Below are 72,089 nucleotides of genomic sequence, written 5' to 3'. Positions count from 1 at the left end.
TCCATCGCGGAGCTTCTGCGGGCAACTATGGGAGTATATTTACCTCCATCGCGGAGGTTGTGGAGGTACTTATGGGAGTATATGTTTACTTCCATCGCGGAGCTTCTGCGGGCAACTATGGGAGCATATGTTTTCCTCCATCGCGGAGCTTTTGTAGGGAACTATGGGAGTATATGTTTACCTCCATCAAAGAGCTTGCGCAGGGAACTATGGGAGCACGTGTTTACCTCCATCGCGGAGCTTTTGTAGGGAACTATGGGAGTATATGTTTACCTCCATCAAAGAGCTTATGCAGGGAATTATGGGAGCATGTGTTTACATCCATCACGGAGTTTTTGCAGGAAGCTATGGGAATACTTTTTTTACATTCGAGGGAGGCTTTTCAAAGTACCATAGTATTTCTTTACAATGATCATGGATGTTTTACAGGAACATATGGGAGTATCTGTTCACATGACTCGGCTAGTATGCCAAGTTATGAATTTTCAATATTGATTTTCCACACTGAGAAATACACAATATATTGGTTTGCAAGCTAGAAGATGCAAACAAAAGTAAGCAAAGTAGTGCTTTGTAGAAAATAAATTTATTGCATAAGCAGAGGCAAGGAAGAAATGGACGACGCAAGCACAATCTCTCAACTGGTTTTGATTTTCTTGCCCATGTGTTATGTGCACAAACCAAACAGTAAGAATAGAAAGCAACTCATCCAGCTGCAGGTTTAAGCCAAGACCTTATGAAGTACATAAAAAAACATGGAAATCAGCCACAAGTGCCTAAACAAGGTGCAATAAATTTATTGTAGAAATACCATAGCTATAACAGTGCATTCTCTGACAAATCTAGACTGTGGTACTACACAAGGTAAAGAGGACATCATTTCTCATTAATATTGACATGTGCAAGAGTTAAAGCAGCAAAAAGTTGAGAAGACGCCAAAACACTTATTGCACTTCAAAATTAAATGATTAGGAAAATGAAAGTTCTAGTAGGCACTAACAGAGCCACTTTTACTGTGACAAGCTGGGAGAGTGGACTAAATAAAGCAGAGTTCAGCTTTGCTTTTTTCCCCCATATTACCGAAAGGCAAACATAGTGGCTAAGAGAGAGTCGTAAGGGATGGTAAAATGTTCATTGTATTGTACCCCGATTTTGAGAGCGGGTGAAAGTGCATGCCCTTAATAGCAGCACCGCCTCACAATTCCATGCACAGACTGACTCTAGGAACTTTGAAGCCGGTGGATCATGCCCTTAGCTCCGAACATACGTCATGCTTTAATTTCTTAACATAATAACATTGAAAGAAAAAGCAGTCTCAAGAAAAGCAACAAAAGTGGCAGAATAATGACAAGTGGGCTTCTGATGGCCATCATCCAAGCTTCCTTACTGATATTCCACTCGGACAATGCTGCTGGTGCAAGAAGGCTTACAGAGCCTTAGAACCAGCGTGTGGGCTCACTTCTGACGATTAAAGGCAAAAAACAGGCAGTGCTGAAGACCGCATCATAAAAGAACATGTGGCCTAGTCGAGATGACAACTTTTGGAAGCTTCATTCCATAACATCTTGGGAAGAATAAAAAGTACAAAAAAAATCTTTCAGAGAAGTGTGCCAATCTGAACTTAACATTACAGCGCAAACACCCAAGACGAACCACAAGAAGACACGACACACACTGGCGCTTGTGGTTCGTCTTAGGTGTTTGCGCTGTAACGTTAAGTTCAGAATTATGTACCAACTAGGCCCAAATGAAGTTTTACTGTGCCAATCTGACCACACTGTTATAAGAGATTTCTCACACCCTTCAGAGGAATAAGGGATCTGATTGCTGGCTCACAGCCTTGCTTGCACGCAGCCAGTGCTGCTGCGCTCGAGCATGGTCAAGGCTGGTTGTATTAGTGATAGCCTGCGTGCAGGCTAGCAGCAGCTTGGAATCTGCTTTTACGGCAGCAGCCATACAAGGTCCTTGCTGACTTTTAACACAAAGCCAGTATAATAAGATGCGAGAAACAAATTATGAATTACTTATTCAGGAACCGTGCAAATAAGCTATGTATTCAAACAAGGTATATGCAGGTAACTATTATTTTATAATTGTTGATATTTATGTCTCAAAACAAGTTCAAGGCTTCGAACCAGCATTGCGTTTACATTTAATGTAGCTGCATCCGCATTGTAACTTTTCTTAACAGCATCGCTTAAGATGTTGGAAGTCTCAATGGCACTGCATATATTGCACATAATTAAAGAAAGAATATAGACTGTAACCATTGTGAAACACCTCGTAACAGTGTCGCTGTAAGACAATGACACTGCAGATATTACACATAACTAATAAGTAAATAAAAGGTACATATAAGCAACGAAATAGAAAGTGCACTAGTAGCAGAGAAGGGAGGCATGTTAAACATCACATTAAAATGGCATAAGGCATTTGAACATAATGCTGAGAACACTTGTGGTTTACGAGAATCATCAAGTGAAGCATGCAGAAAAGTGTTAGCCATGTTAGCCAATTCCACGGCCTTCAAGACCTACAATGCCATAAACTAGAGTGTCTCAAGGTGTACACTCCTGGCCATTTGTGCAACTGAAGTCAACGGAGTATGCTTCCATTCAAGCCAGGGTACCATCTCTTTTCCGGTTTGCACTGCACACTTTTCATATGTTGAATACAAACCTTGGCCACCTTGGCAAGGAACAGTACCAACAGATGAGATAAAACAAAAGACAAACACAGTGCTGACTGACAAGTGGATACGTTTGCTGCCATGCTTTGCCTTTTCGCACTGTCACGAGTCACCGGCAGAGCATGTGCGATAATGTGGAGCAGGCGACATTGGTCAGTGAAATGGACAATGGATACATGAGGTGAGGAAGCATGTGAAGTGTCAGCGAAAAATTGAAGGAAAAGGGGAGGAAAACCAAGGAGCGCGCATTGCTGACATGGATGAGAAGCAAGGCAGTCGCATCTCTCGCTGTGCTTTGGAGATGGGAAGTAGTAGGTTGGGACCACAGACAGACGAGAGGACATCCAAGAGTTGGCCAACAACAGCTTCCAAGACCTGACTACATCGCCATCACTATGCTCTGCAACCCCGGCCCAAAGCCACGCTGCCATAACCGGCCTTGTCCAGTGCCACAATCACCTGACCACATCGGCCACACAATGCCCGACTAGTCCAGACTGCGTCCTGTGCAATGCAAGTCTCGTAAGGGGGCTACAACCTCGTCACTCACAACGAAGGTCTATGTCTACGTCGTGTTGCAACTACGCAGGCCGACATCTTGCACCACGCCCTGCCAACGTTCACTGCTACTCTGACAGTCAGAACATTCGATTCTTGGGGACTGTCACTTGGCCAGTCAGACTATAAACATTATACAGCTAATATCTGATTTGTTTGATTATGTATATACCTAGTTTTGTTAATATCTCTTTTGTGTACAGGGTATATTTTGTGCGCACTTACTTTGCTGTTCATTTGTTTTGGGTTATATTGTGTCTTGGGAAAAATATTTAACATATTTGCATTGCGTCTCTGTCCATTCTTGGAGCGCTGAAATTCGTGACAGTTGGCAAGCTTGTCAGGATTTGTTCTTCCTGCCGTGCTCTTCCACATGAGCAAGGGCCTCGCTAATGCCACGGATGTACGGTATTGAAGCCCGTCTTTTTGGGGGGTCCAGGGTGGGTGGGTACTGCGTGAGCCAGCTGGCACCCTACTGAGTCAATGAAGTACTCAGGTTATCCCCAAGCCATCAATTCCCACCGCACAAGTGAATTGTCTGCCATGTGGTCTTCTGCTGTTGTGCACACATTTTTCACCCAACGAAGAGAGGAGACAACAGACCTCTTTTGCGAAGCAGGGTGCACCAATGTGTAGTTGAGGTAGCGCCCCGTGTGAGTTAGCTTCCTAAACACCTCGAATAACAGGATTGGCCCTTTATGTTGCACGAGGCTGTCCAAGAATGACAGTTGGCCTTCAGATTCCACTTCTATGGTTAACCTTATTGCTGCTTGCATTACTGTTTAAGTGAGCCGTGAAGAGGTGAACATTCTGTTGTTGGAAAACTCTGAAACAGTCGACATATCTGAAGAAGACCTTAGGTGTCGATGTAAACGAGCCAACATTGAGTTAAACCTCGACCTGTACTCCATTGACACAGTAGGGTGCCAGCTGGCTTGCGCAGTACCCACCCACCCTGGACCCCCCGAAAAATGGGCTTCAATACCATATGTCCCCTGCATAAGCGAGACCCTTGCATGCGTTGTGGTCATATGATGTGCAGGTTGTGCACGTTCCAAAACTTAAACACGAGCTCATGCATGTGAAAGACCGTTCGCAAAAGGGCAAGTTCCCAGGCGTAGTGTAGGTCCTTCGGTGTGCGAACTGTCGGTATGGCTACATCGGAGAAACCGGCAACTCCAAAAAAAGACTTAAACAGCACAGGAATGATGTCCAGAAACGATACTTTGCATCGAATGCCCTGGCCGAGCACTGCGCAACTACGTCACAATTAGCTAGGAAAAATATCGCTTGATTGTTAAGGATGAAATCATTTTATGTGTCTTTATCTTGAATCTCTAATCATCCATGTCCATGTATGCCAAGTACCTTAATCATGTTTTGAGCTGCAGATAAGAACGCTACCTACTCTGCTGCTGGTTTCATTGTGAACAAGGCTCCTGTGGGAAGCCGAAACATAAATATATATTTTAAACCATTTTGGTTGCGTTTGCTTAGTCCTGACATTTCGCATGGCCCCCACGACTTCAAATTAATGAGGTTTACTGCATGTACACATGTGTGCAATTACACGCTTACTTAATTTCTCTCACCATGTCTGCTAGGCTACGGTTCATTTTGAGCACCGCGATTTCTCCTCCTCAGGGGCGCCACATCTCGAAAGATATGCATCAAGTGCATCTGGAAAATTAATGATTTCACTGTAATACATGTATTGTTACAAACATTACACAAACAAATTTGAAACAATGTCGATGATACTGTCCACAACTTCCAATTTATGGAGGCTCAATGCCGGCTTCTCAATGAAATTGCGGTCGTTCAGGAAGCACCACCAAAAGAGCCCCTGTGATGCTCCTATCCTGAGTGCCAGAACTCCCCACACCAGTTTCGCCAGTTCTTTGCAGAACAGGGAGTCCTAGCCATGGCACTAGAGCAGGTGCCACTCCTTGTCAATGTATACATTTCATAGGTGTACCTGCAATAAAAGGGCAGAGACACGTTAAGACTGCTTAGGTGTGGGAACGTGAGAGCATCTTTAGTGAACCAGATGGCTGCAATGTGACGTGCACAATATAACACACACAGTAGGCACACCTTAAAGGGACTGACAACCGATTTTTAAGGACCTAGTTCTTGCCACAACACAAAGCTCACCCTCAGTATAGTTTACATCTGCAACAGTTACTTCCAAAAGCACATTCATATTGTGGCATCACAGAAGTGTCCTTGTTTCACACCCTAGGTTCTATTCCCACCCAGTCTGCCAAACTTTCTCATTAAAGCAGCTAATTTGCTTTGTTTACAGGAACCTGAGAAATCTGACATCAAGCATTTTTTATGCATTTTTATTGTTTGTGCAATGAGCCATTGGTTTTATGTCACTAACTGCTGCCAGCAAAAAGAAGTATGTGCAGTGGCATTAGTGTAGGGGCTCCACACAAAATTATATGGCTTACCTCTGTTTGAAAGTAATCTTTAAAGAGACTACACAAGCAATTCATAACCACTTTCAGTGAGCCCAAGTCAACCTTCAGCTTTGTGAAGCGTAGAAAGTGGTACAGCTTGTACGGCATGGTGTAGCACAAAAAAAAACGGAAAAAGAAAGGTTCTAAAGGACAAAAAAAAAGGGAAAGACGGCGCCACACTCAACTGTTTATTAGGCATGAAACTTGCTACATATATACCGCGCACACTCTCGACATCAGGGGAAGAAAAGAGCAAGTGTCAGGTCATCTTGTTTGCGTCAAACCCAACAATTTCTTTTTGCATCATATAACAAAACAGATGTTTGACTAACACACGCTTGACCAGTTATACGAATGTGACATGCCTCTAGCAGTTCCTGCGCAGTTTTATCGCTACTCTTACCTAGGATTCTCACCACAGAAAAACTTGGCTTACAGTACAGCAGCACGGTATACAATACGCAGAAAAATGGGCATTCATATGCGCTTTTAAATTGTTTGCATGTTCCCTCATTCAGTCGTTCACACAACGGCCAGTCTGCCCGATGTAGGTTTTCCTGTAACTTAGCGGTACATGTATCTGGTAAACCACAGCAGTGGAACACTTTTCCACGTAGCACTTTGCATGTTTGACTTCGTAAATTTGCACTGCACATTCTATGATTCGGGGACATAGGCAAGACATAGGCACAGGTTCGAGGAAGAAAACAACAGGTACCTCATACCTGTTCGCCGCCTTGAGGCTGTGGCTCACCCTGTGGTAATAAGGTGCCACCTGAGCCTTTCTTTGGGAATCGTGCTTACTTCCCTCACTCCCCTTTGGATTATTGTTACATTTGAGTTGCTGCAGCGAGGTTTCTGCCACTAGGTGATGACCGAATGAGGAAATCTGGCATTTAAAAGCTGCTGGACATGATGCTTGAAACTAGACAGAAAATCTATGTGGAAAAGCGGTCCACGTGGTTTACCATACACCGTTAAGTTATGGGAAAACCTATGTCGGGCAGATTGGCCATTGTGTGAATGACCGAATGAGGGAACAAAAACAATTTAAAAAAGGATATGAACACCCATCTCTCTGCACATTGCAAATCGGGCTCCTGTAAGCCACGTTTTTCTGAGGTGAGAATCCTAGGTAAGAGTAGAGATAAAACCGCGCAGGAGCTACTAGAGGCATATCACATTCAGATCAGTGGTCAAGCATGTGTTAGTCAAACATGTTTTTTATATGATGTGGAAATGAAATTGTTGGGTTTCACACAAACAACATGACCTGTCACTTGCTCTTTTTGCTGCCCCTGACGTCAAGAGTGTGCGCAATATATATGTAGCAAGTTTTGTGCCTAATAAACAGTTGCGAGTGTAGTGCCATCTTTCTTTCCCTTCTTTCTGTCCTTTTGTATCTTTCTTCTTGCAGTTTGTTGCACTACAACAGCATGGCATTTAGCAAAGACCAAGTCGCTCAAGAGAAAGTTACTGTGTGGTACAGGTTGTAACAGCCAATCAGAAGAGCTCTCTTAGTATCCGCCTCTGATCACCCTCTGAGCAATTAGACAGCTTGTATCTCTACAACTTTTGGCTTGTGCTGTTAGGCTATCATTACATAAACTATAAATGCAGAAGTACATATTAGCATGCTTTATGAAAAGCCAGAGTGGTACTATAATGACTGGATGTGACATAAATGGTAAGAATGTTCTGGCTGGAAACATATTGAGTATCAACACTGACTGACGAGTAACTGAGAAAGTTGGTGCATGTTCATGTTTAACTTTTGCGTACAACACAAGGGACAGAAGAGAGACCACAGGGCACAAAAGCTACCAATTCAATGTTTAGATGTTTATTTTATGGGAAGGAATACAGAAAATATTTACACTGCATGTGCACTTGTACTGCACAAACGTTCTTTTAGAATGAGGGCAAATGTTGCATAACAAGTAGAATTGGAAAGCACAGAGTGATTGCTATTCTGTGTCATTTAGAGAGTGTTCCTCTTTTTGACGCAATCATAATGAGAGCGGACTGACACGCCCCAGTATTTAAGTGATATTCCTTACTGTTATTGTTGGCCATTCAGTTACCAGAGGTGAACAAAACAGATGAACAATCTAAATCTGATGTATAGCACAAGTCATGTCAATGCATTGTCATGTGGGACATATGGTGCTCTCCTGGGTGCATGTTGAGGCACCAGCCAGTCTGCCCAATGTACATTTGACCACATATACAGATGATGAAAGGAATAGGCTACACTACTGCTAACGGACACAAGACAAATTTGTGGTATCTTTAACTAAGCAAGCCTCCCTAGCCTGGGTGCCTTTCTCAATTCGCTTGTAGACTGCTTGCTAGGGATACACATATATATACACATGCACAACAGTCCACAAGTGAATTGAGAAAGGCGAGCAGGCAAACGAGGTTTGCTAGGTTAAAGCAAGTTTGTCTAGTGTGTGCGAGAGGCAGTGTACTGTATTCCTTTCACATGTGGTCAAATGTACACAGGGCAGACTGGCCATAGCTAAATGTGCCAAATGTGTGCCAAAGAAATCACTAGTATGCTCGTCCAACTTGACCGTGCATTGCTGCGACAGTGCCTCAGGCTAAATTAAGATCGTTCATCGGTTCTCACCCACGGTGAAGAATTGACGAGAGAAATCAGTGAGGCGTACCACATAAATAAGACGTGTTAGCCAGCCCTCACTGTCAATGCAAGAAAAGCGTCCTTTCTAGATGACAAGGGATAGAAATTATTCTGCACATATTTACTTTTTGTTTTATGCAAATACTGTTTATCGTGGTTTAATGCCTTTATATCACAACTTACATCTTCCCTCTGAAAGAACTTGTGCACAATATAAGCACACATCCAGTGATATTGTTATTTTTAATCCTTCCATGAAACTAAAGAGACAGTTGTTAGCAGCAGTCATGTTGTATGGTCTCCCTTCCCTCCCTGTGCAAATTCTGTCCTGAAAAGTTACATGAACTGAATGGCAAACTCATAAGGACACTACAAATTTCGCCTAGTGAACACAGCTGGTTCTCGGAGAATGCACGAATACGGTGATAGGTATGTGTCGGCATAGTGTAGCACGCTAACTTCGACACTACTGCAATACTTTAGCTGTCACACGACTACAGTGCTTAAGAGACCACAGAAGTGTAAGTGCACAACAAAATAAAGCAGGTGCATCAACCATAAATTTGATTTCAGCAAACACAACATAGGCTGTTTCGTGTGGCTAAAACACTAGCTAATATGTAGAAAGTACATGCACAGGTATACTTAGCTATAGATACTCGCCCATCCAACTTAAAAACTTATTATGAGTTGCTGTGCATATGATGCTTGCTCTAGACACTGGTGGTTACAACAAAGATACTTTTAGAATGAGATAAAATGCTTTCATCTGCCCAGTAATCGAAGTTTTATTGATAGCATTATAATTTAGACTTGCTGGTTGAAGGTATTCTGACCTCAACAGCACCAAGCAGATTGAATATAAGAATGCCCACTGTGCTGACCAAATACATAGTGTGAAACAGAACACATGAAAAGGGACCCAAAGTATTAGAAATTATTCGTGACAGCTGTTGAATTAGGGCTTGTAGGTTGATTATCACTATTAAAATTACAGAAGTGCCAATCAGAATGTTCTATGTGGTGCAGTTGAAATTAAATTCATTTGATGAGCAACAACGAGCAAATGCTACAGCAAAAGCAACCAGACAATTTAGCACTATGTATGAAATAGTGTTCTTTAATGATTGAGCATCAATACACGGATCTATCAGCTAACTATGTGATCTATACTGTGTTTACTTAAAGTGAAAAATAATGTAACTGGACGTTGACTCTTAACTGCTACAATGCCTATTTGCATGGATGGGCATAGCTTGGCAAAATTTTTTTTTAATGGGAGAGAAAAAAATCAAGCTTACTAGAAAACACCTCAGTACAGCAGTAACGTCATCAATACTTCCTTTTGGGAGAGTTAGTTCATCTCGAAACATATGGGTAACAGCACAAACAGACCACAAGAAGACAGACACGTACACACAATGCTGACAAACAACTGATTTTATTGGCAAGGATAGCACAGCTTGTAGGGTGTCTGACATAACTTGAGCCAAGAATTTTTTTTTTAAATGAAAGGCACGTTCGAAGCGAACTGAACCGAATGCATACTATTCGCAATAGCCTATAGTAACTCCTACAATCCTTTGTTTTCCCCATAACTCACCAATTAATTAAATTTAATTACCCAACTCTAATTATTGGCTGAGGACCCCAAGTGTGGCACACAGATTTGTAGAGCCCGTTCAGAAACCACCGATCGAGTTGTTTGCTTTACGATACGTCTCACATAGTCATTTCTTCTGAGTTGCAAAGAAAGTCCGCGAAATATGAAACAAGGCACGTGACAGTGTGCTTGCGCAGTGGTATTGTGCTCCTCTCAAGCGTGCCTTCGGTGAACAAGGTCGGCTCCCGACGGATGATGGCGAAAATGCATGCTGCAGGCGGAGCGGTGCCAATGAGATAAAGAATGCCCTGCCATTTTCTCGTCACCAGTCACGATGCAGCCAACCTTGTTCACTGAACGCACACTTGAGAGCAGCACAATACCACTATGCTCCATCACGTGGCCTTCTTCATATTTCATGGGCTTTCTTTGCAACCCGGAAAAAAGGACTACATGAGACATTTAGTAAAGGAAAGAACTCGATCGGTGGTTTCTGAAGGTGCTCTACAAATCTGCGTACCATACTTGGGGTCCTCAGCCAATAACTAAATGTTCTGTAATTAAACTTATTTAATGAGCAAGTAATGGGGAAAACAATAAATTGTCCGAGTTACTATAGGCTATTGCGAATAGTATGGGTTTCGTTCAATTCCCTTCACACGTGCCTTTCATTTTTAAATTCTTGGCTCACGTTATGTGGGACACCCTGTATATGCCAGAGTGAAGCAAGGGAAATGAAAGGGAAAATCATGTCAAGGGTGACAGCATGCCAAATTCACAAGCGCAATGAAGCCAACCAAACACAACAAAGCGCAAACAATTATTTTTCTTTTCCTTTGCAATCTGAAGCCCCGATAGCCGCACCCAGAAGATCAGATTCAGCTTTAAAGAGAGCAAAGTGAGGGGTGCTAAAACAGTTGCTACCGAATTTTCTAATGTGCAAGGCTTTTAAACTGATGCGCGCCGTCTTGTCACTGCTCTTTCCTAGAATCGTCGTGACTTTCAACTGGGCCACACAATCCGTATACTTGCTCACGTGCGCAACTAAATGTGCATATTTCTCATCTAGTGTCTTTTTTTTCAGTTTTTGAGGGTGTTCCCCTGAACGGTCATTGATACAGCGAGCAATTTCACGGACAGAAAACATCCCACATGACATGGGGATGCAATACACCACTCCAGTGGAACATTTTACTAACGGCGGTTGGTGCTTCTTCTGGCATCCACGTTTTCTGGCATTACATATACGTTGACACAACTTTCCCAGCTCATTTCGGGCATAGAAACAAATTGGCACACCGTGCCTACTTGCCACCTTAAGATTGTGGGAAAGTTTGTGGATGTAAGGGACCACCTCTGTCTTAGGTGCCTTCAGTTGATCCTCAACCATTGCACTTCCACATCCACACTTGAACTTTTCAAGGAGGACTTCTGAAATGGCAGTCAAGACCGAGGTGGGGAACCCTGCAGCTAAAAGACGGCTTACCTGATTATGAAAACTGAGCTTAATCTGATGTAGGCACGATTTTTGGAGAGCCTATTCCATATGCAACACCTGTATACTTCTCTTAATTGTCTTGGAGTGTGCCGAGTGAAAGGGCAGCAATTCCTTAGCCCGTGGGTTGGAGGCCCAGCCAACATGTTCATCACTGAACGTAATTTTTAGGTATAAAAACTAAAATTGAAAGATTCGGAAGTTCAAGGGTGAAAGGCAACTCACGTCCATGTTTGCTAAATATAGATAACACTTTGCCTACTGTAGAGGGTAGGTGAAGGTGGGCTGCTGTTTATAAAAGCACCAAATAAGTGTCAACATGCCCAAAAATGTTTAAAACTGGCCCCCCATTAAACACTTATTCCAGTGTGTTGTCCACCTTTACCTGAAAAATGTCACAAAGATTAGGGGCTACGCAAGACCCTATGCAGATGCCATCACACTGCAAAAACAGCTGCTTCTCAAATACAATAAAAGTCGAGTTCAAATAAAACTGCAATAAAGGTAGAAAATTATGAACGGCCAAACCAACGGTGTTCTGGAAGGATGCGTCGCCGTTATCTTCTATGCACTCTTTGACACATGCTAGCAGTTGATTCTGTGGAACAGAATAAAACAACTCCTGCACGTCTTCCGAAAAACCGAAACCAACATGATCATTTCGCTCTAAAAACTGTACTACTGCGACTGATTTCTTTAAAAGTAATGGGTCGTTTAAAGCTAGCGCCTTGAGCTTCTTTAGCAAAAACTGGCTAACACTTCTGCCACGATCCCTGTTACGGAACTTTGGGCTTATGTGTCTTGGCTGTGAAAACCCCCCTCAAACTGTTCCCTCTGCTGTTAGATATGTCCCTGGCAAACTTTCGAAGGTATAATTGCTTACAAAACTCAACGAACTTAATTTTTCCTCGCACTTCACTTTTCTCTCCAGGGACACAGTTCTTATTAGTCGCTACCAAAAATTTTTAATTGTAAATTCCCTTGGGTAACGTATGTGATTCCGTCTGGTCCTGGTGCTGACGTGACACATCTTGGCATCGAATCATGACGTCTTCTTCTATCTTATTATAATATGACGTGGGAGATAGGAAATGTTCCAGATTCTTGGAAATGCAGTTGCATTGTAGGCCTGCTTAAACCGGGGAAATACCCTAACAAGCTCTCCTCCTACAGACCGATCACCTTAGCCAGTTGCGTCGACAAAGTAATGGAAAGAATGGTCTTGTCAAGGCTGGAATGATTTCTGGAGAAAAATAATTGCTTTCCTGATTTTATGCATGGATTTAGAAGAGGCCGTTCTTCCATTGACGGTGTTATCGACTTGGTCTCCACTGTTGAACAAGAAAGAAGTCGCCGTCGGTTAGTTGGAGCTGTTTTTCTGGATATTAAGGGTGCATACGACAATGTACTCCATTATGCAATCCTTGATGCACTGGAAGATTTAGACGTCGGTGGCCGGCTATATGCATGGAATGTTAGCTACCTCAGTGGGCGCACGGTGTATATGTCGACAAGTGATGGCGACACCGGACAGTACCATATACATCGAGGTGTTCCACAAGGAGGAGTTCTCAGTCCAACTCTTTTCAATGTTGCATTGATTGGCCTTGCATCCGAACTTCCTAGCACGGTGAAGAATAGCGCATATGCGGACATGTGCATATGGACATCTGGAGCCACCTGTCCCCAAATGCGTGCTAGGCTTCAACGTGTAGTGACAATTACAGCTAAGTATCTGCGGCGTCAAGGCCTCCAACTCTCAACAGAAAAATGTTCCGTGATTACATACATGCGAAAACAAATGACCAGGTATCCGATAATCATTAACGGAGTAGCGATACCTACGGTTACACACCACAGATTCTTTGGTGTAGTCATAGACCGGGGATTATCTTGGTCAAGACACGTCGCCGCACTGAAGTCAAAGCTGAAGAGTTTTGTACACGTCCTTTGCGTCATTGCAGGAACAAGATGGGGCCCCTCGGAGTCGTCATTACTCCAATCGTACCAAGCACTATTCGTAGGGTATATACGGTACAGTATTCCGGCGCTCTCAAGCATGAGACTTAGCTGTGTGCGCGCGCTGGAGAGCATTCAAGCTCAAGCATTGCACACATGTTTAGGCCTCCACGATGCACGTCAACCAATAGAACAATAGCAGAAGCTCTTACTTGTCATATTGGGGTATACTTGCTCTGCGAGCCTCTTCGAATGTCACTTCGCGTGTTGACCCGACACAGGCACCACGCTCTGTCATCGCTCCCTACCACCCACCCAGGTTCCAGCTTTTCAAGGACTATATCGCGCCATCAATGCGTTTTGCAATCGAGATTTTCTCCCGCCTGTATTCCAAGGATACCCCCGTGGATTCTGCCTAAACCTGTCGTTACATTGCAGATACCTGGAATTACTAAAAAGTCATATCCGTTGCATCTATTGGCCTCAGGCAACTCACCCTGTGGCACATTTCTGCAAAGTACGGAGATACTGCACACGTGTATACCGATGGCTCTGTCACACCATATGCCTCCACTGCAGCCTTCGTCATTCCACATATGATCATTGCTCGGCGGTTTAAACTAGGCCATAGCTCAACATCAACTGCCGCAGAACTTGTTTCTATCCGGGAGGCACTTCGATTTCTCTCCGAGGAGCCTCCTCACGCATGGACGATATTCTGCGATTGCAAGCCAGCTCTTCAAACGATTGACTGTGTCCTCAGACGGGACCCGTATTATTCCATGGTTCTAGAAATTACAGAACGGCTCGACCACGCAACTAGATATGGCCACAATGTCACCTTTCAGTGGATACCCTCACACTGTGGCCTGATTGGGAACGAACAGGCAGAAGCTGAAGCGAAAACTGCTTTAGATAATGCTTGTGAAGTATGCATTCCGTACTCACGTACAGACACAAACGTCCTACTTCGTCGCGTAAACCGCAACTCTACGTTAGAACACTGGACCCAACCAGATCGACGACACAAGAGATTACACAAATGGGACCAAGAAATGAAATTTCGTATGCCTCACAAGCTCAAAAGAAGCCACACGAGCATGGTGCACCGGATTCGCCTTGGTGTCGCATTCACCAACCGTTATAGACATATAATAGGTGCCAGTGATACTAGCCCAAACTGTGAATGCTGTGAGGTGCCAGAAACGCTTGAACATATATTTTGTGTGTGTCCCGCCTACGCGCAAGAACGACAGCAACTTGTCTCTTCCATTGCAAAGATCCATGAGAGACCGCTATCGGACAAGTTTCTTTTAGGTCCTTGGCCTAATGCAAACAGCGCAGCCCTGGTAACAAGAGCCGCTGTAGCTTTTCTCCAAGCCACTGGGCTGGACGCACGGCTTTAGAGAGGCCACAACTCTGAATTTGTATATACGCATCTCTTCCTTATACCATCATCATTCATCAGCCCTTTCCCTCCCCATCCCTCTTCCCCAGTGTAGAGTAGCAGGCCAGAGCAAGTTATAGCTCAGGCCGACCTCTCTGCCTTTCTGTAAATAAATTTCTCTCTCTCTCACTTGGGTAATACGGCGAGCCCACTCTCTTTGTCAGCTTGCGTAAGCATCAGGTTGTTGCTCTTAAAAAAAGATATGTCATTCAACAATCTACTATGGTGCGAGTCAGGGGTTTTTGGAGCAAGCTTTAGCAGGCAGTCAACACCTTTGAGAAGGCGGTGGTCCCGATTATCATCTTTTCCTGAGTGGCCACTTTCCAATTCAATGCAGTGAGATCATGTGCAGGAACATCAGCTTGGACCCCAAATTTGGATCCTCTCTGCAGATGATGCATAATCTTCCCTGGTATGTGGACCCGCAATTGCGGGTTTCCGCAGAACTACTACGTCAAACTGTTGCCTTGCTTCGTGTTGTCGACAAATTCGACTTCGCCCTGCCATCTGCTAGCCGCCTGGTTAGCTCAGATGGTAGAGCGGCTGCCCCGGAAAGGCGGTGGTCCCGGGTTCGAGTCCCGGACCAGGACGAATTTTTCTTCAACTATGAGGCTTTTCTTTCGAGGAACCCGTATGGGTTTCCTTTGTAGCAATTGCTACGAACAGGTGGATGTCTGATTTTCCCTTTATTCATTACTTCTCTCCACCTTGCGGGTTTCCGAAGAACTACTACGCCATATGGGAGTATATGTTTACCTACATCGCGGAGGTTGTGGCGGTACTTATGGGAGTATATGTTTACTTCCATCGCGGAGCTTCTGCGGGTAACTATGGGAGCATATGTTTACCTCCATCGCGGAGCTTTTGTAGGGAACTATGGGAGTATATGATTACCTCCATCGCGGAGCTTCTGCGGGTCACTATGGGAGTATATGTTTACCTCCATCGCGGAGGTTGTGGAGGTACTTATGGGAGTATATGTTTACTTCCATCGCGGAGATTCTGCGGGCAACTATGGGAGCATATGTTTACCTCCATCGCGGAGCTTTTGTAGAGAACTATGGAAGTATATGTTTACCTCCATCAAAGAGCTTTCGCAGGGAACTATGGGAGCACGTGTTTACCTCCATCGCGGAGCTTTTGTAGGAAACTATGGGAGTATATGTTTACCTCCATCAAAGAGCTTATGCAGGGAATTATGGGAGCATGTGTTTACATCCATCCGGGAGCTTTTGCAGGAAGCTATGGGAATACTTTTTTACATTCGAGGGAGGCTTTTCAAAGTACCATAGTATTTCTTTACAATGATCATGGAGGTTTTACAGGAACATATGGGAGTATCTGTTCACATGACTCGGCTAGTATGCCAAGTTATGAATTTTCAATATTGATTTTCCACACTGAGAAATACACAATATATTGGTTTGCAAGCTAGAAGATGCAAACAAAAGTAAGCAAAGTAGTGCTTTGTAGAAAATAAATTTATTGCATAAGCAGAGGCAAGGAAGAAATGGACGACGCAAGCACAATCTCTCAACTGGTTTTTGATTTTCTTGCCCATGTGTTATCTACACAAACCAAACAGTAAGAATAGAAAGCAACTCATCCAGCTGCAGGTTTAAGCCAGGACCTTATGAAGTACATAAAAAATACATGGAAATCAGCCACAAGTGCCTAAACAATGTGCAATACAGTTATTGTAGAAATAACATAGCTATAACAGTGCATTCTCTGACAAATCTAGACTGTGGTACTACACAAGGTAAAGAGGACATCATTTCTCATTAATATTGACATGTGCAAGAGTTAAAGCAGCAAAAAGTTGAGAAGACGCCACAACACTAATTGCACTTCAAAATTAAATGATTAGGAAAATGAAAGTTCTGGTAGGCACTAACAGAGCCATATTTACTGCGACAAGCTGGCAGAGTGGACTAAATAAAGCAGAGTTCAGCTTTGCTTTTTTCTCCCATATTACCGAAAGGCAAACATAGTGGCTAAAAGACAGTCGTAAGGGATGGTAAAATGTTCATTGTATTGTACCCCGATTTTAAGAGCGGGTGAAAGTGCATGCCCTTAATAGCAGCACCTCCTCACAATTCCTTGCACAGACTGACTCTAGGAACTTTGAAGCCGGTGGATCATGCCCTTAGCTCCGAACATACGTCATGCTTTAATTTCTTAACATAATAACATTGAAAGAAAAAGCTGTCTCAAGAAAAGCAACAAAAGTGGCAGAATAATGACTAGTGGGCTTCTGATGGCCATCATCCAAGCTTCCTTACTGATATTCCACCCGGACAATGCTGCTGGTGCAAGAAGGCTTACAGAGCCTTAGAACCACCGTGTGGGCTCACTTCTGACGATTAAAGGCAAAAAACAGGCAGTGCTGAAGACCGCATCCTAAAAGAACATGTGGCCTAGTCGAGATGACAACTTTTGGAAGCTTCATTCCATAACATCTTGGGAAGAATAAAAAGTAAAAAAAAATATTTCAGAGAAGTGTGCCAATCTGAACCTAACATTACAGCACAAACACCCAAGACGAACCACAAGAAGACACGACACACACTGGCGCTTCTTGTGGTTCGTCTTAGGTGTTTGCGCTGTAACGTTAAGTTCAGAATTATGTACCAACTAGGCCCAAATGAAGTTTTACTGTGCCAATCTGACAACACTGTTATAAGAGATTTCTCACACCCTTCAGAGGAATAAGGGATCTGATTGCTGGCTCACAGCCTTGCTTGCACGCAGCAAGTGCTGCTGCGCTCGAGCATGGTCAAGGCTGGTTGTATTAGTGATAGCCTGCATGCAGGCTAGCAGCAGCTTGGCATCTGCTTTTACGGCAGCAGCCATACAAGGTCCTTGCTGACTTTTAACACAAAGCCAGTATAGTAAGATGCGAGAAACAAAAATTATGAATTACTTATTCAGAAACCGTGCAAATAAGCTATGTATTCAAACAAGGTATATGCAGGTAACTTTTATTTTATAATTGTTGATAATTATGTCTCAAAACAAGTTCAAGGCTTCAAACCAGCGTTGCATTTACATTTAATGTAGCTGCATCCACATTGTAACTTTTCTTAACAGCATCGCATAAGATGTTGGAAGTCTCAATGGCACTGCATATATTGCACATAATTAAAGAAAGAATATAGACTGTAACCATTGTGAAACACCTCGTAACAGTGTCGCTGTAAGACAATGACACTGCAGATATTACACATAACTAATAAGTAAATAAAAGGTACATATAAGCAACGAAATAGAAAGTGCACTAGTAGCAGAGAAGGGAGGCATGTTAAACATCACATTAAAATGGCATAAGGCATTTGAACATAATGCTGAGAACACTTGTGGTTTACGAGAATCATCAAGTGAAGCATGCAGAAAAGTGTTAGCCATGTTAGCCAATTCCACGGCCTTCAAGACCTACAATGCCATAAACTAGAGTGTCTCAAGGTGTACACTCCTGGCCATTTGTGCAACTGAAGTCAACGGAGTATGCTTCCATTCAAGCCAGGGTACCATCTCTTTTCCGGTTTGCACTGCACTCTTTTCATATGTTGAATACAAACCTTGGCCACCTTGGCAAGGAACAGTACCAACAGATGAGATAAAACAAAAGACAAACACAGTGCTGACTGACAAGTGGATACGTTTGCTGCCATGCTTTGCCTTTTCGCACTGTCACGAGTCACCGGCAGAGCATGTGCGATAATGTGGAGCAGGCGACATTGGTCAGTGAAATGGACAATGGATACATGAGGTGAGGAAGCATGTGAAGTGTAAGCGAAAAATTGAAGGAAAAGGGGAGGAAAACTAAGGAGCGCGCATTGCTGACATGGATGAGAAGCAAGGCAGTCGCATCTCTAGCTGTGCTTTGGAGACGGGAAGTAGTAGCTTGGGACCACGGACAGATGAGAGGACATCCAAGAGTTGGCCAACAACAGCTTCCAAGACCTGACTACATCGCCATGACTATGCTCTGCAACCCCGGCCCAACGCCACGCTGCCATAACCGGCCTTGTCCAGTGCCACAATCGCCTGACCACGCCAGCCACACAATGCCTTACTAGTCCAGACTGCGTCCTGTACAATGCAAGTCTCATAAGGGGGCTACAACCTTGTCACTCACAACGAAGGTCTATGTCTACGTCGTGTTGCAACTACGCAGGCCGACATCTTGCACCACGCCGTGCCAACGTTCACTGCTACTCTGACAGTCAGAACATTCAATTCTTGGGGACTGTGTCACTTCTTGGGGACTGTGTCACTTGGCCAGTCAGACTATAAACATTATACAGCTAATATCTCATCTGTTTGATTATGTATATACCTAGTTTTGTTAATATCTCTTTTGTGTACAGGGTATATTTTGTGCGCACTTACTTTGCTGTTCATTTGTTTTGGGTTATATTGTCTAGGGAAAAATATTTAACATATTTGCATTGCGTCTCTGTCCATTCCTGGAGCGCTGAAATTCGTGACAGTTGGCAAGCCTGTCAGGATTTGTTCTTCCTGCCGTGCTCTTCCACATGAGCAAGGGTCTCGCTTATGCCACGGATGTACGGTATTGAAGCCCGTTTCTTGGGGGGGTCCAGGGTGGGTAGGTACTGCGTGAGCCAGCTGGCACCCTACTGACTCAAATGAAGTACTCAAGGTATCCCCAAGCCATCAATTCCCACCGCACAAGTGAATTGTCTGCCATGTGGTCTGCTGTTGTGCACACATTTTTCACCCAACGAAGGAGAGAGCAGACAACAGACCTCTTTTGCGAAGCAGGGTGCACCTATGTGTAGTTGAGGTAGCGCCCCGTGTGAGTTAGCTTCCTAAACACTTCGAATAACAGGTTTGGTCCTTCGCGTGGCACAAGGGTGTCCAAGAATGGCAGTTGACCTTCACACTCCACTTCTATGGTGAACCTAATTTTGCTTGCATATTGTTTAAGTGAGCCGTGAAGAGGTCGAGGTTTAACTCAAGGTTAGATTGTTTACATCGACACCTAAGGTCTTCTTCAGATATGTCGACTGTTTCAGAGTTTTGCAACAACAGAATGTTCACCTCTTCATGGCTCACTTAAACAGTAATGCAAGCAGCAATTAAGTTCACCATAGAAGTGGAATCTGAAGGCCAACTGTCATTCTTGGACAGCCTCGTGCAACATAAAGGGCCAAACCTGTTATTCGAGGTGTTTAGGAAGCTAACTCACACGGGGCGCTACCTCAACTACACATTGGTGCACCCTGCTTCGCAAAAGAGGTCTGTTGTCTGCTCTCTCCGTTAGGTGAAAAATGTGTGCACAACAGCAGAAGACCACATGGTAGACAATTCACTTGTGCAGTGGGAATAGATGGCTTGTGGGTACCCTGAGTACTCCATTGACACAGTAGGGTGCCAGCTGGCTTGCGCAGTACCCACCCACCCTGCACCCCCCGAAAAATGGGCTTCAATACCATATGTCCCCTGCATAAGTGAGACCCTTGCATGCGTTGTGGTCATATGATGTGCAGGCTGTGCACGTTCCAAAACTTAAACACGAGCTCATGCATGTGAAAGACCGTTCGGAAAAGGGCAAGTTCCCAGGCGTAGTGTAGGTCCTTCGGTGTGCGAACTGTCGGTATGTCTACATCGGAGAAACCGGCAACTCCAAAAAAAAGACTTAAACAGCACAGGAATGATGTCCAGAAACGATACATTGCATCGAATGCCCTGGCCGAGCACTGCGCAACTACGTCACAATTAGCTAGGAAAAATATCGCTTGATTGTTAAGGAATGAAATCATTTTACGTGTCTTTATCTTGAATCTCTAATCATCCATGTCCATGTATGCCAAGTACCTTCATCATGTTTTGAGCTGCAGATAAGAACGCTACCTACTCTGCTGCTGGTTTCATTGTGAACAAGGCCCCATGGGAAGCCGAAACATAAATATATATTTTAAACCATTTTGGTTGCATTTGCCTAATCCTGACATTTCGCATGGCCCCCACGACTTCAAATTAATGAGGTTTACTGCATGTACACATGTGTGCAATTACACGCTTACCTAATTTCTCTCACCATGGCTGCTAGGCTACGGTTCATTTTGAGCACCGCGATTTCTCCTCCTCAAGGGCACCAGATCTCGAAAGATATGCATCAAGTGCATCTGGAAAATTAATCATTTCACTGTAATACATGTATTGTTACAAACATTACACAAACAAATTTGAAACAATGTCGACGATACTGTCCACAGCTTCCAATTTATGGAGGCTCAATGCCGGCTTCTCAATGAAATTGGGGTCGTTCAGGAAGCACCACCATAGAGCGCCTGTGATGCTCCTATCCTGAGTGCCAGAACTCCCCACACCAGTTTCGCCAGTTCTTTGCAGAACAGGGAGTCCTAGCCATGGCACTAGAGCAGGTGCAACTCCTCGTCAATGTATACATTTCCTAGGTCCACCTGCAATAAAAGGGCAGAGACACGTTAAGACTGCTTAGGTGCGGGAACGTGAGAGCATCTTTAGTGAACCAGATGGCTGCAATGTGACGTGCACAATATGACACACACAGTAGGCACACCTTAAAGGGACTGACAACCGATTTTTAAGGACCTAGTTCTTGGCACAACACAAAGCTCACCCTCAGTAGCGTTTACATCTGCAACGGTTACTTCCAAAAGCACATGCATATTGTGGCATCACAGAAGTGTCCTTGTTTCACACCCCAGGTTCTATTCCCACCAAGTCTGCCAAACTTTCTCATTAAAGCAGCTAATTTGCTTTGTTTACAGGAACCTGAGAAATCTGACATCAAGCATTTTTATTGCATTTTTATTGTTTGTGCAATCAGCCATTGGTTTTATGTCACTAACTGCTGGCAGCAAAAAGAAGTATGTCCAGTGGCATTAGTGTAGGGGCTCCACACAAAATTATATGGCTTACCTCTGTTTGAAAGTAATCTTTAAAGAGACTACACAAGCAATACATAACCACTTTCAGTGAGCCCAAGTTGACCTTCAGCTTTGTGAAGCGTAGAAAGTGGTACAGCTTGTACGGCATGGTGTAGCACAAAAAACTCGAAAAAGAAAGGTTCTAAAGGACAGAAAAAAGGGAAAGACGGCGCCACACTCAACTGTTTATTAGGCACAAAACTTGCTACATATATACCGCGCACACTCTCGACATCAGGGGAAAAAAGAGCAAGTGTCAGGTCATCTTGTTTGCGTCAAACCCAGCAATTTCTTTTTGCATCATACAACAAAACAGATGTTTGACTAACACACGCTTGACCAGTTATACGAATGTGACATGCCTCTAGCAGTTCCTGCGCAGTATTATCGCTACTCATACCTAGGATTCTCACCACAGAAAAACTTGGCTTACAGTACAGCAGCACGGTATACAATACGCAGAAAAATGGGCATTCATATGCGTTTTTAAATTGTTTGCATGTTCCCTCATTCAGTCGTTCACACAACGGCCAGTCTGCCCGATGTAGGTTTTCTTGTAACTTAGCGGTACATGTATCTGGTAAACCACAGCAGTGGAACACTTTTCCACGTAGCACTTTGCATGTTTGACTTCGTACATTTGCACTGCACATTCTATGATTCGGGGACATAAGCAAGACAGCTTGTTCGAGGAAGAAAACAACAGGTACCTCATACCTGTTCGCCGCCTTGAGGCTGTGGCTCACCCTGTGGTAATAAGGTGCCACCTGAGCCTTTCTTTGGGAATCGTGCTTACTTCCCTCACTCCCCTTTGGATTATTGTTACATTTGAGTTGCTGCAGCGAGGTTTCTGCCACTAGGTGATGACCGAATGAGGAAATCTGGCATTTAAAAGCTGCTGGACATGATGCTTGAATCTAGACAGAAAATCTATGTGGAAAAGCGGTCCACGTGGTTTACCAGACACCGTTAAGTTATGGGAAAACCTATGTCGGGCAGATTGGCCATTGTGTGAATGACCGAATGAGGCAACAAAAACAATTTAAAAAAGGATATGAACACCCATCTCTCTGCACATTGCAAATCGTGCTCCTGTAAGCCACGTTTTTCTGAGGTGAGAATCCTAGGTAAGAGAAGAGATAAAACCGCGCGGGAACTACTAGAGGCATATCATATTCAGATCAGTGGTCAAGCATGTGTTAGTCAAATATGTGTTTTATATGATGTGGAAATGTAATTGTTGGGTTTTACACAAACAACATGACCTGTCACTTGCTCTTTTTGCTGCCCCCGATGTCAAGAGTGTGCGCAATATATATGTAGCAAGTTTTGTGCCTAATAAACAGTTGTGAGTGTAGTGCCTTCTTTCTTTCCCTTCTTTCTGTCCTTTTCTATCTTTCTTTTTGCAGTTTGTTGCACTACAACAGCATGGCATTTTGCAAAGACGAAGTCGCTCAAGAGAAAGTTACTGTGTGGTACAGGTTGTAACAACCAATCAGAAGAGCTCTCTTAGTATCCGCCTCTGATCACCCTCTGAGCAATTAGACAGCTTGTATCTCTACAACTTTTGGCTTGTGCTGTTAGGCTATCATTACATAAACTATAAATGCAGAAGTACATATTAGCATGCTTTATGAAAAGCCAGAGTGGTACTATATTGACTGGATGTGACGTAAATGGTAAGAATGTTCTGGCTGGAAACATTCAGTATCAACACTGACTGAAGAGTAACTGAGAAAGTTGGTGCATGTTCATGTTTAACTTTTGCGTACAACACAAGGGACAGAAGAGAGACCACAGGGCACAAAAGCTACCAATTCAATGTTTAAATGTTTATTTTATGGAAAGGAATACAGAAAATATTTGCACTGCATGTGCACTTGTACTGCACAAACGTTCTTTTAGAATGAGGGCAAATGTTGCATAACAAGTAGAATTAGAAAGCACAGAGTGATTGCTATTCTGTGTCATTTAGAGAGTGTTCCTCTTTTTCACGCAATCATAATGAGAGCGGACTGACACGTCCCAGTATTTAAGTGATATTGCTTACTGTTATTGTTGGTCATTCAGTTACCAGAGGTGAACGAAACAGATGAACAATCTAAATCTGATGCATAGCACCAGTCATGTCAATGCATTGTCATGTGGGACATATGGTGCTCTCCTGGGTGCATGTTGAGGCACCAGCCAGTCTGCCCAATGTACATTTGACCACATATACAGATGATCAAAGGAATAGGCTACACAACTGCTAACGGACACAAGACAAATTTGGTGGTATCTTTAACTAAGCAAGCCTCCCTAGCCTGGGTGCCTTTCTCAATTCGCTTGTAGACTGCTTGCTAGGGATACACATATGTATACACATGCACAACAGTCCACAAGTGAATTGAGAAAGGCGAGCAGGCAAACGAGGTTTGCTTGGTTAAAGCAAGTTTGTCTAGTGTGTGTGAGAGGCAGTGTACTGTATTCCTTTCACATGTGGTCAAATGTACACAGGGCAGACTGGCCATAGCTAAATGTGCCAAATGTGTGCCAAAGAAATCACTAGTATGCTTGTCCAACTTGACCGTGCATTGCTGCGATAGTGCCTCAGGCTAAGTTAAGATCGTTCATCTGTTCTCACCCATGGTGAAGAGTTGCCGAGAGAAATCAGTGAGGCGTACCACATAAATAAGACGTGTTAGCCAGCCCTCATTGTCAATGCAAGAAATCGTCCTTTCTAGATGACAAGGGATAGAAATTATTCTGCACATATTTACTTTTTGTTTTATGCAAATACTGTTTATCGTGGTTTAATGCCTTTATATCACAACTTACATCTTCCCTCTGAAAGAACTTGTGCACAATATAAGCACATATCCAGTGATATTGTTATTTTTAATCCTTCCATGAAACTAAAGAGACAGTTGTTAGCAGCAGTCATGTTGTATGGTCTCCCTTCCCTCCCTGTGCAAATTCTGTCCTGAAAAGTTACATGAACTGAATGGCAAACTCATAAGGACACTACAAATTTCGCCTAGTGAACACAGCTGGTTCTCGGAAAATGCACGAATACGGTGATAGGTATGTGTCGGCATAGTGTAGCACGCTAACTTCGACACTACTGCAATACTTCAGCTGTCACACGACTACAGTGCTTAAGAGACCACAGAAGTGTAAGTGCACAACAAAAAAAAGCTGGTGCATCAACCATAAATTTGATTTCAGCAAACACAACCTAGGCTGTTTCGTGCGGCTAAAACACTAGCTAATACGTAGAAAGTACATGCACAGGTATACTTAGCTATAGATACTCGCCCATCCAACTTAAAAACTTATTATGAGTTGCTGTGTATATGATGCTTGCTCTAGACACTGGTGGTTACAACAAAGATACTTTTAGAATGAGATAAAATGCTTTCATCTGCCCAGTAATTGAAGTTTTATTGATAGCATTATAATTTAGACTTGCTGGTTGAAGATATTCTGACCTCAACAGCACCAAGCAGATTGAATATAAGAATGCCCACTGTGCTGACCAAATACATAGTGTGAAACAGAACACATGAAAAGGGACCCAAAGTATTAGAAATTATTCATGACAGCTGTTGAATTAGGGCTTGTTGGTTGATGTTCTATGTGGTGCAGTTGAAATTAAATTCATTTGATGAGCAACAACGAGCAAATGCTACAGCAAAAGCAACCAGACAATTTAGCACTATGTATGAAATAGTGTTCTTTAATGATTGAGCATCAATACACGGATCTATCAGCTAACTATGTGATCTATACTGTGTTTACTTAAAGTGAAAAATAATGTAACTGGACGTTGACTCTTAACTGCTACAATGCCTATTTGCATGGATGGGCATAGCTTGCAAAATTTTTTTTTAATGGGAGAGAAAAAAAGCTTACTAGAAAACACCTCAGTACAGCAGTAACGTCATCAATACTTCCTTTTGGGAGAGTTAGTTCATCTCGAAACATATGGGTAGCAGCACAAACAGACCACAAGAAGGCAGACACGCACACACAGTGCTGACAAACAACTGATTTTATTGGCAAGGATAGCACACCTTGTAGGGTGTCTGACATAACTTGAGCCAAGAATTTTTTTAAAAATGACAGGCACGTTCGAATCGAACTGAACAGAATGCATTCTATTCGCAATAGCCTATAGTAACTCCTACAATCCTTTGTTTTCCCCATAACTCAATTAATTACATTTACTTACCCAACTCTAATTATTGGCTGAGGACCCCAAGTGTGACACACAGATTTGTAGAGCCCGTTCAGAAACCACCGATCGAGTTGTTTGCTTTACGATACGTCTCACATAGTCATTTCTTCTGAGTTGCAAAGAAAGTCCGCGAAATATGAAACAAGGCACGTGACAGAGTGCTTGTGCAGTGGTATTGTGCTCCTCTCAAGCGTGCCTTCGGTGAACAAGGTCGGCTCCCGACGGATGATGGCGAAAATGCATGCTGCAGGCGGAGCGCTGCCAATGAGATAAAGAATGCCCTGCCACTTTCTCGTCACCAGTCACGATGCAGCCAACCTTGTTCACTGAACACACGCTTGAGAGCAGCACAATACCACTATGCTCCATCACGTGGCCTTCTTCATATTTCATGGGCTTTCTTTGCAACCTGGAAAAAAGGACTACATGAGACATTTAGTAAAGGAAAGAACTCGATCGGTGGTTTCTGAAGGTGCTCTACAAATCTGCGTACCATATTTGGTGTCCTCAGCCAATAACTAAAAGTTCTGTAATTAAACTTATTTAATGAGCAAGTTATGGGGAAAACAAAAAAATGTCTGAGTTACTATAGGCTATTACGAATAGTATGGGTTTCGTTCAATTCCCTTCACACGTGCCTTTCATTTTTAAATTCTTGGCTCACGTTATGTGGGACACCCTGTATATGCCAGAGTGAAGCAAGGGAAATGAAAGGGAAAATCATGTCAAGGGTGACAGCATGCCAAATTCACAAGCACAATGAAGCCAACCAAACACAACAAAGCGCAAACAATTATTTTTCTTTTCCTTTGCAATTTGAAGCCCCGATAGTCGCACCCAGATCAGATTCAGCTTCAAAGAGAGCAAAGTGAGGGGTGCTAAAACAGTTGCTACCGAATTTTCTAATGTGCAAGGCTTTTAAACTGATGCGCGCAGTCTTGTCACAGCTCTTTCCTAGAATCGTCGTGACTTTCAGCTGGGCCACACAATCCGTATACTTGCTCACGTGCGCAACTAAATGTGCATATTTCTCATCTAGTGTCTTTTTTTTCAGTTTTTGAGGGTGTTCCCCTGAACGGTCATTGATACAGCGAGCAATTTCACGGACAGAAAACATCCCACATGACATGGGGATGCAATACACCACTCCAGTGGAACATTTTACTAACGGCGGTTGGTGGTTCTTCTGGCATCCACGTTTTCTGGCATTACATATACGTTGACACAACTTTCCCAGCTCATTTCGGGCATAGAAACAAATTGGCACACCGTGCCTTCTTGCCACCTTAAGATTGTGTGAAAGTTTGTGGATGTAAGGGACCACCTCTGTCTTAGGTGCCTTCAATTGATCCTCAACCATTGCACTTCCACATCCACACTTGAACTTTTCAAGGAGGACTTCTGAAATGGCAGTCAAGACCGAGGTGGGGAACCCTGCAGCTAAAAGACGGCTTACCTTATTATGAAAACTGAGCTTAATCTGATGTGAGCACGATTTTTGGAGAGCCTATTCCATATGCAACACCTGTATACTTCTCTTAATTGTCTTGGAGTGTGCCGAATGAAAGGGCAGCAATTCCTTAGCTCGTGGGTTGGAGGGCCAGCCAACATGTCCATCACTGAACGTAATTTTTAGGTATAAAAACTAAAATTGAAAGGTTCAGAAGTTCAAGGGTGAAAGGCAACTCACGTCCATGTTCGCTAAATATAGGTAACACTTTGCCTACTGTAGAGGGTAGGTGAAGGTGGGCTGCTGTTTATAAAAGCACCAAATAAGTGTCAACATGCCCAAAAATGTTTAAAACTGGCCCCCCATTAAACACTTATTCCAGTGTGTTGTCCACCTTTACCTGAAAAATGTCACAAAGATTAGGGGCTACGCAAGACCCTATGCAGATGCCATCACACTGCAAAAACAGCTGCTTCTCAAATACAATAAAAGTCGAGTTCAAATAAAACTGCAATAAAGATAGAAAATTATGAACGGCCAAACCAACGGTGTTCTGGAAGGATGCGTCGCCGTTATCTTCTATGCACTCTTTGACACATGCTAGCAGTTGATTCTGTGGAACAGAATTAAACAACTCCTGCACGCCTTCCGAAAAACCGAAACCAAAATGATCATTCCGCTCGAAAAACTGTACTACAGCGACTGATTTCTTTAAAAGTAATGGGTCGTTTAAGGCTAGCGCCTTGAGCTTCTTTAGCAAAAACTGGCTAACACTTCTGCCACGATACCTGTTACGGAACTTTGGGCTTATGTGTCTTGGCTGTGAAAACCCCCCTCAAACTGTTCCCTCTGCTGTTAGATATGTCCCTGGCAAACTTTCGAAGGTATAATTGCTTACAAAACTCAACGAACTTAATTTTTCTTCGCACTTCACTTTTCTCTCCAGGGACACAGTTCTTATTAGCCGCTACCAAAAATTTTTAATTGTAAATTCCCTTGGGTAACGTATGTGATTCCGTCTGGTCCTGGTGCCGAAATGACTCATCTTGGCATCGAATCATGACGTCTTCTTCTATCTTATTATAATATGACATGGGAGACAGGAAATGTTCCAGATTCTTGGAAATGCAGTTGCATTGTAGGCCTGCTTAAACCGGGGAAATACCCTAACGAGCTCTCCTCCTACAGAGCGATCGCCTTAGCCAGTTGCTTCGACAAAGTAATGGAAAGAATGGTCTTGTCAAGGCTGGAATGATTTCTAGAGAAAAATAATTGCTTTCCTGATTTTATGCATGGATTTAGAAGAGGCCGTTCTTCCATTGACGGTGTTATCGACTTGGTCTCCACTGTTGAACAAGAAAGAAGTCGCCGTCGGTTAGTTGGAGCTGTTTTTCTGGATATTAAGGGTGCATACGACAATGTACTCCATTATGCAATCCTTGATGCACTGGAAGATTTAGACGTCGGTGGCCGGCTATATGCATGGAATGTGGGCCACAGTGGGCGCACGGTGTATATGTCGACAAGTGATGGCGACACCGGACAGTACCATATACATCGAGGTGTTCCACAAGGAGGAGTTCTCAGTCCAACTCTTTTCAATGTTGCATTGATTGGCCTTGCATCCGAACTTCCTAGCACGGTGAAGATTAGCGCATATGCGGACATGTGCATATGGACATCTGGAGCCACCTGTCCCCAAATGCGTGCTAGGCTTCAACGTGTAGTGACAATTACAGCTAAGTATCTGCGGCGTCAAGGCCTCCAACTCTCAACAGAAAAATGTTCCGTGATTACATTCACGCGAAAACAAATGACCAGGTATCCGATAATCATTAACGGAGTAGCGATACCTACGGTTACACACCACAGATTCTTTGGTGTAGTCATATACCGGGGATTATCTTGGTCAAGACACGTCGCCGCACTGAAGTCAAAGCTGAAGAGTTTTGTACACGTCCTTTGCGTCATTGCAGGAACAAGATGGGGCCCCTCGGAGTCGTCATTACTCCAATCGTACCAAGCACTATTCGTAGGGTATATACGGTACAGTATTCCGGCGCTCTCAAGCATGAGACTTAGCTGTGTGCGCGCGCTGGAGAACATTCAAGCTCAAGCATTGCACACATGTTTAGGCCTCCCACGATGCACGTCAACCAATAGAACAATAGCAGAAGCTCTTACTTGTCATATTGGGGTATACTTGCTCTGAGAGCCTCTTCGAATGTAACTTCGCGTGTTGACCCGACACAGGCGCCATGCTCCGTCATCGCTCCCTACCACCCACCCAGGTTCCAGCTTTTCAAGGACTATATCGCGCCATCAATGCGTTTTGCAATCGAGATTTTCTCCCGCCTGTATTCCAAGAATACCCCTGTGGGTTCTGCCTAAACCTGTCGTTACATTGCAGATACCTGGAATTACTAAAAAGTCATATTCGTTGCATCTATTGGCCTCAGGCAACTCACCCTGTGGCACATTTCTGCAAAGTACGGAGATACTGCACACGTGTATACCGATGGCTCTGTCACACCATATGCCTCCACTGCAGCCTTCGTCATTCCACATATGATCATTGCTCGGCGGTTTAAACTAGGCCATAGCTCAACATCAACTGCCGCAGAACTAGACCATAGCTCAACATCAACTGCCGCAGAACTTGTTTCTATCCGGGAGGCACTTCGATTTCTCTCCGAGGAGCCTCCTCACGCATGGACGATATTCTGCGATTACAAGCCAGCTCTTCAAACGATTGACTGTGTCCTCAGACGGGACCCGTATTATTCCATGGTTATAGAAATTACAGAACGGCTCCACCACGCAACTAGATATGGCCACAATGTGACCTTTCAGTGGATACCCTCACACTGTGGCCTGATTGGAAACGAACAGGCAGAAGCTGAAGCGAAAACTGCTTTAGATAATGCTTGTGAAGTACGCATTCCGTTCTCACGTACAGACACAAACGTCCTACTTCGTCACGTAAACCGCAACTCTACGTTAGAACACTGGACCCAACCAGATCGACGACACAAGCGATTACACAAATGGGACCAAGAAATGAAATTTCGTATGGCTCACAAGCTCAAAAGAAGCCACACGAGCATGGTGCACCGGATTCGCCTTGGTGTCGCATTCACCAACCGTTATAGACATATAATAGGTGCCAGTGATACTAGCCCAAACAGTGAATGCTGTGAGGTGCCAGAAACGCTTGAACATATATTTTGTGTGTGTCCCGCCTACGCGCAAGAACGACAGCAACTTGTCTCTTCCATTGCAAAGATCCATGAGAGACCGCTATCGGACAAGTTTCCTTTAGGTCCTTGGCCTAATGCAAACAGCTCAGCCCTGGTAACAAGAGCCGCTGTAGCTTTTCTCCGGCTGGACGCACGGCTTTAGAGAGGCCACAACTCTGAATTTGTATATACGCATCTCTTCCTTATACCATCATCATTCATCAGCCATTTTCCTCCCCGTCCCTCTTCCCCAGTGTAGAGTAGCAGGCCAGAGCAAGTTAGAGCTCAGGCCGACCTCTCTGCCTTTCTGTAAATAAATTTCTCTCTCTCTCACTTGGGTAATACGGCGAGCCCACTCTCTTTGTCAGCTTGCATAAGCATCAGGTTGTTGCTCTTAAAAAAAGATATGTCATTCAACAATCTACTATGGTGCGAGTCAGGGGTTTTTGGAGCAAGCTTTAGCAGGCAGTCAACACCTTTGAGATGGCGGTGGTCCCGATTATCATCTTTTCCTGAGTGCCCACTTTCCAATTCAATGCAGTGAGATCATGTGCAGGAACATCAGCTTGGACCCCAAATTTGGATCCTCTCTGCAGATGATGCATAATCTTCCCTGGTATGTGGACGTCCCCCATGACGACATTGCTTCCATCTTGCGTCATTTTCCTCCTGAACACCGGAGCAATTCATTCAAGATGCAAGCATCTTAATCGCAAGCCAATCAGGATGGTCCTTAAAACACAGAAGATGGAACCAGTCCTGAAAAAGTTGGACTTGTTGTCACAGTTCTGAGTGACTTATTCTGCAAAATCTTTTCACATGCCCCCACACTGGTTTCACAAGGCTGAAGAGGGTACTTACTTCATTAGGGACGAGTCCTTTCCGGATGCAAAAGGTGAAGAGTCTTTCCTTCCTATTGTAAGGTTGTAAGGCACCTTCCTTTTCCACCATCAACCTTCTACTCAGTCACATCGCCCATGCAACATGCTAGTCAAGACAGTTCGCTTTTTCCATCCGGAAATGACTCGTCCATAACGAAGTAAGTGCCCCCTTCGGCCCTGTGAAACCAGCGTGGGGGCACGTGAAAATACTTTGCAGAATAAGTCGCTCAGGACAGGTTGCACCTTCTGTGATTTAAGGAGCATCCTGACCGGCTTGTGATTAAGAAGCTCGCATCTTTGAAGTGCCTAGTGGCACAGCTCATGGAGTGCAGGTGGAGGTGCATATTGAATATGTTGCTCTGTTGTACAGGAGACAAGAAAATGACGCAAGATGGAAGCAATGTCAGCGTCATGGGGGACATCCATATACCAGAGAAGATTATGCAACATCTGCAGAAAGGATCCAAATTTGGGGTCCAAGCTGATGTTCCTGTGCATGATATCGCTGCAATGAATCGAAAAGTGGCCACTCAGGATAAGATGATAATCGGGACAGCTGCCTTCTTGAAGGTATTGACTGCCTGCGAAAGTTTGCTCCGAAAACCCCGGACTCGTACCGTACTAGATTGTTGAATGACATCTCTTTCTTTAAGAGTAACAACGTGATGCTTATGCAAGCTAACAAACAGGGTGGGTTCATTATTTTACCCAAGAGAATTTACAATGAAAAAGGTTTGGTAGCGGCTAATAAGAACTTTGACCCTGGAGAGAAAAGTGAAGTGCAAGTAAAAACCAAGTTCGTTGAGTTTTGTAAGCAATTAGACCTCGAAAAGTTTGCCAGGGACATATCTAACAGCAGAGGGAACAGTTTGAGGGGGCTTTTCACAGCCAAGACACAAAAGCCCGAAGTTCCATTTGGCACTATTGTTAGTGAAGAGGGATCGTGGCAGAAGTGTGTTAGCCAGTTTTTGCTAAGAAGCTCAAGACGCTAGCTTTGAATGACCTATTTCTTCTAAAGCAATCAGTCGCAGTAGTAGATTTTAGAGGGAAATTATCATGCTGGTTTCGGTTTTTCAGCAGACGTGCAGGACTCGTTTCATCCTGTTCCGCAGAATCAACTGCTAGCGTGTATCAAAGACTGCATTGAAAATAATGGCGACGTATACTTCCAGAACACTGTCGGTTTGTCCGTTCATAACTTTCTATCATTATTGCAGTTTCATTTGAACTCTACTTCTATTGTGGTAATAGTTCTGCGGAAACCCGCAAGGTGGAGATAAGTAATTATTTATGGGAAAATGAGACATCCACTGAATCGTAGCAATTATTTGCTACGATTGACATCTGCTACCCTACTACCTGCTAGCCACCGGGTTAGCTCAGCTGGTAGAGTGGCTGCCCTGGAAAGGCAGTGGTCCTGGGTTCGAGTCCCGGACTAGGACGAATTTTTCAACTGCGAGGCTTTTCTTTAAGGAACCCGCATGGGTTTCCTTTGTAACAATTGCTATGATTTGGTGGATACCTCATTTTCCCTAAATTAATTACATTTACTGTATTTGACGAGTAGTGATTTCTGTAGCGCGATGGCATCTGCATAGGCTCTTGCGGAGCCCCTATTCTTTCTGACATTTTTCTGGCCAAGGTGGAAAATGCACTGGAACAGATGTTTAATGGATGCCGGTTTTAAAATTTTTTAGGTATGTTGAGAATGTGTTAGTGCTTTTAAAAAAGCAGCCGACCTTCCCCTACCCCTCTACATTAGGCAAAATATTTTCCATTTTTAGCAAACATAGACATGGGTTGCGTTTCACCCATGAACTCCCGTACCTTTGAAGTTTACAGTTTTTAGACCTAGAAATCATGTTCTGTGATGGACATGTTTGCTGGGGCTACTACCGACGAGCTAAGAAGGAGTTGCTGCCCTTTGACTCGGCACACTCCAAGACAATTAAGAGAGGTATAGCGGTGTTGTGTATGGCATCAGCTCTCCAAAAATCGTGCCCACATCAGATTAAGCCCACGTTTAATAATCAGGCAAGTCGCCTTTGGCTTCAGGTTCCCCGTCTTGGTCTTAACTGCCGTTTCTGAAATCCTACTTCCAAAATTCAAGTGAGGATCAGGAAGTACAATGGCTGAGGATCAATGGAAGCCACGTAAGACAGAGGTGGTCCCTTACATCCATAAATTTTCCCACAATCTTAAGAAGGTGGCAAGTAGGCACGGCATTCCAATTTGTTGCTCTGCCCCAATTAAGCTGGGAAAGTTGTGTCCACATATCTGTAACGCCATAAAACGTGGATGCCAGAAGAACCACCAACCGCTGTTAGTAAAATGTTCCACTGGAGTGGTGTATTGCATCCCCATGTCATGTGGGATGGTTTACGTCGGCGAAACTGGTCGCTGTGTCAATGACTGTTTAGGGGAACACGCTCAAAAAGTGAAAAAAGGAAACAACTAGATGATAAATATGCACATTTAGTTGCGAACGTTAGCAAGTATACTGATTGGGTGGCCTGGTTGAAAGAGACAATTCTAGGAAAGGGCAGTGACACGACCGCACGCATCAGTTTAGAAGCCTACTACATTAGAAAATTTGGTAGCAGGTGCTTTAGCACCCCTTCCCTTGCTCACTGCGATGCTGAATTTGACCTTCTGTATGTGGCTACCGGGGCTTCAGACAGCAAAGAAAAATAATTGTTTGCATATTGTTGCGCTTGGTTGGCTGTATCGTGCTTGCGTGGTTAGCATGCTATCACCCTTGACGGGTTTTCCCCTTCGTTTCCTTTGCTTCACTGGCATATATAAGGTGTGCTATCCTTGCCAATAAAACCAGTTGTTAGCCAGCACTGTGTGTATGTGTCCCCCTTCTTGTGATCATGTTTGTGCTGTTACCCATATGTTACAGCAGTAACTGCAGCACAATGAATAATGACCTTCATGTATCATTTCAAAAAGTTTAGGCTCATCAAATGTGTATTTGCCAGTGGCAGTTATTCTGCGAACAAGAGATAAATAATTGCAAATATGAATGTTAAACAATGGTAAGCACGCCATGTGCTCAGACATGCAACATAGTTGTCCAACTACACTTTGAATTCTTATGTGCACAGAAACTGCACAAGCGTGTAGAATAAACAGAAAAGAAGATGGAAATAAAAGCTGCAGCATAGGAAACAGTTTCAAAACAATAAAGCCACAATAATAAAGTGAGAAATACACGGTGTACTAAGCAAAAATAATAACTTTTAGGCTTTTAGCGCACAAAAAGGGACGAGAGACAGAGGTATGACACGGACACAGCGGTACACATATTTATGGGTAACAGACAACAGCATAAGCATGCACATATGCACTGGTTTCTAATCAAATGAGACAGCAACAAAACATGTGTAATGGAAAGTTAAGATGATATCGAAGACGAAAAGGCGACCATGCATAGCCAAAAAACTTTTGTAGTTGCAAGATTAAAATGCCATCTCCATCAAGCCACCCTCTGTGACATGTTCAAAAAATCAAATTCTTTTTTTTGAAAGATCGATGAAGGTGCGCTAACACGAGCGTTCCCCAAACTAGCGATCTTCGCCGCTTCAATAATCTGTGTTAGCACGCCTTCAATCGATCTTTCAAAAAAAAGAATTCGATTTTTTAAACGTCACAGAGGGTGGCTTGACGGAGATAGCATTTTAATCTTGCAATTACACAAAATTTTTTGGCTATGCATGGTCGCTTTTTCATCTTCGATATCATCTTAACTTTCCATTACACATGTCTCGTTGCTGTCTCATTTGATTAGAAACCAGTGCATATGCGCATGTGTACGCTGTTGTCTGTTACCTATATATATGCGTACCGCTTCATAGAATAAAACAATAGATGGAAGTTAGCGCTGTGTCTGCGTCGTAACTCTGTCTCTCACCCCTTTCTGTGTGCCAAAAACCTAAAGGTTATGGAATGCCAACATGCCCAAACCTACGCTCTTTCAAAAATAATAAAGGGAAAATCAGACAGGATTTGTCAGCTGTTGACAAATTTGACTTCGCCCTACCATTTGCTAGCCGCCTGGTTAGCTCAGATGGTAGAGTGGCTGCCCCTGAAAGACAGTGGTCCCGGGTTCCAGTCCCGGACCATGACGAATTTTTCTTGAACTTCGAGGCTTTTCTTTCGAGGAACCCGTACGGGTTTCCTTTGTAGCAATTGCAATGAATGGGTGGATGTCTGATTTTCCCTTTATTAATTACTTCTCTCCACCTTGTGGGTTTCCGCAAGAACTATTCTGTCAAACAAAAATGAAATTTAAATTGCAGCCAAGCAATTGATGCAAGAAAAAATACTTAACATCAGGACATGTTAGATCTAGTTTTATATAGAAAACAATATGTGCATAACAGCTATGAACACGAATAAGCAGCAAGTTGCAAAAATACTTAGCCTACTTAGTAAGCTGTGTTGAGTAATATGTTGATAAACTTATTCACGAATGATACCGAGGTCCTACTCTTTGGAACACATCCACATTATACATACCTGAACAAAGCAATCAGATTACACACTGTGCTATGGCAGTCATTCAAGGTTTCCCTGCATTTCTGCTGGCTCCTCCATTATGTGGACACTGGTGTGGGTTACGGCCTCGCCACTACAAAATAAGTTCGGAAAGTTCGCAGTTAATTTATAGCAGTGGCACATTAACGCTGTCACAGTGTGAACACATTCAAGGAGCAATTAAAAATAGTGACGAAAATAATGTTTGCAATAATGAAGGGTGGCAACAGAGGGACCCCTTCATCACCGTAAAATTTGTAACACACACACAGCAACACATTACAAAGAAATCTTTGTTTACATACCAATTCAATTTTTTCATGACTTAGTTTAAGCAACTGTCTCGTGTCATGTTTAGTTATGCATAAGTTATGTCAACACATCTTGTCTTAAAAATTTTTAGTAATCTGTACCTGTTGCAAGCTTTGACTGCTTACGTTTTTTTTTTCTATAACTGCTCGTAAATTCAGAACCGCGTAAGCACACATTATTTACAACGTAGAAGCATTTATACGCGAGGAAACGTCATTGCAGTAAGAATCTGTTAAAATGCAGATGAGCGTTGTTATGCAACTTAAGCAGAAAAGCGGGAGCGCACGCACAGGCGCACATGATGAACACGATTATTTCCGAACGTAATATTTCTCAACGGAAGAAAACGCTTATAATGATTTTCAATTTCGCATTAAGACAATAAACTTGCTAGCTAAATTCTGACAGCCAGCGCTCAGCAAGCATCAGCACGGGTTCCACTGTTGCCGTAGCAGTTCTATTGGTTCTATTTTACGCTCGTGCACTCTGTGCATACACGACAAGCACGCACAATACACGTGTAGTTAGCAAGCACGATTACTTACCTTTTGAATGGTACGACGCGGTCGAAAAGCGCTCTCCAAGTTGCCGGTGCTGCGTCGACTCCCAGCCTACACGCCGTTACGTAGTGGACTAGCTGAGGCACGCTAATAATACACATTATTTCTTTGCGACGTCCAGCGAACTTCCCACAACCAGACACAAAAGAGAACGCACTCCAGGGCATGAAAATCGTTGGTCCCCATTTGCCTGGCACGCCACGCATATGGCGAGTTTTCAGAGAGACACGAGCTATCTTCTGGCACTTCTGTGTTCGCGAACTAAGTCACATTTCGTTACACCAAACACAAAACCACACGATTAGACAAACACGCCACAACAACTCCCGCAACCGCCCGGCGACCGGCAGTTGCAAAATAGAGAGCAGAGTAGACGAATGAATGCTATGAGCGTCTCCTTTGAAACAGGGTGGTGGGTTGCGCCACCAACCGATCGCATGGGGCGAGCGTCACCTGAAGACCTTTGCGGTTGTGTGGCCCCCGTGATGCCTTAATATTAACCAGTACGCACTCATTTTGTGCCATATTGCGCCCAACTACGTATAGTTGCGAGACAAAAAAACGAACATTGAAGCGTCTATATTGCACGCTATACTTTACTGTAGAAAAAAAGTTTATGGCGTATTTTCGATTTTGAAAAACTTCTGCCGTATGCAGCCAGCAAAAGTATGGCCTCCGACATCGGCACTTCAAATTAGCTGTATTGAAGTTTTTTCATGAAGTTATGAGCTCCTGCCCGTGCTACGTGCGTTGTCACTTCGTGTTAAATAACTTTCTGCTGTCGTCAACATCAACTATAGCCTCAGGAATTGTAGACACGGTATCAGGTGTACGCTTGTGCAGCGTGCGATGTTTCCGTGCGTGTTGTAGCTGTTTCAGTCGGAAAGCATCAAATCTACCAGGGTTCATCACTCGTGTAGCGCAGGTTACACCGGTGTCGTCCGCATTTGCTTTCGTGCCGGTGTGTTCAATGTGCGCGGGTAGCGCGCCTGTCGCCCGTGCCTTCTGTGTGTATGGTGCGACTCACGAACATTCCTCAGAAAAAAACACATATCTCTGCAGCGTACATGTGTCCTACGTGGTGCGTACTAGAAATGTGCGGTGGTGTACGATGTTTTTGTAGCCAAGTGGCTGCAGTGCGTTCCAGCGAATAAACGCGATTACGTAGTGTTTCCTCGTTATCTTTGTGATTTACCTGCATCTGCGATAGAACCCACGAGGCGTTTGGATGACCTTGCATTGTGATTGTGGAATTTTGTGTTTTGTTTGCCTTCTTCAATGAGTGGCCTTTTATAGACGTTCTTGCTTGATAATAATAAAAAAATATCTGTAATGGTGCTGAAATAATCCGGCTTTTTATTCCTTGAAAATTGGCTTGAGTGGCAATTTTACAAAATAATAGCAATCCAGCTCTGGACATCGAGCTGTAAAGCAAAATATCTAAATTTGTTACAGTATGTGAATCTTGCTATGATGTGTCAATATCTCTAGCATGTTCTCAGTGCTGAGGGCTGTGCACTATGTTAAAGGCAAATGTAATTGTCTACTCATCTGAATTAGTATATATGATTTCTTCATATCATTTGTTCCAACAACAAAAATTTCATGGGTGCATTGTTGACTTCTAGAGTTAAAAAGACACCATGAGATATTACTCAACAGTATGCGTTACAATCTTTCGACATGAATTCAGGAGTATTATATGTTGTGCCGTGCATAGTTACTTTGTACGTACAAAGTATTTATATGAATACACAAAATCTGATACCTCCATCGCCTGTTTGTAAGTCATGAAGCAAATAAATAATTTCAGCCTGCACTGATTGCTTGCAATGCACTTCATATTCAAATGTTTTCTAAAAATCTGCGACAAGAATGATCTACCTTAGTTTTGCTTCTACTGCTGACATTGATATAGCAATTTCTGTAGAAAGATGTGCACCATGAGCAAAATACGGATGCAAAATAAATAGCTGATTTTGAATCAGTTTTTCGAAAGCTGCAATACCATTTATACTTTGCGCAATAAGTGCAATGTAAAGGCAATGAAGGTAACTGTAGACTTGTGTTTCGTCATTTGACGGGTAGAAACAACTTCTGGTACCCTATCTGAGCTGATGCAGCGACCTAACCCATACTTCACAGAAAAATTGAAAGTTTCTTCACAAGTGACTGATTCACACAGGCTTGGGAATAGGACTAGCATATTTAATGAAATCATTCTGAAACATAATTAATCATCATTCTAAAGATGAATGGATAGTGGTAACATCGCCAGTGGCTCACAAGTGGTTGTGTTATACTCCTGTCACACCGGACATTTTAATGTCATTCGAATCGAATGGCATTAGCATTGAATGACATTATTTGGTTGTTACGCAGCAATATTTAACGCCATTAGAATCGAATTAGTCCTGCAATCAAATGAATCTGAAAAAAATCAGTCGGCTTTGCACTCGTGGCGAATGACTAAAATGATATTGAGCATTCATAATTTCAGAAGCAGTGATGTAAAGAGGTAATTAATTTTGTGTTATTTAAGGCATCTGCTATTTTTACTAGAGGAAAGCTGTACGGCAGGCTTTCACAAAATGTTTTTTTACTCTCCACCTCAGTGGCGTCTGGCGGCTGTCGCTTTACTGGTCAGTCATACTGCAAGCAGTCGAGCGCCTGTATGCATCTATTTGACAGTCTCGCCTCTTCCTCCGATTGCTTTGTTCACAATGCAAAGCACACATCAACTAACTGCTTCGGCTACTGCAACCGAGCGTCATCCAGCACTGCCATGTCAGCCGTATTGTTTGTCTTCAATTTATTGGCTATGGCTACTAAGCTGGTCAAGCCTTGTTTTTGCTTGTAGTGGCTAGAAATTCTGGAATTGGAAGTTTTATATGCGTGTTATTCTGGTGAAGTGACACGCCATATTTATGTTAAAATAACTTGACTTTCTACATAGACATTCTACATATGCCTTGCTCTTGTTCTCTCATCAATTTTTTTTGCAATGATTGCCATTGATATCATGACCGAATGACATCAATTTTTGTTGTGTACCACCACCACAGGTCGAATGGCATTTATTGCACTGAATGTAATTTGCATCTAATGACATTAAAATGTCCAGTGTGACAGGTATTAGATATGGTATAGCAGCTTACACTTTGAAGGAGTTTCGGTAGGTTAGCATGTTCCATAAGCTAGGGTGAATCGATACGTACTGGCCCACCTGTCACACGTGTAAAGCTGATGTTATTAAAGCTTAGCCTCAATTTTCTATGTTTAGTTAGATTAGGGCAGTTTGTCTTGGCGTAAGCTTCTAGAGATTTCATTCAGCATAGCACATATAAGTTTGGTAACATGAGACACTAGGTTACACTATTCCTCATCTCTTGTTACAGTTACGTGATTATGTGTGTTCTGCTTAAATATGTTGGCAGTTTATTTATGTCATGGCTAGACAATGTCGGCTGACGGCAATTTTTCTTGGTTCATTGGTTCTGCAACTGTGCTTAAAGACCACCTCGACCTTTATAAGTAGCCAGCTCCAAAGGGCCTGGCGTTTTAAAAGTGGCCCGCCCGTCCCTGAGGCACGACGTTAATTAATTTAGTCACAACTCGAGATCCACGATACAAGTTGACTCGTATATAGGCGGGCAGCACAGCGATCATGAGTCGCGGTGGTTTGCGTGGCTTGCGTATGTGCTTGCTCATCGCTGCCAACCATGTCAACACAGCCAGCGGCATTTTCATCAGACACGACAAAATTATAGAGACGTTTATTATCCTGACGAATATAGGTTCTAAGCCTAGTGGCTCCCAGCGATATCAGCGGCTGCAAGGGGAGCCTAAATAGACGGCACTCCGCTGCGGCGACACTCGCATTGATAACATCGCGTCGACATAACATCGACACTCGCGTTTAGTAAGATCGATTTGCGTAAAACGAAGGAGCGCTGAGCATAGACGTTTGTTTGCAGCTTCTTGGCTGCGAAGTATTCTGGTCGTGTTTGCAGGGGCTTGTTCGTATACCACACGAATCGCCGCGGAAACCACTCCGACGCGTTGCACGGCGGATCGCGCGCAAAGCAGGTGTTTCGCGAACGCGACGGAGAGCGCCGCCGCTGAAGTCAACAGTTGCTTCCAGTGCCTTCCAGTGTGAAACCAGCACGTTTTTTGACACTGGATCGCACATGGGGACGCTGGCGCTCGCTGGGACTGACTGGGACACCAGTGAGAACGCTGGGTCCCACTGGACGAGACGCTGGTTCCACTGCCATGACTCTCGGGCGCACTGGTTTGTGCTGTACAGGCGCTGGTTCTCGCTGCAGTTCACTGGTTCGCACTGGAAACTGCGCTGGGTGTGTTTGTGCAGCGCTGGTTCCAGTGCGCGAGGACGATCGCTGCTGAATATTAAATGCTTTATACAATTTCATCGCTTCATACTAGTCTCTTGTCCTAAATAGCGTTATATCTTGGGGTCATAACACTCTATTTCGTGTCGCAGCTTGGTGCAAAGGTGCGTAAGCTGCCCTGTTTATACATGCACATTTGACACTGAAGATCACTCTCGTTTTCTTGCATTTTCCCTTTTGACTGGGCGGATAGCTAAATTCTTGAACGAAATCACGCAGACGCAGAGGACGCCGCGTTTTTTAGTAGTTTGCGCGTAACATATGACTGGGATTTGTCGCCGTTGTCGCAATGTTGTGGAGTGGACATGAAATCTAGAAGTTGTTCAGACGCGCTCGAACGGACCCCGAGTTCGAAGCCTACCGCTGATTGATATTATCGCACCGACAACCAAGTTGAGGCGATTCGCGCGCTTCCACTTTCCCTATTGTACTAAAAGAAGGTTCTGGGGCTCAAATACACGCATTTTAGCTTTCGCCAGCTACCCGCGCCGAGATCGTTCCCCACCGAAGCTCAGGCGTATCCGCCGAGTCCGTTCGCACGCTATCGGCGCGTCTGGGCTCAGGAATCAACAAGTCTAAACAAGGATAAATCACTCCATATTTCAACTTTCGCATCGGTGTTCTTAAATAAACAGTTTTTTTTCCTTTCGTGTTTACGGTGCCAGTACAAGAAGCGATGCGCGCCGATGTGACGCGTCATAAACACAAGTATACGTGCTGTCGCCGAAGGCTGCCAGCACTAGCCTGCGCTTCTCTGACGAAGATATATGACTAAACGGACATGTCAATTGAATCGCATCCCCGAACTTAGAAAACGTTGCATATCCCATGCCTGAAGAACAAGAAACGGCTATCCAAATCAGTAGTCACAGCCTATACAGCTTCCCGGGTCGGCGGTTAATTTAGGACTTTTTTCGTAGTTAAAGTATCTATCGCAAATGAAAATCGATGTTGTGACACTTTCAAGCATACTACTCAATAAGAACAGCAACTTTATTTCTATGGTACAGGCGTGAGTTTTAGTTGCTGGGCGATAACGCATTTACAATCTGTACGAGACCTCTCTGCCCAAAACTAAAATATAGTAAATTAACCACACGGTACCGCCTGTTGACGTGGCGTAGTGGTAAAGCACCGCGCTTGACATCTGAAGGTCGTTAGGTCGATTCGTAATCTGGTCCTTTTTCTTTTTTTTTTTTCACTAATACGTTCTTTATTGCTTTCTATAATATAAAAATACATATACGTTTCCGGGCACCGCGTGTTTAACGCGCTAGAGCTTTTTTTTCGCACCAGTACGCCGTGCCTGACTAGCGCCCCAGCATGCAGCGCGCGACACGGTCCCATAATCCGGCGTTGTATTGGACACTGCGTACTGGGTTTTGCAATAGGATTGCCAGGGAAGCGGCAGCGTGATACATTTCGTCGTCTGTTTCGATTAGTAAACGTCGCTGTGACGGAGAAGTCGCACTTTCTGCTGCAATTTGCTTAAGTTTGTGAACTGCTACCGACAGTTGTATACCACGACTTGTTTTGCGTTCAATGTACAAACGGCGCGATCTCGTAGATTGAGCGGCTGTACACAGCCAAAACATGCCTTGCACAGGTGCACGACATCTTGTCGCATTGGCGTTTTCTCGGACACCGAAAATATTATCGCGGATTTTCAAGCGTATACAACCCAGGGAAGACGCCCACCGCGTTTGAGCAGCGAGTGCAAATAACCTTCACACGTTCACACAAAACACTAATCGGTCGTTGCAGCTACTCGGTGCACTGATGATACGTTCTCTTGGCAAATGATCACATGAAACCAGCGAAGGCACACGAGCTTCACAAGCTTCACACGGACGCGCGCTGACACACGCACGCACGTCGCTATTAACTCCGTGGGGAGTTTCCAACCACGTGACCTGAAACTCCGTGCGGAGTATAATCGTGTCATATCGTTTTTATACTCCGTTCCTAACCTATCGGAGTATAATGAAGACATATGCCGTCTTCACTCCGCTATGACGGAGTAAATGTTTGGGGCATGGGAGGTATTGGGGCTTATAAGCCGATAAAACTCCCATCTCGGCTAATTTTTGCTTACAGTGTAGCCTAATGCGTGCAAAAACTCACCCTAAACCAGCGTATAGAAACAACGACGCGTCACCGCCAGGAGCCCCCACATCTCTCAGTACTATTTATACAATATATAAAAGGGCATAAGGAGCAGCGATGTAGGCTTGAAAGTGTAGAACGTGTGTGTGTGCAACTTTTTATTAGCGTTATCTGCACGGAAGCGTGGGCTCTGACCATCCTTCATAAATATATGTCCTCGAGGCATTAGACACCATAGCTCACCACCTCTGTCTAGCCTAATGCGTGCAAAAACTCGCACTAAACTGGCGTATAGAAACAACGATGCGTCACCGCCAGGAGCCTCCGCATCTCTGAGTGCTATTTATACAATATATAAAAGGGCAGAAGGAGCAGCGACGTAGCCTTGAAAGGGTGGGGAGAGTGTGTTGTGCAACATTTTATTCGTGTTATCTCCACGGAAGCGTGGGTTCTGAGCATCCTTCAGAAATATATGTCCTCGAGTCATTAGACACCGTAGCTCACCAGCTCTTTCAAGCCTAATTCGTGCAAAAACTAGCAGTAAACTTGCGTATAGAAACAACGACGCCTCACCGCCAGGAGCCCCCGCATCTCTAAGTACTATTTATACAATATATAAAAGGACAGAGGGAGCAGCGTCGTAGGCTTGAAAGTGTAGAACGCGTGTGTGTGCAACCTTTTATTAGCGTTATCTGCACGGAAGCGTGGGTTCTGACCATTCTTCACAAATATATGTCCTCGAGGCATTAGACACCATAGCTCACCAGCTCTTTCTAGCCTAATAAGTGCAAATACTCGCACTATACCAGCGTATAGAAACAACGACGCGTCTCCGCCAGGAGCCCCCGCATCTCTGAGTACTATTTAAACAATATATAAAAGGGCAGAAGGAGCAGCGACGTAGGCTTGAAAGGGTGGGGAGAGTGTGTTGTGCAACATTTTATTCGTGTTATCTCCACGGAAGCGTGGGTTCTGAGCATCCTTCAGAAATATATGTCCTCGAGGCATGAGACACCATAGCTCACCACCTCTGTCTAGCCTAATGCGTGCAAAAACTCGCGCTAAACCAGCGTATAGAAGCAACGATGCATCACCGCCAGGAGCCTCCGCATCTGAGTACTACTTATACAATATATAAAAGGGAAGAAGGAGCAGCGACGTAGGCTTGAAAGTGTAGAACGTGTGTGTGTGCAACCTTTTATTAGTGTTATCTGCACGGAAGCGTGGGTTCTGACCGTTCTTCACAAATATATGTCCTCGAGGCATTAGACACCATAGCTCAGCAGCTCTCTATAGCCTAATGCGTGCAAAAACTCGCACTAAACCAGCGTATAGAAGCAACGATGCATCACCGCCAGGAGCCCCCGCATCTGAGTACTACTTATACAATATATAAAAGGGAAGAAGGAGCAGCGACGTAGGCTTGAAAGTGTAGAACGTGTGTGTGTGCAACCTTTTATTGGTGTTATCTGCACGGAAGCGTGGGTTCTGACCGTTCTTCACAAATATATGTCCTCAAGGCATTAGACACCATAGCTCACCAGCTCTTTCTAGCCTAATGCGTGCAAAAACTAGCGCTATACCAGCGTATAGAAACAACAATGCATCACCGCCAGGAGCCTCCGTATCTGAGTACTACTTATACAATATATAAAAGGGAAGAAGGAGCAGCGACGTAGGCTTGAAAGTGTAGAACGTGTGTGTGTGCAACCTTTTATTCGCGTTATCTGCACGGAAGCGTGGGTTCTGACCGTTCTTCACAAATATATGTCCTCGAGGCATTAGACACCACAGCTCACCAGCTCATTCTAGCCTAATGCGTGCAAATACTCGCACTATACCAGCGTATAGAAACAACGACGCGTCACCGCCAGGAGCCCCCGCATCTCGGAGCACTATTGGCGGCGAGGAGTTACGGAGTCGCCCTCTATCGGAAGCGCCTCGCTTCCGTAGTATGAGGGATCACGTGGCGCGCTCCTCATAGGGTTTGCTGTCAGCGCTCGCTTAAAACACCACGCGGGAGCTCTCCCGGACATTTCTGTAAGTACTTTCGAAACGAGAGAAGTTTGTTATTGTCTAAATAATAATCTTAGGCAAGCAGAAAGCACAGAATGGTCTACAGACGCTATCTGTTTACCGAATACGTACAGTGAACGCCACTGCGCGCGGTCGCCGCGATGGTGTCTCCCGAACCGGCTTCTTGTGTGAAAGCTAGGTAAACGCTGAAAGCAAAATATGTGAAATATGTTCTTGTAGTGTTTGTATAACTAAATAGAGTGTAATAGAATGAAGCCTCAATGAAGCGATCGCACAGATTCGCAGCGACCGACTGCGCGTCTGCATGCTTGTCCGCGCACTGTTTCGCTTTCGCCGCGTGCGCGTTTTCGCAACGTGCCATGAGCTTTAGGCCGCAGAATCATTTGACAGTATACAAGCAACCATTGTTGCGTGGGCGCTATCAGAGCTGTTCAAAAATAATTTCATTGTAGAGACTTCGACGCCTACGGAGACTGTGATGTGCCTTCGCGACGATTCAATCTTTTTTTTTCTTCTAGATTCTTGGTCGTTTCAATATCATTTCTCGAGTTCCGTCGCACTGTATGTTTATCGGTGTTCTCAGCGTGCGATTTCCCGCTGCTTCTTTTTTGTAATACAGTGCATTAATTCATAACACAAACATGACCATATGCCATGCTTTTTTTTAATATGTGCTTCTTATCGCTCCCTTTCCACTCCAGTGAACTTGCCAGTATCTATAGCATCGACAAGTTCATAGACCAAACTGTCATGACATTAGTCGGGCAGCGGACTCGGGCGAGCGTCTCAGTGCGCGTTTACAGAACATCGCAGACCGGGCGCCGTAGCAGAAATCTTCATCGCGTCTGTGCTTGCTGCATACCCGAGTTGTAGCCGATGACTGTTTGCCGGTTTTATTTTTCGCGAGCCAAGCTTCACGCAGCTTCTTGTCCTGCGGCTACGTGTGAATAAGGCTGACGCCGGCCTCCGTTACGTGCGTCCGGCCCTGCGGCACCGAGCAGTAGCCTACCATGTTGCGCGCCTTCAAAGGCAGCCGCTACTTATTGTAGTGTTTTTGCTACTTATTGTAGTGCTTTGAAGCGTTGTAAAGGAGACACTCGAAGCGGGAAAATTTCGCCACTAAATGAGGACCGCAGCGTACGAGGGAACTTAAACTCGTTTTCAGCTCGCTTCGGCGCGCCCGAAGCAGCCGACGCAGCCGCTATGTCCACGTGATCCCTCCTAGCACGTCACGCCGACGGTGGCGCCAGCTTTTCCAGTGGTGGAGCTCGAGGCCAATATATACAATATATAAAAGGGCATAATGAGCAGCGACGTAGGCTTGAAAGTGTAGAACGTATGTGTGTGCAACCTTTTATTCGTGTTATCTGCACGGAAGCGTGGGTTCTGACCGTTCTTCACAAATATATGTCCTGGAGGCATTAGACACCACAGCTCACCAGCTCTTTCTAGCCTAATGCGTGCAAAAACTCGCACTAAACCAGCGTATAGAAGCAACGATGCATCACCGCCAGGAGCCCCCGCATCTGAGTACTACTTATACAATATATAAAAGGGAAGAAGGAGCAGCGACGTAGGCTTGAAAGTGTAGAACGTGTGTGTGTGCAACCTTTTATTGGTGTTATCTGCACGGAAGCGTGGGTTCTGACCGTTCTTCACAAATATATGTCCTCAAGGCATTAGACACCATAGCTCACCAGCTCTTTCTAGCCTAATGCGTGCAAAAACTAGCGCTATACCAGCGTATAGAAACAACGATGCATCACCGCCAGGAGCCTCCGCATCTGAGTACTACTTATACAATATATAAAAGGGAAGAAGGAGCAGCGACGTAGGCTTGAAAGTGTAGAACGTGTGTGTGTGCAACCTTTTATTCGCGTTATCTGCACGGAAGCGTGGGTTCTGACCGTTCTTCACAAATATATGTCCTCGAGGTATTAGACACCATAGCTCAGCAGCTCTCTATAGCCTAATGCGTGCAAAAACTCGCACTAAACCAGCGTATAGAAGCAACGATGCATCACCGCCAGGAGCCTCCGCATCTGAGTACTACTTATACAATATATAAAAGGGAAGAAGGAGCAGCGACGTAGGCTTGAAAGTGTAGAACGTGTGGGTGTGCAACCTTTTATTCGTGTTATCTGCACGGAAGCGTGGGTTCTGACCATTCTTCACAAATATATGTCCTCGAGGCATTAGACACCACAGCTCACCAGCTCATTCTAGCCTAATGCGTGCAAATACTCGCACTATACCAGCGTATAGAAACAACGACGCGTCACCGCCAGGAGCCCCCGCATCTCGGAGCACTATATATACAATATATAAAAGGGCATAATGAGCAGCGACGTAGGCTTGAAAGTGTAGAACATGTGTGTGTGCAACCTTTTATTCGTGTTATCTGCTCGGAAGCGTGGGTTCTGACCGTTCTTCACAAATATATGTCCTGGAGGCATTAGACACCACAGCTCACCAGCTCTTTCTAGCCTAATGCGTGCAAAAACTCGCACTAAACCAGCGTATAGAAACAACGACGCATAACCGCCAGGAGCCCCCGCATCTATGAGTACTATTTATACAATATATAAAAGGGAAGAAGGAGCAGCGACGTAGGCTTGAAAGTGTACAACATGTGTGTGTGCAACCTTTTATTCGCGTTATCCGCACGGAAGCGTCGGTTCTGACCATTCTTCACGAATATATGTCCTCGATGCATTAGACACCACAGCTCACCAGCTCTTTCTAGCCTAATGCGTGCAAAAACTCGCACTAAACCAGCGTATAGAAACAACGACGCGTCACCGCCAGGAGCCCCCGCATCTCGGAGCACTATATATACAATATATAAAAGGGCATAAGGAGCAGCGACGTAGGCTTGAAAGTGTAGAACGTGTGTGTGTGCAACCTTTTATTCGTGTTATCTGCACGGAAGCGAGGGTTCTGACCATTCTTCACAAATATATGTCCTCGAGGCATTACACACCACAGCTCACCAGCTCTTTCTAGCCTAATGCGTGCAAAAACTCGCACTAAACCAGCGTATAGAAACAACGACGCGTCACCGCCAGGAGCCCCCGCATCTCGGAGCACTATATATACAATATATAAAAGGGCATAAGGAGCAGCGACGTAGGCTTGAAAGTGTAGAACGCGTGTGTGTGCAACCTTTTATTCGTGTTATCTGCACAGAAGCGTGGGTTCTGACCGTTCTTCACAAATATGTGTCCTCGAGGCATTACACACCACAGCTCACCAGCTCTTTCTAGCCTAATGCGTGCAAAAACTCGCGCTAAACCAGCGTATAGAAACAACGACGCGTCACCGCCAGGAGCCCCCGCATCTCGGAGCACTATATATACAATATATAAAAGGGCATAAGGAGCAGCGACGTAGGCTTGAAAGTGTAGAACGCGTGTGTGTGCAACCTTTTATTCGTGTTATCTGCACGGAAGCGTGGGTTCTGACCATTCTTCACAAATATATTTCCTCGAGGCTTTAGACACCATAGCTCACCAGCTCTTTCTAGCCTAATGCGTGCAAAAGCTCGCGCTAAACCAGCGTATAGAAACAACGATGCATCACCGCCAGGAGCCCCCGCATCTGAGTACTACTTATACAATATATAAAAGGGAAGAAGGAGCAGCGACGTAGGCTTGAACGTGTAGAACGTGTGTGTGTGCAACCTTTTATTCGTGTTATCTGCACGGAAGCGTGGGTTCTGACCGTTCTTCACAAATATGTGTCCTCGAGGCATTAGACACCATAGCTCACCAGCTCTTTCTAGCCTAATGCGTGCAAAAGCTCGCGCTAAACCAGCGTATAGAAACAACGATGCATCACCGCCAGGAGCCTCCGCATCTGAGTACTACTTATACAATATATAAAAGGGAAGAAGGAGCAGCGACGTAGGCTTGAAAGTGTAGAACGTGTGTGTGTGCAACGTTTTATTCGTGTTATCTGCACGGAAGCGTGGGTTCTGACCGTTCTTCACAAATATGTGTCCTCGAGGCATTAGACACCATAGCTCACCAGCTCTTTCTAGCCTAATGCGTGCAAAAGCTCGCGCTAAACCAGCGTATAGAAACAACGATGCATCACCGCCAGGAGCCTCCGCATCTGAGTACTACTTATACAATATATAAAAGGGAAGAAGGAGCAGCGACGTAGGCTTGAAAGTGTAGAACGTGTGTGTGTGCAACCTTTTATTCGTGTTATCTGCACGGAAGCGTGGGTTCTGACCGTTCTTCACAAATATGTGTCCTCGAGGCATTAGACACCATAGCTCACCAGCTCTTTCTAGCCTAATGCGTGCAAAAGCTCGCGCTAAACCAGCGTATAGAAACAACGATGCATCACCGCCAGGAGCCTCCGCATCTGAGTACTACTTATACAATATATAAAAGGGAAGAAGGAGCAGCGACGTAGGCTTGAAAGTGTAGAACGCGTGTGTGTGCAACCTTTTATTCGTGTTATCTGCACGGAAGCGTGGGTTCTGACCATTCTTCACAAATATATTTCCTCGAGGCTTTAGACACCATAGCTCACCAGCTCTTTTTAGCCTAATGCGTGCAAAAGCTCGCGCTAAACCAGCGTATAGAAACAACGATGCATCACCGCCAGGAGCCCCCGCATCTGAGTACTACTTATACAATATATAAAAGGGAAGAAGGAGCAGCGACGTAGGCTTGAAAGTGTAGAACGCGAGTGTGTGCAACCTTTTATTCGTGTTATCTGCACGGAAGCGTGGGTTCTGACCGTTCTTCACAAATATATGTCCTCGAGGCATTAGACACCATAACTCACCAGCTCTTTCTAGCCTAATGCGTGCAAAAACTCGCGCTAAACCAGCGTATAGAAACAACGATGCATCACCGCCAGGAGCCCCCGCATCTGAGTACTACTTATACAATATATAAAAGGGAAGAAGGAGCAGCGACGTAGGCTTGAAAGTGTAGAACGCGTGTGTGTGCAACCTTTTATTCGTGTTATCTGCACGGAAGCGTGGGTTCTGACCGTCCTTCACAAATACGTGTCCTCGAGGCATTAGACACCATAGCTCACCAGCTCTTTCTAGCCTAATGCGTGCAAAAGCTCGCGCTAAACCAGCGTATAGAAACAACGATGCATCACCGCCAGGAGCCTCCGCATCTGAGTACTACTTATACAATATATAAAAGGGAAGAAGGAGCAGCGACGTAGGCTTGAAAGTGTAGAACGTGTGTGTGTGCAACCTTTTATTCGTGTTATCTGCACGGAAGCGTGGGTTCTGACCGTTCTTCACAAATATATGTCCTCGAGGCATTAGACACCATACCTCACCAGCTCTTTCTAGCCTAATGCGTGCAAAAACTCGCGCTAAACCAGCGTATAGAAGCAACGATGCATCACCGCCAGGAGCCCCCGCATCTGAGAACTACTTATACAATATATAAAAGGGAAGAAGGAGCAGCGACGTAGGCTTGAAAGTGTAGAACGTGTGTGTGTGTATCCTTCTATTCGCGTTATCCGCCCGGAAGCGTGGGTTCGGACCATACTTCACAAATATATGTCTTCGAGGCATTAGACACCACAGCTCACCAGCTCTTTCTAGCCTAATGCGTGCAAATACTCGCACTATACCAGCGTATAGAAACAACGATGCATCACCGCCAGGAGCCCCCGCATCTGAGTACTGCTTATACAATATATAAAAGGGAAGAAGGAACAGCGACGTAGGCTTGAAAGTGTAGAACGTGTGTGTGTGCAACCTTTTATTCGTGTTATCGGCACAGAAGCGTGGGTTCTGACCATTCTTCACAAATATATGTCCTCGAGGCATTAGACACCATAACTCACCAGCTCTTTCTAGCCTAATGCGTGCAAAAACTCGCGCTAAACCAGCGTATAGAAACAACGATGCATCACCGCCGGGAGCCCCCGCATCTGAGTACTACTTATACAATATATAAAAGGGAAGAAGGAACAGCGACGTAGGCTTGAAAGTGTAGAACGTGTGTGTGTGCAACCTTTTATTCGCGTTATCTGCACGGAAGCGTGGGTTCTGACCATTCTTCACAAATATATGTCCCTGAGGCATTTGATACCACAGCTCACCAGCTCATTCTAGCCTAATGCGTGCAAATACTCGCACTATACCAGCGTATAGAAACAACGACGCGTAACCGCCAGGAGCCCCAGCATCTCTGAGTACTATTTATACAATATATGAAAGGGAAGAAGGAGCAGCGACGTAGGCTTGAAAGTGTAGAACGTGTGTGTGTGCAACCTTTTATTCGCGTTATTCTCACGGAAGCGTCGGTTCTGACCATTCTTCACAAATATATTTCCTCGAGGCATTAGACACCATAGCTCACCAGCTCTCTATAGACTAATGCGTGCAAAAACTAGCACTAAACCAGCGTATAGAAACAACGATGCATCACCGCCAGGAGCCCCCGCATCTCTGAGTACTATTTATACAATATATAAAAGGGAAGAAGGAGCAGCGACGTAGGCTTGAAAGTGTAGAACGTGTGTGTGCAACCTTTTATTCGTGTTATCTGCAAGGAAGCGTGCGTTCTGACCATTCTTCACAAATATATGTCCTCGAGGCATTATACACCACAGCTCACCAGCTCATTCTAACCTAATGCGTGCAAATACTCGCACTATACCAGCGTATAGAAACAACGACGCGTCACCGCCAGGAGCCCCCGCATCTCGGAGCACTATATATACAATATATAAAAGGGCATAATAAGCAGCGACGTAGGCTTGAAAGTGTAGAACGTGTGTGTGTGCAACCTTTTATTCGTCTTATCTGCACGGAAGCGTGGGTTCTGACCATTCTTCACAAATATATGTCCTCGAGGCATTAGACACCATAGCTCACCACCTCTGTCTAGCCTAATGCGTGCAAAAACTCGCGCTAAACCAGCGTATAGAAGCAACGATGCATCACCGCCAGGAGCCTCCGCATCTGAGTACTACTTATACAATATATAAAAGGGAAGAAGGAGCAGCGACGTAGGCTTGAAAGTGTAGAACGTGTGTGTGTGCAACCTTTTATTAGTGTTATCTGCACGGAAGCGTGGGTTCTGACCGTTCTTCACAAATATATGTCCTCGAGGCATTAGACACCATAGCTCAGCAGCTCTCTATAGCCTAATGCGTGCAAAAACTCGCACTAAACCAGCGTATAGAAGCAACGATGCATCACCGCCAGGAGCCCCCGCATCTGAGTACTACTTATACAATATATAAAAGGGAAGAAGGAGCAGCGACGTAGGCTTGAAAGTGTAGAACGTGTGTGTGTGCAACCTTTTATTGGTGTTATCTGCACGGAAGCGTGGGTTCTGACCGTTCTTCACAAATATATGTCCTCAAGGCATTAGACACCATAGCTCACCAGCTCTTTCTAGCCTAATGCGTGCAAAAACTAGCGCTATACCAGCGTATAGAAACAACGATGCATCACCGCCAGGAGCCTCCGCATCTGAGTACTACTTATACAATATATAAAAGGGAAGAAGGAGCAGCGACGTAGGCTTGAAAGTGTAGAACGTGTGGGTGTGCAACCTTTTATTCGTGTTATCTGCACGGAAGCGTGGGTTCTGACCATTCTTCACAAATATATGTCCTCGAGGCATTAGACACCACAGCTCACCAGCTCATTCTAGCCTAATGCGTGCAAATACTCGCACTATACCAGCGTATAGAAACAACGACGCGTCACCGCCAGGAGCCCCCGCATCTCGGAGCACTATATATACAATATATAAAAGGGCATAATGAGCAGCGACGTAGGCTTGAAAGTGTAGAACGTGTGTGTGTGCAACCTTTTATTCGTGTTATCTGCACGGAAGCGTGGGTTCTGACCGTTCTTCACAAATATATGTCCTGGAGGCATTAGACACCACAGCTCACCAGCTCTTTCTAGCCTAATGCGTGCAAAAACTCGCACTAAACCAGCGTATAGAAGCAACGATGCATCACCGCCAGGAGCCCCCGCATCTGAGTACTACTTATACAATATATAAAAGGGAAGAAGGAGCAGCGACGTAGGCTTGAAAGTGTAGAACGTGTGTGTGTGCAACCTTTTATTGGTGTTATCTGCACGGAAGCGTGGGTTCTGACCGTTCTTCACAAATATATGTCCTCAAGGCATTAGACACCATAGCTCACCAGCTCTTTCTAGCCTAATGCGTGCAAAAACTAGCGCTATACCAGCGTATAGAAACAACGATGCATCACCGCCAGGAGCCTCCGCATCTGAGTACTACTTATACAATATATAAAAGGGAAGAAGGAGCAGCGACGTAGGCTTGAAAGTGTAGAACGTGTGTGTGTGCAACCTTTTATTCGCGTTATCTGCACGGAAGCGTGGGTTCTGACCGTTCTTCACAAATATATGTCCTCGAGGTATTAGACACCATAGCTCAGCAGCTCTCTATAGCCTAATGCGTGCAAAAACTCGCACTAAACCAGCGTATAGAAGCAACGATGCATCACCGCCAGGAGCCTCCGCATCTGAGTACTACTTATACAATATATAAAAGGGAAGAAGGAGCAGCGACGTAGGCTTGAAAGTGTAGAACGTGTGGGTGTGCAACCTTTCATTCGTGTTATCTGCACGGAAGCGTGGGTTCTGACCATTCTTCACAAATATATGTCCTCGAGGCATTAGACACCACAGCTCACCAGCTAATTCTAGCCTAATGCGTGCAAATACTCGCACTATACCAGCGTATAGAAACAACGACGCGTCACCGCCAGGAGCCCCCGCATCTCGGAGCACTATATATACAATATATAAAAGGGCATAATGAGCAGCGACGTAGGCTTGAAAGTGTAGAACGTGTGTGTGTGCAACCTTTTATTCGTGTTATCTGCACGGAAGCGTGGGTTCTGACCGTTCTTTACAAATATATGTCCTGGAGGCATTAGACACCACAGCTCACCAGCTCTTTCTAGCCTAATGCGTGCAAAAACTCGCACTAAACCAGCGTATAGAAACAACGACGCATAACCGCCAGGAGCCCCCGCATCTATGAGTACTATTTATACAATATATAAAAGGGAAGAAGGAGCAGCGACGTAGGCTTGAAATTGTAGAACGTGTGTGTGTGCAACCTTTTATTAGTGTTATCTGCACGGAAGCGTGGGTTCTGACCGTTCTTCACAAATATATGTCCTCGAGGCATTAGACACCATAGCTCAGCAGCTCTCTATAGCCTAATGCGTGCAAAAACTCGCACTAAACCAGCGTATAGAAGCAACGATGCATCACCGCCAGGAGCCCCCGCATCTGAGTACTACTTATACAATATATAAAAGGGAAGAAGGAGCAGCGACGTAGGCTTGAAAGTGTAGAACGTGTGGGTGTGCAACCTTTTATTCGTGTTATCTGCACGGAAGCGTGGGTTCTGACCATTCTTCACAAATATATGTCCTCGAGGCATTAGACACCACAGCTCACCAGCTCATTCTAGCCTAATGCGTGCAAATACTCGCACTATACCAGCGTATAGAAACAACGACGCGTCACCGCCAGGAGCCCCCGCATCTCGGAGCACTATATATACAATATATAAAAGGGCATAATGAGCAGCGACGTAGGCTTGAAAGTGTAGAACGTGTGTGTGTGCAACCTTTTATTCGTGTTATCTGCACGGAAGCGTGGGTTCTGACCGTTCTTCACAAATATATGTCCTGGAGGCATTAGACACCACAGCTCACCAGCTCTTTCTAGCCTAATGCGTGCAAAAACTCGCACTAAACCAGCGTATAGAAGCAACGATGCATCACCGCCAGGAGCCCCCGCATCTGAGTACTACTTATACAATATATAAAAGGGAAGAAGGAGCAGCGACGTAGGCTTGAAAGTGTAGAACGTGTGTGTGTGCAACCTTTTATTGGTGTTATCTGCACGGAAGCGTGGGTTCTGACCGTTCTTCACAAATATATGTCCTCAAGGCATTAGACACCATAGCTCACCAGCTCTTTCTAGCCTAATGCGTGCAAAAACTAGCGCTATACCAGCGTATAGAAACAACGATGCATCACCGCCAGGAGCCTCCGCATCTGAGTACTACTTATACAATATATAAAAGGGAAGAAGGAGCAGCGACGTAGGCTTGAAAGTGTAGAACGTGTGTGTGTGCAACCTTTTATTCGCGTTATCTGCACGGAAGCGTGGGTTCTGACCGTTCTTCACAAATATATGTCCTCGAGGTATTAGACACCATAGCTCAGCAGCTCTCTATAGCCTAATGCGTGCAAAAACTCGCACTAAACCACCGTATAGAAGCAACGATGCATCACCGCCAGGAGCCTCCGCATCTGAGTACTACTTATACAATATATAAAAGGGAAGAAGGAGCAGCGACGTAGGCTTGAAAGTGTAGAACGTGTGTGTGTGCAACCTTTTATTCGTGTTATCTGCACGGAAGCGTGGGTTCTGACCGTTCTTCACACATATATGTCCTGGAGGCATTAGACACCACAGCTCACCAGCTCTTTCTAGCCTAATGCGTGCAAAAACTCGCACTAAACCAGCGTATAGAAGCAACGATGCATCACCGCCAGGAGCCCCCGCATCTGAGTACTACTTATACAATATATAAAAGGGAAGAAGGAGCAGCGACGTAGGCTTGAAAGTGTAGAACGTGTGTGTGTGCAACCTTTTATTGGTGTTATCTGCACGGAAGCGTGGGTTCTGACCGTTCTTCACAAATATATGTCCTCAAGGCATTAGACACCATAGCTCACCAGCTCTTTCTAGCCTAATGCGTGCAAAAACTAGCGCTATACCAGCGTATAGAAACAACGATGCATCACCGCCAGGAGCCTCCGCATCTGAGTACTACTTATACAATATATAAAAGGGAAGAAGGAGCAGCGACGTAGGCTTGAAAGTGTAGAACGTGTGTGTGTGCAACCTTTTATTCGCGTTATCTGCACGGAAGCGTGGGTTCTGACCGTTCTTCACAAATATATGTCCTCGAGGTATTAGACACCATAGCTCAGCAGCTCTCTATAGCCTAATGCGTGCAAAAACTCGCACTAAACCAGCGTATAGAAGCAACGATGCATCACCGCCAGGAGCCTCCGCATCTGAGTACTACTTATACAATATATAAAAGGGAAGAAGGAGCAGCGACGTAGGCTTGAAAGTGTAGAACGTGTGGGTGTGCAACCTTTTATTCGTGTTATCTGCACGGAAGCGTGGGTTCTGACCATTCTTCACAAATACATGTCCTCGAGGCATTAGACACCACAGCTCACCAGCTCATTCTAGCCTAATGCGTGCAATTACTCGCACTATACCAGCGTATAGAAACAACGACGCGTCACCGCCAGGAGCCCCCGCATCTCGGAGCGCTATATATACAATATATAAAAGGGCATAATGAGCAGCGACGTAGGCTTGAAAGTGTAGAACGTGTGTGTGTGCAACCTTTTATTCGTTTTATCTGCACGGAAGCGTGGGTTCTGACCGTTCTTTACAAATATATGTCCTGGAGGCATTAGACACCACAGCTCACCAGCTCTTTCTAGCCTAATGCGTGCAAAAACTCGCACTAAACCAGCGTATAGAAACAACGACGCATAACCGCCAGGAGCCCCCGCATCTATGAGTACTATTTATACAATATATAAAAGGGAAGAAGGAGCAGCGACGTAGGCTTGAAAGTGTACAACGTGTGTGTGTGCAACCTTTTATTCGCGTTATCCGCACGGAAGCGTGGGTTCTGACCGTTCTTCACAAATATATGTCCTCGAGGCATTAGACACCATAGCTCAGCAGCTCTCTATAGCCTAATGCGTGCAAAAACTCGCACTAAACCAGCGTATAGAAGCAACGATGCATCACCGCCAGGAGCCCCCGCATCTGAGTACTACTTATACAATATATAAAAGGGAAGAAGGAGCAGCGACGTAGGCTTGAAAGTGTAGAACGTGTGTGTGTGCAACCTTTTATTGGTGTTATCTGCACGGAAGCGTGGGTTCTGACCATTCTTCACAAATATATTTCCTCGAGGCTTTAGACACCATAGCTCACCAGCTCTTTCTAGCCTAATGCGTGCAAAAGCTCGCGCTAAACCAGCGTATAGAAACAACGATGCATCACCGCCAGGAGCCCCCGCATCTGAGTACTACTTATACAATATATAAAAGGGAAGAAGGAGCAGCGACGTAGGCTTGAAAGTGTAGAACGCGAGTGTGTGCAACCTTTTATTCGTGTTATCTGCACGGAAGCGTGGGTTCTGACCGTTCTTCACAAATATATGTCCTCGAGGCATTAGACACCATAACTCACCAGCTCTTTCTAGCCTAATGCGTGCAAAAACTCGCGCTAAACCAGCGTATAGAAACAACGATGCATCACCGCCAGGAGCCCCCGCATCTGAGTACTACTTATACAATATATAAAAGGGAAGAAGGAGCAGCGACGTAGGCTTGAAAGTGTAGAACGCGAGTGTGTGCAACCTTTTATTCGTGTTATCTGCACGGAAGCGTGGGTTCTGACCGTTCTTCACAAATATATGTCCTCGAGGCATTAGACACCATAACTCACCAGCTCTTTCTAGCCTAATGCGTGCAAAAACTCGCGCTAAACCAGCGTATAGAAACAACGATGCATCACCGCCAGGAGCCCCCGCATCTGAGTACTACTTATACAATATATAAAAGGGAAGAAGGAGCAGCGACGTAGGCTTGAAAGTGTAGAACGCGTGTGTGTGCAACCTTTTATTCGTGTTATCTGCACGGAAGCGTGGGTTCAGACCGTTCTTCACAAATATGTGTCCTCGAGGCATTAGACACCATAGCTCACCAGCTCTTTCTAGCCTAATGCGTGCAAAAGCTCGCGCTAAACCAGCGTATAGAAACAACGATGCATCACCGCCAGGAGCCTCCGCATCTGAGTACTACTTATACAATATATAAAAGGGAAGAAGGAGCAGCGACGTAGGCTTGAAAGTGTAGAACGTGTGTGTGTGCAACCTTTTATTCGTGTTATCTGCACGGAAGCGTGGGTTCTGACCGTTCTTCACAAATATATGTCCTCGAGGCATTAGACACCATACCTCACCAGCTCTTTCTAGCCTAATGCGTGCAAAAACTCGCGCTAAACCAGCGTATAGAAGCAACGATGCATCACCGCCAGGAGCCCCCGCATCTGAGAACTACTTATACAATATATAAAAGGGAAGAAGGAGCAGCGACGTAGGCTTGAAAGTGTAGAACGTGTGTGTGTGTATCCTTCTATTCGCGTTATCCGCCCGGAAGCGTGGGTTCGGACCATACTTCACAAATATATGTCTTCGAGGCATTAGACACCACAGCTCACCAGCTCTTTCTAGCCTAATGCGTGCAAATACTCGCACTATACCAGCGTATAGAAACAACGATGCATCACCGCGAGGAGCCCCCGCATCTGAGTACTGCTTATACAATATATAAAAGGGAAGAAGGAACAGCGACGTAGGCTTGAAAGTGTAGAACGTGTGTGTGTGCAACCTTTTATTCGTGTTATCGGCACAGAAGCGTGGGTTCTGACCATTCTTCACAAATATTTGTCCTCGAGGCATTAGACACCATAACTCACCAGCTCTTTCTAGCCTAATGCGTGCAAAAACTCGCGCTAAACCAGCGTATAGAAACAACGATGCATCACCGCCGGGAGCCCCCGCATCTGAGTACTACTTATACAATATATAAAAGGGAAGAAGGAACAGCGACGTAGGCTTGAAAGTGTAGAACGTGTGTGTGTGCAACCTTTTATTCGCGTTATCTGCACGGAAGCGTGGGTTCTGACCATTCTTCACAAATATATGTCCCTGAGGCATTTGATACCACAGCTCACCAGCTCATTCTAGCCTAATGCGTGCAAATATTCGCACTATACCAGCGTATAGAAACAACGACGCGTAACCGCCAGGAGCCCCAGCATCTCTGAGTACTATTTATACAATATATGAAAGGGAAGAAGGAGCAGCGACGTAGGCTTGAAAGTGTAGAACGTGTGTGTGTGCAACCTTTTATTCGCGTTATCCTCACGGAAGCGTCGGTTCTGACCATTCTTCACAAATATATTTCCTCGAGGCATTAGACACCATAGCTCACCAGCTCTCTATAGACTAATGCGTGCAAAAACTAGCACTAAACCAGCGTATAGAAACAACGATGCATCACCGCCAGGAGCCCCCGCATCTCTGAGTACTATTTATACAGTATATAAAAGGGAAGAAGGAGCAGCGACGTAGGCTTGAAAGTGTAGAACGTGTGTGTGCAACCTTTTATTCGTGTTATCTGCAAGGAAGCGTGCGTTCTGACCATTCTTCACAAATATATGTCCTCGAGGCATTAGACACCACAGCTCACCAGCTCATTCTAGCCTAATGCGTGCAAATACTCGCACTATACCAGCGTATAGAAACAACGACGCGTCACCGCCAGGAGCCCCCGCATCTCGGAGCACTATATATACAATATATAAAAGGGCATAATAAGCAGCGCCGTAGGCTTGAAAGTGTAGAACGTGTGTGTGTGCAACCTTTTATTCGTCTTATCTGCACGGAAGCGTGGGTTATGACCATTCTTCACAAATATATGTCCTCGAGGCATTAGACACCACAGCTCACCAGCTCTTTCTAGCCTAATTCGTGCAAAAACTCGCACTAAACCAGCGTATAGAAACAACGACGCCTCACCGCCAGGAGCCCCCGCATCTCTAAGTACTATTTATACAATATATAAAAGGACAGAGGGAGCAGCGTCGTAGGCTTGAAAGTGTAGAACGCGTGTGTGTGCAACCTTTTATTAGCGTTATCTGCACGGAAGCGTGGGTTCTGACCATTCTTCACAAATATATGTCCTCGAGGCATTAGACACCATAGCTCACCACCTCTGTCTAGCCTAATGCGTGCAAAAACTCGCGCTAAACCAGCGTATAGAAGCAACGATGCATCACCGCCAGGAGCCTCCGCATCTGAGTACTACTTATACAATATATAAAAGGGAAGAAGGAGCAGCGACGTAGGCTTGAAAGTGTAGAACGTCTGTGTGTGCAACCTTTTATTGGTGTTATCTGCACGGAAGCGTGGGTTCTGACCGTTCTTCACAAATATATGTCCTCAAGGCATTAGACACCATAGCTCACCAGCTCTTTCTAGCCTAATGCGTGCAAAAACTAGCGCTATACCAGCGTATAGAAACAACGATGCATCACCGCCAGGAGCCTCCGCATCTGAGTACTACTTATACAATATATAAAAGGGAAGAAGGAGCAGCGACGTAGGCTTGAAAGTGTAGAACGTGTGGGTGTGCAACCTTTTATTCGTGTTATCTGCACGGAAGCGTGGGTTCTGACCATTCTTCACAAATATATGTCCTCGAGGCATTAGACACCACAGCTCACCAGCTCATTCTAGCCTAATGCGTGCAAATACTCGCACTATACCAGCGTATAGAAACAACGACGCGTCACCGCCAGGAGCCCCCGCATCTCGGAGCACTATATATACAATATATAAAAGGGCATAATGAGCAGCGACGTAGGCTTGAAAGTGTAGAACGTGTGTGTGTGCAACCTTTTATTCGTGTTATCTGCACGGAAGCGTGGGTTCTGACCGTTCTTCACAAATATATGTCCTGGAGGCATTAGACACCACAGCTCACCAGCTCTTTCTAGCCTAATGCGTGCAAAAACTCGCACTAAACCAGCGTATAGAAGCAACGATGCATCACCGCCAGGAGCCCCCGCATCTGAGTACTACTTATACAATATATAAAAGGGAAGAAGGAGCAGCGACGTAGGCTTGAAAGTGTAGAACGTGTGTGTGTGCAACCTTTTATTGGTGTTATCTGCACGGAAGCGTGGGTTCTGACCGTTCTTCACAAATATATGTCCTCAAGGCATTAGACACCATAGCTCACCAGCTCTTTCTAGCCTAATGCGTGCAAAAACTAGCGCTATACCAGCGTATAGAAACAACGATGCATCACCGCCAGGAGCCTCCGCATCTGAGTACTACTTATACAATATATAAAAGGGAAGAAGGAGCAGCGACGTAGGCTTGAAAGTGTAGAACGTGTGTGTGTGCAACCTTTCATTCGCGTTATCTGCACGGAAGCGTGGGTTCTGACCGTTCTTCACAAATATATGTCCTCCAGGTATTAGACACCATAGCTCAGCAGCTCTCTATAGCCTGATGCGTGCAAAAACTCGCACTAAACCAGCGTATAGAAGCAACGATGCATCACCGCCAGGAGCCTCCGCATCTGAGTACTACTTATACAATATATAAAAGGGAAGAAGGAGCAGCGACGTAGGCTTGAAAGTGTAGAACGTGTGGGTGTGCAACCTTTTATTCGTGTTATCTGCACGGAAGCGTGGGTTCTGACCATTCTTCACAAATATATGTCCTCGAGGCATTAGACACCACAGCTCACCAGCTCATTCTAGCCTAATGCGTGCAAATACTCGCACTATACCAGCGTATAGAAACAACGACGCGTCACCGCCAGGAGCCCCCGCATCTCGGAGCACTATATATACAATATATAAAAGGGCATAATGAGCAGCGACGTAGGCTTGAAAGTGTAGAACGTGTGTGTGTGCAACCTTTTATTCGTGTTATCTGCACGGAAGCGTGGGTTCTGACCGTTCTTTACAAATATATGTCCTGGAGGCATTAGACACCACAGCTCACCAGCTCTTTCTAGCCTAATGCGTGCAAAAACTCGCACTAAACCAGCGTATAGAAACAACGACGCATAACCGCCGGGAGCCCCCGCATCTATGAGTACTATTTATACAATATATAAAAGGGAAGAAGGAGCAGCGACGTAGGCTTGAAAGTGTAGAACGTGTGTGTGTGCAACCTTTTATTAGTGTTATCTGCACGGAAGCGTGGGTTCTGACCGTTCTTCACAAATATATGTCCTCGAGGCATTAGATACCATAGCTCAGCAGCTCTCTATAGCCTAATGCGTGCAAAAACTCGCAACTAAACCAGCGTATAGAAGCAACGATGCATCACCGCCAGGAGCCCCCGCATCTGAGTACTACTTATACAATATATAAAAGGGAAGAAGGAGCAGCGACGTAGGCTTGAAAGCGTAGAACGTGTGTGTGTGCAACCTTTTATTGGTGTTATCTGCACGGAAGCGTGGGTTCTGACCGTTCTTCACAAATATATGTCCTCAAGGCATTAGACACCATAGCTCACCAGCTCTTTCTAGCCTAATGCGTGCAAAAACTAGCGCTATACCAGCGTATAGAAACAACGATGCATCACCGCCAGGAGCCTCCGCATCTGAGTACTACTTATACAATATATAAAAGGGAAGAAGGAGCAGCGACGTAGGCTTGAAAGTGTAGAACGTGTGGGTGTGCAACCTTTTATTCGTGTTATCTGCACGGAAGCGTGGGTTCTGACCATTCTTCACAAATATATGTCCTCGAGGCATTAGACACCACAGCTCACCAGCTCATTCTAGCCAAATGCGTGCAAATACTCGCACTATACCAGCGTATAGAAACAACGACGCGTCACCGCCAGGAGCCCCCGCATCTCGGAGCACTATATATACAATATATAAAAGGGCATAATGAGCAGCGACGTAGGCTTGAAAGTGTAGAACGTGTGTGTGTGCAACCTTTTATTCGTGTTATCTGCACGGAAGCGTGGGTTCTGACCGTTCTTCACAAATATATGTCCTGGGGGCATTAGACACCACAGCTCACCAGCTCTTTCTAGCCTAATGCGTGCAAAAACTCGCACTAAACCAGCGTATAGAAGCAACGATGCATCACCGCCAGGAGCCCCCGCATCTGAGTACTACTTATACAATATATAAAAGGGATGAAGGAGCAGCGACGTAGGCTTGAAAGTGTAGAACGTGTGTGTGTGCAACCTTTTATTGGTGTTATCTGCACGGAAGCGTGGGTTCTGACCGTTCTTCACAAATATATGTCCTCAAGGCATTAGACACCATAGCTCACCAGCTCTTTCTAGCCTAATGCGTGCAAAAACTAGCGCTATACCAGCGTATAGAAACAACGATGCATCACCGCCAGGAGCCTCCGCATCTGAGTACTACTTATACAATATATAAAAGGGAAGAAGGAGCAGCGACGTAGGCTTGAAAGTGTAGAACGTGTGTGTGTGCAACCTTTTATTCGCGTTATCTGCACGGAAGCGTGGGTTCTGACCGTTCTTCACAAATATATGTCCTCGAGGTATTAGACACCATAGCTCAGCAGCTCTCTATAGCCTAATGCGTGCAAAAACTCGCACAAAACCAGCGTATAGAAGCAACGATGCATCACCGCCAGGAGCCTCCGCATCTGAGTACTACTTATACAATATATAAAAGGGAAGAAGGAGCAGCGACGTAGGCTTGAAAGTGTAGAACGTGTGGGTGTGCAACCTTTTATTCGTGTTATCTGCACGGAAGCGTGGGTTCTGACCATTCTTCACAAATATATGTCCTCGAGGCATTAGACACCACAGCTCACCAGCTCATTCTAGCCTAATGCGTGCAAATACTCGCACTATACAAGCGTATAGAAACAACGACGCGTCACCGCCAGGAGCCCCCGCATCTCGGAGCACTATATATACAATATATAAAAGGGCATAATGAGCAGCGACGTAGGCTTGAAAGTGTAGAACGTGTGTGTGTGCAACCTTTTATTCGTGTTATCTGCACGGAAGCGTGGGTTCTGACCGTTCTTTACAAATATATGTCCTGGAGGCATTAGACACCACAGCTCACCAGCTCTTTCTAGCCTAATGCGTGCAAAAACTCGCACTAAACCAGCGTATAGAAACAACGACGCATAACCGCCAGGAGCCCCCGCATCTATGAGTACTATTTATACAATATATAAAAGGGAAGAAGGAGCAGCGACGTAGGCTTGAAAGTGTACAACGTGTGTGTGTGCAACCTTTTATTCGCGTTATCCGCACGGAAGCGTCGGTTCTGACCATTCTTCACGAATATATGTCCTCGATGCATTAGACACCACAGCTCACCAGCTCTTTCTAGCCTAATGCGTGCAAAAACTCGCACTAAACCAGCGTATAGAAACAACGACGCGTCACCGCCAGGAGCCCCCGCATCTCGGAGCACTATATATACAATATATAAAAGGGCATAAGGAGCAGCGACGTAGGCTTGAAAGTGTAGAACGTGTGTGTGTGCAACCTTTTATTCGTGTTATCTGCACGGAAGCGAGGGTTCTGACCATTCTTCACAAATATATGTCCTCGAGGCATTACACACCACAGCTCACCAGCTCTTTCTAGCCTAATGCGTGCAAAAACTCGCGCTAAACCAGCGTATAGAAACAACGACGGGTCACCGCCAGGAGCCCCCGCATCTCGGAGCACTATATATACAATATATAAAAGGGCATAAGGAGCAGCGACGTAGGCTTGAAAGTGTAGAACGCGTGTGTGTGCAACCTTTTATTCGTGTTATCTGCACGGAAGCGAGGGTTCTGACCATTCTTCACAAATATATGTCCTCGAGGCATTACACACCACAGCTCACCAGCTCTTTCTAGCCTAATGCGTGCAAAAACTCGCACTAAACCAGCGTATAGAAACAACGACGCGTCACCGCCAGGAGCCCCCGCATCTCGGAGCACTATATATACAATATATAAAAGGGCATAAGGAGCAGCGACGTAGGCTTGAAAGTGTAGAACGCGTGTGTGTGCAACCTTTTATTCGTGTTATCTGCACGGAAGCGTGGGTTCTGACCGTTCTTCACACATATGTGTCCTCGAGGCATTACACACCACAGCTCACCAGCTCTTTCTAGCCTAATGCGTGCAAAAACTCGCGCTAAACCAGCGTATAGAAACAACGACGCGTCACCGCCAGGAGCCCCCGCATCTCGGAGCACTATATATACAATATATAAAAGGGCATAAGGAGCAGCGACGTAGGCTTGAAAGTGTAGAACGCGTGTGTGTGCAACCTTTTATTCGTGTTATCTGTACGGAAGCGTGGGTTCTGACCATTCTTCACAAATATATTTCCTCGAGGCTTTAGACACCATAGCTCACCAGCTCTTTCTAGCCTAATGCGTGCAAAAGCTCGCGCTAAACCAGCGTATAGAAACAACGACGCGTCACCGCCAGGAGCCCCCGCATCTCGGAGCACTATATATACAATATATAAAAGGGCATAAGGAGCAGCGACGTAGGCTTGAAAGTGTAGAACGTGTGTGTGTGCAACCTTTTATTCGTGTTATCTACACGGAAGCGAGGGTTCTGACCATTCTTCACAAATATATGTCCTCGAGGCATTACACACCACAGCTCACCAGCTCTTTCTAGCCTAATGCGTGCAAAAACTCGCGCTAAACCAGCGTATAGAAACAACGACGCGTCACCGCCAGGAGCCCCCGCATCTCGGAGCACTATATATACAATATATAAAAGGGCATAAGGAGCAGCGACGTAGGCTTGAAAGTGTAGAACGCGTGTGTGTGCAACCTTTTATTCGTGTTATCTGTACGGAAGCGTGGGTTCTGACCATTCTTCACAAATATATTTCCTCGAGGCTTTAGACACCATAGCTCACCAGCTCTTTCTAGCCTAATGCGTGCAAAAGCTCGCGCTAAACCAGCGTATAGAAACAACGACGCGTCACCGCCAGGAGCCCCCGCATCTCGGAGCACTATATATACAATATATAAAAGGGCATAAGGAGCAGCGACGTAGGCTTGAAAGTGTAGAACGTGTGTGTGTGCAACCTTTTATTCGTGTTATCTACACGGAAGCGAGGGTTCTGACCATTCTTCACAAATATATGTCCTCGAGGCATTACACACCACAGCTCACCAGCTCTTTCTAGCCTAATGCGTGCAAAAACTCGCGCTAAACCAGCGTATAGAAACAACGACGCGTCACCGCCAGGAGCCCCCGCATCTCGGAGCACTATATATACAATATATAAAAGGGCATAAGGAGCAGCGACGTAGGCTTGAAAGTGTAGAACGCGTGTGTGTGCAACCTTTTATTCGTGTTATCTGCACGGAAGCGTGGGTTCTGACCGTTCTTCACACATATGTGTCCTCGAGGCATTACACACCACAGCTCACCAGCTCTTTCTAGCCTAATGCGTGCAAAAACTCGCGCTAAACCAGCGTATAGAAACAACGACGCGTCACCGCCAGGAGCCCCCGCATCTCGGAGCACTATATATACAATATATAAAAGGGCATAAGGAGCAGCGACGTAGGCTTGAAAGTGTAGAACGCGTGTGTGTGCAACCTTTTATTCGTGTTATCTGTACGGAAGCGTGGGTTCTGACCATTCTTCACAAATATATTTCCTCGAGGCTTTAGACACCATAGCTCACCAGCTCTTTCTAGCCTAATGCGTGCAAAAGCTCGCGCTAAACCAGCGTATAGAAACAACGACGCGTCACCGCCAGGAGCCCCCGCATCTCGGAGCACTATATATACAATATATAAAAGGGCATAAGGAGCAGCGACGTAGGCTTGAAAGTGTAGAACGCGTGTGTGTGCAACCTTTTATTCGTGTTATCTGCACGGAAGCGAGGGTTCTGACCATTCTTCACAAATATATGTCCTCGAGGCATTACACACCACAGCTCACCAGCTCTTTCTAGCCTAATGCGTGCAAAAACTCGCACTAAACCAGCGTATAGAAACAACGACGCGTCACCGCCAGGAGCCCCCGCATCTCGGAGCACTATATATACAATATATAAAAGGGCATAAGGAGCAGCGACGTAGGCTTGAAAGTGTACAACGCGTGTGTGTGCAACCTTTTATTCGTGTTATCTGCACGGAAGCGTGGGTTCTGACCGTTCTTCACAAATATGTGTCCTCGAGGCATTACACACCACAGCTCACCAGCTCTTTCTAGCCTAATGCGTGCAAAAACTCGCGCTAAACCAGCGTATAGAAACAACGACGCGTCACCGCCAGGAGCCCCAGCATCTCGGAGCACTATATATACAATATATAAAAGGGCATAAGGAGCAGCGACGTAGGCTTGAAAGTGTAGAACGCGTGTGTGTGCAACCTTTTATTCGTGTTATCTGCACGGAAGCGTGGGTTCTGACCATTCTTCACAAATATATTTCCTCGAGGCTTTAGACACCATAGCTCACCAGCTCTTTCTAGCCTAATGCGTGCAAAAGCTCGCGCTAAACCAGCGTATAGAAACAACGATGCATCACCGCCAGGAGCCTCCGCATCTGAGTACTACTTATACAATATATAAAAGGGAAGAAGGAGCAGCGACGTAGGCTTGAAAGTGTAGAACGTGTGTGTGTGCAACCTTTTATTCGTGTTATCTGCACGGAAGCGTGGGTTCTGACCGTTCTTCACAAATATGTGTCCTCGAGGCATTAGACACCATAGCTCACCAGCTCTTTCTAGCCTAATGCGTGCAAAAGCTCGCGCTAAACCAGCGTATAGAAACAACGATGCATCACCGCCAGGAGCCTCCGCATCTGAGTACTACTTATACAATATATAAAAGGGAAGAAGGAGCAGCGACGTAGGCTTGAAAGTGTAGAACGTGTGTGTGTGCAACCTTTTATTCGTGTTATCTGCACGGAAGGGTGGGTTCTGACCGTTCTTCACAAATATGTGTCCTCGTGGCATTAGACACCATAGCTCACCAGCTCTTTCTAGCCTAATGCGTGCAAAAGCTCGCGCTAAACCAGCGTATAGAAACAACGATGCATCACCGCCAGGAGCCTCCGCATCTGAGTACTACTTATACAATATATAAAAGGGAAGAAGGAGCAGCGACGTAGGCTTGAAAGTGTAGAACGTGTGTGTGTGCAACCTTTTATTCGTGTTATCTGCACGGAAGCGTGGGTTCTGACCGTTCTTCACAAATATGTGTCCTCGAGGCATTACACACCACAGCTCACCAGCTCTTTCTAGCCTAATGCGTGCAAAAACTCGCGCTAAACCAGCGTATAGAAACAACGACGCGTCACCGCCAGGAGCCCCCGCATCTCGGAGCACTATATATACAATATATAAAAGGGCATAAGGAGCAGCGACGTAGGCTTGAAAGTGTAGAACGCGCGTGTGTGCAAACTTTTATTCGTGTTATCTGCACGGAAGCGTGGGTTCTGACCATTCTTCACAAATATATTTCCTCGAGGCTTTAGACACCATAGCTCACCAGCTCTTTCTAGCCTAATGCGTGCAAAAGCTCGCGCTAAACCAGCGTATAGAAACAACGATGCATCACCGCCAGGAGCCCCCGCATCTGAGTACTACTTATACAATATATAAAAGGGAAGAAGGAGCAGCGACGTAGGCTTGAAAGTGTAGAACGCGAGTGTGTGCAACCTTTTATTCGTGTTATCTGCACGGAAGCGTGGGTTCTGACCGTTCTTCACAAATATATGTCCTCGAGGCATTAGACACCATAACTCACCAGCTCTTTCTAGCCTAATGCGTGCAAAAACTCGCGCTAAACCAGCGTATAGAAACAACGATGCATCACCGCCAGGAGCCCCCGCATCTGAGTACTACTTATACAATATATAAAAGGGAAGAAGGAGCAGCGACGTAGGCTTGAAAGTGTAGAACGCGTGTGTGTGCAACCTTTTATTCGTGTTATCTGCACGGAAGCGTGGGTTCTGACCGTTCTTCACAAATATGTGTCCTCGAGGCATTAGACACCATAGCTCACCAGCTCTTTCTAGCCTAATGCGTGCAAAAGCTCGCGCTAAACCAGCGTATAGAAACAACGATGCATCACCGCCAGGAGCCTCCGCATCTGAGTACTACTTATACAATATATAAAAGGGAAGAAGGAGCAGCGACGTAGGCTTGAAAGTGTAGAACGTGTGTGTGTGCAACCTTTTATTCGTGTTATCGGCACAGAAGCGTGGGTTCTGACCATTCTTCACAAATATATGTCCTCGAGGCATTAGACACCATAACTCACCAGCTCTTTCTAGCCTAATGCGTGCAAAAACTCGCGCTAAACCAGCGTATAGAAACAACGATGCATCACCGCCGCGAGCCCCCGCATCTGAGTACTACTTATACAATATATAAAAGGGAAGAAGGAACAGCGACGTAGGCTTGAAAGTGTAGAACGTGTGTGTGTGCAACCTTTTATTCGCGTTATCTGCACGGAAGCGTGGGTTCTGACCATTCTTCACAAATGTATGTCCCTGAGGCATTTGATACCACAGCTCACCAGCTCATTCTAGCCTAATGCGTGCAAATACTCGCACTATACCAGCGTATAGAAACAACGACGCGTAACCGCCAGGAGCCCCAGCATCTCTGAGTACTATTTATACAATATATGAAAGGGAAGAAGGAGCAGCGACGTAGGCTTGAAAGTGTAGAACGTGTGTGTGTGCAACCTTTTATTCGCGTTATCCTCACGGAAGCGTCGGTTCTGACCATTCTTCACAAATATATTTCCTCGAGGCATTAGACACCATAGCTCACCAGCTCTCTATAGACTAATGCGTGCAAAAACTCGCACTAAACCAGCGTATAGAAACAACGATGCATCACCGCCAGGAGCCCCCGCATCTCTGAGTACTATTTATACAATATATAAAAGGGAAGAAGGAGCAGCGACGTAGGCTTGAAAGTGTAGAACGTGTGTGTGCAACCTTTTATTCGTGTTATCTGCAACGAAGCGTGCGTTCTGACCATTCTTCACAAATATATGTCCTCGAGGCATTAGACACCACAGCTCACCAGCTCATTCTAGCCTAATGCGTGCAAATACTCGCACTATACCAGCGTATAGAAACAACGACGCGTCACCGCCAGGAGCCCCCGCATCTCGGAGAACTATATATACAATATATAAAAGGGCATAATAAGCAGCGACGTAGGCTTGAAAGTGTAGAACGTGTGTGTGTGCAACCTTTTATTCGTGTTATCTGCACGGAAGCGTGGGTTCTGACCATTCTTCACAAATATATGTCCTCGAGGCATTAGACACCACAGCTCACCAGCTCTTTCTAGCCTAATGCGTGCAAAAACTCTCACTAAACCAGCGTATAGAAACAACGACGCGTCACCGCCAGGAGCCCCCGCATCTCGGAGCACTCTATATACAATATATAAAAGGGCATAAGGAGCAGCGACGTAGGCTTGAAAGTGTAGAACGTGTGTGTGTGCAACCTTTTATTCGTGTTATCTGCACGGAAGCGTGGGTTCTGACCATTCTTCACAAATATATGTCCTCGAGGCATTAGACACCACAGCTCACCAGCTCTTTCTAGCCTAATGCGTGCAAAAACTCGCAGTAAACCAGCGTATAGAAACAACGACGCGTCACCGCCAGGAGCCCCCGCATCTCGGAGCACTATATATACAATATATAAAAGGGCATAATAAGCAGCGACGTAGGCTTGAAAGTGTAGAACGTGTGTGTGTGCAACCTTTTATTCGTGTTATCTGCACGGAAGCGTGGGTTCTGACCATTCTTCACAAATATATGTCCTCGAGGCATTAGACACCATAACTCACCAGCTCTTTCAAGCCTAATGCGTGCAAAAACTCGCGCTAAACCAGCGTATAGAAACAACGATGCATCACCGCCGGGAGCCCCCGCATCTGAGTACTACTTATACAATATATAAAAGGGAAGAAGGAACGGCGACGTAGGCTTGAAAGTGTAGAACGTGTGTGTGTGCAACCTTTTATTCGCGTAATCTGCACGGAAGCGTGGGTTCTGACCATTCTTCACAAATATATGTCCCTGAGGCATTTGATACCACAGCTCACCAGCTCATTCTAGCCTAATGCGTGCAAATACTCGCACTATACCAGCGTATAGAAACAACGACGCGTAACCGCCAGGAGCCCCAGCATCTCTGAGTACTATTTATACAATATATGAAAGGGAAGAAGGAGCAGCGACGTAGGCTTGAAAGTGTAGAACGTGTGTGTGTGCAACCTTTCATTCGCGTTATCCTCACGGAAGCGGGTTCTGACCATTCTTCACAAATATATTTCCTCGAGGCATTAGACACCATAGCTCACCAGCTCTCTATAGACTAATGCGTGCAAATACTCGCACTATACCAGCGTATAGAAACAACGACGCATCACCGCCAGGAGCCCCCGCATCTCGGAGCACTATATATACAATATATAAAAGAGAAGAAGGAGCAGCGACGTAGGCTTGAAATTGTAGAACGTGTGTGTGTGCAACCTTTTATTCGCGTTATCTGCACGGAAGCGTGGGTTCTGACCATTCTTCACAAATATATGTCCCTGAGGCATTTGACACCACAGCTCACCAGCTCATTCTAGCCTAATGCGTGCAAATACTCGCACTATACCAGCGTATAGAAACAACGATGCATCACCGCCAGGAGCCTCCGCATCTGAGTACTACTTATACAATATATAAAAGGGAAGAAGGAGCAGCGACGTAGGCTTGAAAGTGTAGAACGTCTGTGTGTGCAACCTTTTATTCGTGTTATCTGCACGGAAGCGTGGGTTCTGACCGTTCTTCACAAATATATGTCCT

This window comes from Dermacentor andersoni, unplaced genomic scaffold, assembly GCF_023375885.2.
Source record: "Dermacentor andersoni unplaced genomic scaffold, qqDerAnde1_hic_scaffold ctg00000039.1, whole genome shotgun sequence".
NCBI classification, from domain to species: Eukaryota; Metazoa; Arthropoda; class Arachnida; order Ixodida; family Ixodidae; genus Dermacentor; species Dermacentor andersoni.
Note: the sequence above shows the minus strand (reverse complement) of the source record.